The sequence below is a fragment of the Equus caballus genome, chromosome 21 (assembly GCF_041296265.1).
Source record: "Equus caballus isolate H_3958 breed thoroughbred chromosome 21, TB-T2T, whole genome shotgun sequence".
Classification (NCBI taxonomy): Eukaryota; Metazoa; Chordata; class Mammalia; order Perissodactyla; family Equidae; genus Equus; species Equus caballus.
The window spans coordinates 51,304,111-51,376,199 of record NC_091704.1 but is presented as its reverse complement, the minus strand read 5'-3'; the positions used below and the strand labels follow the sequence as shown (position 1 = coordinate 51,376,199).

The 72,089-nt window shown below is 34.5% G+C and overlaps 1 long non-coding RNA gene across 1 annotated transcript; it reads right to left on the bottom strand.

The window, feature by feature from the left end:
• Positions 1 to 31,291: 31,291 nt before the first annotated feature.
• On the bottom strand, positions 31,292 to 58,151 carry LOC138919882 (uncharacterized). Its single transcript, XR_011430430.1, has 2 exons — positions 58,084 to 58,151; positions 31,292 to 31,693 (listed from the first exon to the last, which is right to left on the bottom strand). It is a non-coding gene; the product is annotated as an uncharacterized lncRNA (long non-coding RNA).
• Between the last annotated feature and the right edge of the window lie 13,938 nt (positions 58,152 to 72,089).

Here is a 72,089-nt window from a genome sequence, read left to right as displayed (position 1 = left end):
AGTAAGTTCTTTAGAATACTCCTTTCAGTTGAGTTCAGCACCAGGTTTCAAGTACTTTGTGGAAGCCACAGCCAAGTCCTCCTAATGTGCTGGATTCATGTGGGAAGCATGAATCCAGCTGGGTATTCATTTCGTTTTAGCTTTCTCAATGATCACCAGCACTCAGAAGGGTCCTGCGCAGCGTGGGGAGAGCACACCTTTCCTCTGGAACACGTTTATTTAGATGAAATCTCCCAGTAGACAATGGTGACAGACTTCTCCAGTTGGGTCCTTCCAGGTCTTTATGACCTTATGTCTCTGGCTTCTAGGAAAGAGCAAAACTTTTTTTAAATATTGAGAATGAATGAGATGATTCATTTAAATCAGGCACAAGACAGGGCCTCAGACCCAAGTTCATAAACCTGTCAAACATACGTTCAAAGAGAGAAGTACCATTCTCTTTTTATTTTTATTCATCTTTTTTTTTTTTTTTTTTTTTTTTTTGCTGAGGAAGATTCACTCTGAGCTAGCATCTGTGCCAATCTTCCTCTGTTTTGTATGTGGGTTGCTGCTACAGCATGGCTGCTGATGAGTGATGTAGGTTTGCACCCAAGGAACCAAACCCAGGCCACCAAAGTGGAGCACTCTGAACTTAACCACTAGGCCACATGGCTGGCCCCAGAGAGGTACCATTCTTGCATGCAGGATTACTGTAATTTTTAACAAGGCTGATAGTGAAGCTCCAGGCCATTTTAACCTGGTAGTTTGTTAAATCTTAGCCAATGAATTGTTGAATTGTAGTTGTAGAGTTTTGCTTTTTGAGTTCGGTTCATCCATTCTAATTGTCCAAAGAACCGAGGATAAGGAAATATGATAGCTAATAGGAATTTGCGTAACTCCTTGAAGACAGTGGAAATGAAATTTCTCTGTCTGATTCAGTATGCTGTGGTATCCCAAAAAAGAGGAATTTTGTGTATTAAGAGAGCTATTAGTGCTTTCTGACAATCAGCTTTTGAAGAGCAAAATACTTCAGATCATATGGACATCATACACACCATAATTGGACCCAGTCTCTTACCTTCTACAGACATTAATTCTGTGAAACCCAGCTGCCACCAGGTTCCTTGTAAAGTTGGTGGGGAAACATCTACATGTACTCTGGGAGTAGCCTGTGAAGAATTCGGACAAATGGCATGTCTTTAATATGTTTTGAATAATTTCACCTTTTGGATAGATGTAATGAGAGTCTAGTTACTCAGACAGTTTTATTGGTGAGACCACAATTTTAACCAAGCAAATAAATACTGTGATATAGGAATTATTTCATCAGATAATTCCCATTATTCATTGAGTTCCTTTTATCTTTTTCCTAAACCCATTTGTTCATTTCCTTTGTGAATCATTTTTTTTTTTTTTTTTAATAAATGAAAACTCTTATTGTTTTAAAAGTAGGGCTTCTAAGTTGGGAGTCTGCCATATTTTAACATTGTTTTCTTTTCCAACTTTGTGAACAAAACCATTGCCTTCAGAAATTGCATCATTCTACCCTAGGTGAGCTCTACAATGGATTACTGATATCTAAGGAGGCAATTAGTTGTAAAGATCTCACAAATCAGCTATGAATTTTCCATGAGACATTTTAGTTCTGATCAAAAATCCCGTTTTTCCAAATATTTCCTGTTAAATGACAAGACACCCAATACACATACTCACACTCACACACACGCTATATATAATCTATATTTATACATATATTTATAACATTTATATATATTTATATATAATATATATTTATTTATATATAAATAACTTTAAATCCTAAACCAACTATTTTAGCCCATGTAACTGCCATAAGTTCAGCTGCTTGTGCCCACTTAATTCCAGACAAAACATAAGCTTCCAGAATTTCAGAAGTCTCCACAGCATTGGAAAATTAACTCGGCCATTTTTATCTCGAGGATAAGACCAATACATAAACACTATCCTAGTATTTCTCTCTCTGCATTTGGAACAGGAATATCAGATATGTCCAGTCAGGGACTAGTGCCTCCTATTATCACTGTGCAGTCATGATCATCTATTTGATCAGGATCTGATAAAAAAAAAATCCAGGAAGGTTTAGGGAACTGCATTTCCTAAGTAAATATCATGATTAGAAAATAATGCTCATTTAGAGCTAGTCTGACAATGCTCTGACAAATGCTGAGTCCTATGCTCTTATAAGGTAGCTGTCAAGTAACCCAAGGTAGGGCTTGAGCTTCTTCAGAAGAATGGCTTCTGGGGCTGGCCCCGTGCCGAGTGTTAAAGTACTGCACACTCTGCTTGGCAGCCTGGGTCCGCAAGTTCTGATCCCGGGTGCTGACCTACTCCACTCATCAGCCACGCTGTGGAGACAACATCACTTATACAAAAAATGGAGGAAGATTGGCACAGATCTCAGCTCAGGATGAATCTTCCTCCCCCCCAAAAAAAAACAAAAAGAAGAGCTTCTATTTGCCTGCTTTGAGGCACCCCGGCGTTCCCAGTGCCACCACTTGCAGAAGAACGGAGAAAGATGCTATTGATCTCTAGTCCACTACCGAGTTTTGAGTTAAAATTTCATTAGCAGTAGTTTTATTCTCATGACAAAACAAGTGGAAAGGCTTTACAAAATCTGGAATTCCCAAAGCTGAGAGGGAGATTATAGCCCATTTCACTTGTTCAAAATCTCTTCAGCTCCTAGGAACTCACTCAGTGGATCTGGAGAATTACCATTCAGTTGTTCCTTCGATGGTTTTGCCACTTCTGCAAAAGTGAGGGTCCACCGTCTACAATACCCTGCTAGTCCCCAAATTGTCTATTTGGGGATTTTTTTGTTTGTTTGCTTCTTTGTTTTTCAGTAGGCCATCTCGTTCACAGAATTAGCTGTCTCTTACATTGTAACACTTGCTGCCTTCAGCTGACAACAGATGCCCCAAATATTTTGTATCGCTTTGGCAATACTGCGATTTGTCTAGTGAGGCCTTATGCTCCTGTGAATCGAGGAACTGAAGCCAAGCTGACATATCAGTTTTGTATTGCTATTTGGTTTCCGAGGGCACCAGCAAATCGTCTACCTAGTAAATAATTCATAGAGCTCTCTGGTGGGACAAGTTTCTCCAAGATTTCCTGTAAATGACTAGAGAAAATAAGACTCTTGAAACCTTTCGAACTCCTTTGCCATAAATACTGGACTCCTTTATAAGCAAAAGGCAACAAAACTTTAATAGTCATCCACTAGATGAACGGGGGGGGGGGGTGGGGTGGGGGGGGGTGGGGTGGGCAGGGGGCGGGGAACGGTGAGCAGAACACAGATCAACTAGAGACAAAAACTTTGCAAATGACGGTACTAAAATCAGAATAGTTACAAGGTTAGGGACTACAGTAGTTATTGGAATCACATATTTGTTTGTTTCACTAAGATCTTACACAAGTCCATATAGTTGTTGAGTGGCGACCACCTTGACTGGGTTTACCTTGATTGGATTTACCTTCCTTCTTTACTAGCGGTATGGAAACATTACAGAGGGATTTCTCTTTTTATTTCTCCCTTGTTTTCTAATTCTTTTATAACCCTTTGACTCATTCTAATTGAGTGCTTGACAAAGGATATAATTTTATATATGGCCATGGCTTATTGTTAGCTATTTTTATTAGTTTTATATATTACATTAAACCAGTGTCACTATTCTCCAGGGCCCAAAGTGATACATTGATTTGTTTCCATTCAGGGTATTTTTCCAACACTGGGTGAGAGAGATACTCTCTGCCATATCCCTTTCCTTGCAGAAAGGACAAAATAACCAAAATCAGATGCCTTGTTTTCGCCCCCCAGGGAGCTCCATAAACATTCCATCTGGAGTACAGAACATGGAGGCCTTTAATTTGCATAGCAAATGTCTCCCCAATTGGTTTCCAAATGAATCAGGAGAAAGAAAACATGTTCATCAGTTACAGGAAACTCTGTATGAAAACCACAAAAGAAAAGGCAAAGAAAAAGAAAGAAAGAAAAAAATTAGAAGGCTGCCTCAAAATACTAACAACAACGACAATACCAACCAGCTATTGATTTATCATCAGATTGAAAGAAAGAAACTTCTATGGAACAAATATCACCAAATAGCATCTACGAGAAAAGGCAAACAGAGGGTAGCATAAAGGAAAATTATTGAAACATATTTCACTGGTTGCTACCTCTGAGATTCCCCCAACCCGTCAATTTTAAATCGTTTGCCAATTGTTCCCTAGCTGAAGGTTTTATCCTGGGATTTCCTGACTCCCTTTTTCCTGCCATTTCTACGTTTCCCAGAATTTCTTTCTACACTCCATCTTCCAGTCTCCTGGCCTTTTCCAATAATGATATACCGTTTTTCTTTCTTCCTTTGCTCCCTTCAAATGTCCAGGCTAAGGGTTATATTGGGTAAATAGTTGTAACTGAGCAGCTAACAGCTAAGCAGATGTTGTTGTTGTTTTAATTATTTCTGCTTTTCTTGCTCGTCTTGTCTCTAGCTTGTCCCTAAACTGACTAGCTGTTGCTAAGATTTGCCTAATAGTCTCTTTGCAGTCCTGCTACCTTTTTGCTAATGAATTTGAATAGTCAGCAAGACAGTAGGGGGAAAAATAAGCAAAAAACCTCTAATTTGGTAATATCGGCAGGTGAGGAAGGTAGGTGGATTACCCAAGAGCCCTGGGTAGCTTCTCAATGGCATCAGATCCACTGACAGTCTGAATAGGAAGGAAGGGCTGATTTCCCTCACATGGAGACAAGAAAAATGTAGAACTTATGGCATTTTGATTGTTTTCCCCTGTGTTGGTATTTTTCCAGCTAGCGTCATTTCTGTTTGCCTTGTCCAAGTGATTAACATGAGTACAGTCCAACCTGTTGCCTTCATGTAGGGACATGATCTTTTATCCATGTTCTCAATTATTCCCTCATCACATCTCTATCATTTCTGCTACATGACGCGTGTATGATAAAGGGTTCTTGGAAGTGAAATCTGGGCTAATATATGAAGTGGACTCAGAGCCAGGGCATGAAATTCATAAACTTGTGTCCTCAAAGAGAGCCAGTGACTCATTCCCAGCTAATAATATTGTGCACCTGTCCCTCTTTGTAGGGAAATCCACCTATGAAGAGAAACATTCATCTAAAAGATCATTGCCTCCCTCTTCCTAGGAGCTGATTTGAGGAATGGAGAAACTAAGAGATGCAAAGGGATGAAAGGGAATAGGGACAGTAAGAGATGGAGAAGAGAGATTCTATGAAAAAGAAGTGACTTTAATTCCACATTTTGTCTTCTATTTTTCTCTATTTTCTTCTGGTTATCTAACTTTTAACTTTCCTCTTAGAGTTATAGTCATCCCACAAATACCAGCATTCCATTTACTTGAGACAAATTCCTTCTAAGAACCCCCATAAACACTGTGTCTTCTTTCATGCAAATCAGAGGCACCATCCTCAGATTACTCTAAGACTGGCATCATATATTTACCTATTTCAGATGTGACAGAGAAAGACTTACAGGACACATTCCTGGCTTATCATATTTTTGCACCATCAAAACTAATGGTGATCTTGACAGGGTTTAAGAGCCTAGTTACTGATGCTTACTTGATCATAAAATCCTGATTTGGAGATTTTCATCTGCTTACTATTCCAAGAAAGCGAAGAGCCATAAGGGAGACTTTTCATAATTTGATCTCTTACCTGATTGTTGACTTGCCATAAGACCCTCAGCTGGTCTGCTCAATTTGAGAACTGCCAGACCAATCCCATCCTCATTGTCAAATTTTTGGAGAAATATAATTAAAAATAAAATCTCCTGGGGCTGGCCTGGTTGCATAATGGTTAGGTTCACGTACTCTGCTTCTGTGGCCCAGGGTTCGTAGGCTCAGATTCCAGGTGTGGAGCTACACATCACTAGTCAAGCCACACTATGGCAGCATCCCACATACAAAAAATAGAGGACAATTGGCACGGATATTAGCTCAGGGACAATCTTCCTCAAGTAAAAAGAAGATTGACAACAGATACTAGGTTAGGGCCAATCTTCCTCACATACACAAAAAATAATAACATAAAATAAAATCTCCTACCAATGCAGTAAACCTACTCACAAAATAAAAGAATAAAATGGTTTTATCATGGAATAAACAGTAAACCAGACTATAATGTGCATCACAAGTCATCTGCTGAAGAGAGAACAAGGACCAAAAGAAATCTCACCTTTTTTGGTGCCAGGCAGATACAATCTATTACATACATGCTGTCTTTATCCAAAGGTAGTTATGAAACTTGTATCTTTTCAACAAGCAGAAGTCGCAACTTGGAACAATGTGCCTAGGTTAAATGCCCACAGGCGTGCCACCCTCTTGATGTTCACATTTCAAATAGAAGTATCCAGGTTCTACAAGAAAGATACCCTTAGAATGCTAGACTGGCATGAGGCTCATTTAACCTTTAAAAATGCTTAACCGCATCTCAAAGAGACAGACAAACAGTTACAAATACAATTTTTCTAAGCAAATACTGAAAGAAAATTGTATAGAGGATATCTTTCCTCTCTCTATATATATCTCTATATCTTTTTTGACACCAGAAAAAAAACTAAACTAAAAAAATTTTTGGTTTGTGTTTAATGTTGTAATGCACATCTTTGAACATAGCCATGTAGGGGATGGAAATTGTCCACCACAAAAGGTGTCTCTTTGCCTTCATTGCTTTTAAGAACAAAAGACTGAAAGAAATTTTGACCTTCCCCCTAACTGCCTAAAAGAATTTAAGATAAAAGGCCTGTCCCTTAGGACAGGCCAGCACCATAGATAACTCTGGGTGTCAGTAGACTGTGAGGGTCCTTGGTAAGCCCACCCTTGTCAAAGTTCTGTCTATCAAACGTTTGCTTTTGCATCTCCATGTGAATTGCTTTCCTCCCCTTTGAGGCTCCAAACCATTACCTCCAACATTGTCCTTAATTAGCTGAAATTGGTATTTAAGGTTGCAGCCTCAGCCGTTCTGGTGAGTTACCCAGTTTTCGTGGGTTTCTCCCACGTATACATATTATTAAACTTTGTCTGATTTTCTCCTGTTATTCTGTCAATTTGATTCTTAGGCCAGCCAGAAGGACCTAGAGAGGGTAAAGGAATTATCTTCCTCCTCTGTTGCAACAAATACTGAAACGTTATTTTGCATACAAATGTGCAAACCGCAGTACTGTTTTTAGTTAAGGATGGGATATCAAAAAGAATTTTTTTTCCTCCTGGCATGAGGTAACAAAGTATTTCTGAGACATTTCAGATAAAACGAATGCACTGAGATTAGAAAATAACACTAAATGGTTTCCTTCAACTGTAGTTTTATTATTTTGAAAATGAAATATAATTTTCAAGCGAGCTAATAAAACATTTCATATAATTCAAAATATGCTCACTGTAGAAAAGCATGCCTTGATGATATCTTACTATTAACATTGCCATCTTGAAGGAAAAATAAACCAGAAAACACATAAATAATCACCTCACACATTGTAGGATAAAAGAAACTGTGTGCCTCCTTCAACTCTATTTCTTGTTCCTAATAATTCATCTAAGGTGGCTAGATCAACTTCCATTATAAACTGCAAAAGTGAAGGGTGGCACAAATAATGTAGACAATTATATGTGTCGTGGACTGGAATTGGCCACCTCAAGATATGTCTCTTTGGCATGAGGATTATTTGGAGCTGGTTACTTTTAATAAACTGCAGAAAGAAAAGCAACTCTGAAAAGTAGAATTTACTTAGCCTTTGTTAAGAGACATTTGCATTGTAAAGGAAAACTCTATCTGTAAAGGTGTCTCTCTCTCTGTACCAGGAAGAAGGGGGAATGACCTTATCTCTAGAAACTCTTAATCAATGCCAAAGGCAAGGACTTAAATTTGCATCTTGTTTACTGTACTTGTGTAGTAATCTCCCATGATTGACTCCCCCCCACCCCCAACATCCCCCTTTGCCTTTAGCTGAAGATGATATTTAAGGTGGTGGTTTCAGCCATTTTGGCAAGTTGCTCAGGTTACCTAAGCCTCTCCCATGTATACATGCTATAAAGCTTTGTTTATTTTTCTCCTGTTATTCTGTCTCATGTGAGTTTAATTTGTTCTCAGGCCAGAAAAACCCACAGTGGGTAGAGGAAATGTCTTCCTCTGCTACATATATATATAATTTAGCTGATTTCTTATGTAATAGGTTAGTATCAGTTCAAATTATTTAACGCTCAATTATAGTGCCTAAATTATTTATGCATTTGCCCATCTTCCGAATGGGATTTTTTTGAACAACAGTTAATGCTGGTATATATTCTCTCCTTGCATGATCTCCTCTTTTTCCATAACTGGATTAGGCTAAATTTCAGAAACCTTAAGGAATTTAGCCATTTTTAAAGAAATGCATCCATCTGTTCAGACCCTCTAAAATTATTTATGAAAATAAAATTATGTAACAAAATGAATCATAGGCTAAAAACCTAGCTCATACGTAATAGCAAATGAGCACACAAAAATTTAAGAGAAATATATGAGATATTTTAGATCACATTGTTAAAGTGTCCATGATATTGTAATATATAATGTCTTTTAGATATATACTTTTTGGTCTCAAACATATATATATAATATTTTATATACAGATATGTATTACATATTTATGTATTTAATTCATATATTTATATACACATAAATACATAACTATCTTAAATAGATCTTAAATATAATTATACATTTAAATATTTGTATAAATACATGTTTATATTTTAATATAAAATATAATTTTAGCATAAATATGTATATCATATAGAAAATAATATTTGATTGGCTTAGTGATTTTCAGTAATGGAAAAATGATTATTTCCGTATGATTTTTGATGATTTGGTGGTTATGCCCTTATAATTTGAGTTAACTAAGATTGCACATCATCTTCATTAAGTTTATTATTCATATAAAAAATTAAAACTAATGCTAAAATTTGTTTAATACCTACTAGTCACTATTTCATTTAATTTTGTAGTAATCCTATAATCTTCTAAATTTTATAGATGAGGAAATTTGGATCATTAACATCAAATGAGGAGTATATCTTGCACATTGGAACATTCTTTCAAGGGTAGATAATGGATATCACAGGTAACAGTGACAAAATATGTAATTTAACATAATTATTTAATATCCACGTATATTCTCCACCAACTTGTCTTCAGTATTATGATTTACTACTGAAAATAGTTGGATTGTTTAAAAAAAAGGAGTGGACTACTATCATTTTGTGGTTAATCTTGTACAGATAGCAGTGTATAATAAATCATATGAATCAGTTCCAATTACTTTTCTGAAACTCCTAATCTATTACCTTGGGAAATTTATTTAAATTGCCTTAGATACATTTGTTTTGGCTACAAACAGGTTAAACAATGCCAATGTCTCAGAATATGTTTCATATATAGTAAAATATATGAATGTTCTTGAGACATTTAAGTGACCAATAATTGTCAGTTTCCTCCCTCTTAATATTTTATCAATTCTACCTACCCCTACACCCAACGAGTTTTACTGCAAGGTAGTTATCAAATTACGGTTTGAAGTCAATTAACATTCTATCCGCAAGACTATGTCTCATCTATTCAAAGTATAGCAAGAATACCACCTATTTGGGGGCCCACAAGCATTCTTTGTTTTCATTTGGACGGCAAGTCCAATGACACATTGTCTGCGATTTTTCCAGAAGTGCAATGTCTTTGATAATTTTGCTAAGCATGACTAATACACTTTTAAAATTTTTTTTACTCTTCCCAATGCAAAGTTATTCAAGTTTTTCTTCTCTGTGTTATTATAGTTGGACAATCCTATACAAATGAATAAACTGGGAATTTACTTAGTTGTCCAGTGGAAAAGCTGAGTTAACCATAGACTCTCTCTTTACCTGTAACACCTTCTTGGTGACCAGTCCATTGCTGACATCGGTGCCCGTGTTTCATGAAATTCTCATGGTCCTCATGGTGAAGGAGTCAAGTTTTTTCTACTAAATGCTTCACCATGGTAGTTAGGATTTAATTTTAGCCATCTCCTCTTTCTTTTTGACAAAAAGATGTTGGAAGAGACACAGAGGTGACAAAGGGAAGGAGCTGGTTATCTATAAGGAGGGCTCCTGGTATCTATTACATGCCACTCTTGTTTGCACATACTTGGACCAAATTTAGACATGTGTGCATGCAAATCTTACTCACACAAGGAATATACCCTATACGGAGCTCTATGGAGAAAGGGCAGAACCAATATTTCATAACAACTTGGCCTATCTGTCACAAAATGTGATATTATCTATTTCCTCTTCTTGAAACACCGTTCTATCTGGTACTTTTCATGACTGCCTCTTTATTATTCATATCTTAGCATATGTATGACCTCGTCAGAGAACTCTCCCATATCAAACTAATCGACATTTGTCGTTCACCTCTGATTATATTACCCTGTTTTAATTGTCAAGTATGAATCATAGACTCATACTTTTCAATTGGGTATTTGATCATTAATTCTTTTCGTTTATTTATCCGTGCTCAGAAGAATGCAAACTTTCTGGTAAGAAAGAAGAGTCTGTCTTATTCAGAGATGAATTCCCCGATCTTCAAACTGTATTTTGTGTATAACAGGCACCAAGTAAACGTGAGTGGATTGGGTGTGTGCACGTAAAGTCAATTGTCTCTAAGTATTTTTAAACAACTTGAAAAGACTCCATCTAAACTAACACCTACCTATTTTCTCCCTCTAAGCACTTCAAGTATTTTGAGAATACATTACATTAGAAATTATAAATAAATATATTTCCATTATATGATATGATGAGAAATTCAGCGGTTTTGCACATTCCCACATTTGAGATGAGACTGTAAGTGCAAACACAATATAGACGAAAGAAACCATGAAAAATTAAGTAATTGCTATAAAGGGAAATTTATTGTCAGAATATTAATTCATACATATTAGAAAATGATACTTTGAGGATACTTAGAGCATTTTTCCATCAAGCTGAAAAATTGTTCCATTTCAGCAAAAGACAACATAGGCTTGAATATAGTTCTAACTAATAGATCATTTTGCACAACATTAAGCCTGCAAATGCTTTCAAGAATTTTTGATGCTGCAGTACTTTTAAACAACTGTGATGCAATTAATTTCTACTGTGCACATAGGCAGCTAATAACCATAGAGGTGCCATTCAGGCAGTTACACAGCAAATACAGAAATGGAGAACAAAGTGAATTAGAATTGAAAGAAACTTGGGGCAAAGAACAATCGTTATTCTGGTTTGCATGTAAGTATATGAATCCACAGCACAATTTCTGTTGATTTGCTTCCAAATTGATAAAATTAGAGATAAAGGCTTATATAACACGTGGATACCAGTCTGTTAATGGTTCCAATAGTTATGCAAACCCAGCATTGTATCTGTAGATAGACTTGCCTTGAAATTTGGTGATTTCATGATTCCTTGACCAACTTTGTAGATTATTGTGCTGTGTAAATTACCTCCTCGATGCAAAATGTGTCCTTTCTTTAAGCCTACATTTTTCTTGTTTTAGTTGCTGTGTATCATTTTTTTATATATGTTCTCAAGATGATTGGGAAAATGTTCCTCCCATCTCCTTCCACTTTGGTAATTCCCTTGTATATTGCCATAGCACCCACATCTCCATCAGTACAGCATTTGTCTTTTAGGGCAATGCCATCTTCTGGTCCATCTAGCCTACTTTCACTTTTGAATCTTTATCTGAAATACCTCTTGCCAAGCTATTTTCTTTTATTTTCTCTAATTAGGTTTGAATTTCTTTAAATGATCTAGGCTAGATTTTCAAATTTCTTAGAATAAGCTGGTACAGGTTTTAAAGGGTTCTGTTGTTAAGAAATGTGAATTCACTATTTCAGTGGTCAGTACCTTTTTTCATTACATAACTGAAAAAAAAGAAAAGTGATATATAATAGTAACTCAGGCCAAATTAGGAATTCTGCCTAATTATAAAGTGGGTGGTTTTTATAAATGACAAAACCTAACGGGAAACACTTCAAATTGTGGAGAGCTGCTTCCCTGGTATGTTTTGTTACTGGGCCCATCAGATCATTTGCCTGGTTCTACCTCTTTGGTCACTTCCTCTAAGCAAATTGGATTTCCTTAAGGAGCTTGGCCTGTGTGGAGCTGATAAGTAGTGTGGCAGGCTATGCTCATATTTGGTATTCCTCCTAGAACTTTGACTTCATTCTTTTCATGTAATTTTCTGCTTGCCATTGTTTGCATTGATGTTTTTTCCTTTTCTGCCTCTCCTTTCCCATTCACTCAAATACAATTTCTTGTCCCTTTCAGAGCCTGAATAATCAGTGGCTTTGTCAAGCAATACTAATATGCTGTCTCTAGTCAAGCTCCTTGGAGTGACTCATCCCGCACAAAGGCATTTTGCATTGCTCGCCTCCCAAAATATACATAAATAGCCTCAAAATCTTCAGGAATGTGGATTAGGACTTAGTGATAAAATGCAATGAAACAAAAAAAGTCAGATTAACTCCATAAGAGATTTTATTTCTGCATTTAGTAACCCAAACTTGTAATCTGGATCCACAGACTGGTGAATATTAATTAGGCTGGAAATACAGAAGGAATCACCAAAACAGACAAACTCAAAAACACTTCCAAATAAAAGTGTATAAAAATAAAAGTGACGGTAAATCTTGCTTGCTATATAGACTTACAAATTTTCTTCACGTTTATGCAATCACAGGGATGGAAAAGGTAGAATGTTTGGAATTGGCAATTTTGGTTATTATCAAACATGTTTATTTGAAATCATGAACATAGAAACATAATTTCCATCAAAGACTTTAAAATAGCAATTATAAGTACTGTATTATTCAGGATAATTCTGGGACTGATGAGAATAAATAAAGATGACATGTAAACTCTTCACAATTTTTAGAATAAACTCAAGAGGGTCAAATAAATTTGCATTAAAATGTTATAAATAATTTAATGCTAAAACGTAATCAAAAAAATAAGAAGGCCAAAGAAAGAGATTCTCCTTTTTATGCAAATCAATCTACGGCAACAGTTGGAAAGTGACAGAGTAACATCTATGTAAAATATTCATCTCCAGTCTAGAATAGACTAAGCTTAAAAACCACACTGATGTGCATTTAAAACAATAAGAATACACAGAGCAATGAATCAGGAGAAAAAATACATATATTCACCTTGAAATGTGAATATTTTCTATTTATGTATTTATTTTAATTATCTAAAGACAAGCAGCACATAACAGAGATTATTTAAATGCTTTAATCAACCATAACCAAAATATCTTATTTTTAAATTAAGTAATTTTCCAAAGACTGTAATACCTATGAAATATTGTTATGTCAACTCTGCTTTTTCCTACATTTTAGTAAGCCTGATAAATTGTATCATTAGAGAAATTGACCTAGAAAATTATTTTCTGGCTCTTTTGTATGCTACTTTCTCTGTCATAGAACATAGATGCCAAAATTAAAAATTTAGTTAACCTCAGATAATATTTAAAAAGCAAATACAAATTTAATTCAATTTGTTCTTTATTTATCCATGGGAGAAATCTTTAATTGGATTTTTGCTAGTTTTATTATGTACTCACTGTAATTTTTTGCACTAATATTGGAGAGAGAAATCTAGAATAAAATATACCGAGACTTGCCCAAATATTTTTCAGGCTTTGAGAATTGCATTTTATCATTTTGAGCGTTGAAATAGCCACTAGGAAATTCCAAAAAACAAAAATACAAGGAAAAGGACAAAACAAAGCTACAAAAATACCCACTGATTTTTAAAAATTGAGATATAATTGACACACAACATTTTGTAAATTTAAGGTGTACAACATGTTGATATGATACATTTGTCTATTACAGTACGACTACCACCATAGAGCCAGCTAACACCTCTATCATGTCACATAGTTTTCATTTCCTTTTTTGTGATGCAAAAAATTAAGATCTAGTCTCTTAACAACTTTGAAGTTTATAAGATTATTTTTGTCTATAACCACTATGCTGTGCGTTCGATCTCCAGGACTTCTTTATTGACTGGTGGCAAGTTTATACCCTTAAGCAACATCTCCCTAATTCCCCTGCCCCTCAGCCCCAAATAACCACCATTCTACTCTCTGTTTCTATGAGTTTAGCTTTTTTAGATTCCACATATAAGTGAGATCATATAGTATTTATCTTTCTCTGTGTGACTTATCTCACTTAGCATAATTCCCTCAAGGTCTATCCATATTGTCTCAAATGGCAGGATTTCCTTCTTTCTCATGACGGAATAATGTTCCACTGTGTGTGTGTGTGTGTGTGTGTGTGTATACACAATACAGATATTGACAGAGGCTTGAGATTGTTTCCATATCTTGACTGTTGTGAATAATGCAGTAAACATGAGAGAGCACATATCTCTTTAACGTGCTGAGAAAACTGTGACTTTTTTCTTTTAAATGCTTAGGTAGTTGGCAAATACTGTAACTATTCTTAGAGCAAATAAACTAAATATCTACTTAAACTGTATCAGAAATTAAAATGTTTCTGTACAACCTGCCTATAAAAATGTTGCATTAGGTTTTCCTTTTTGTGTCTACAAATTTAAATTTTCATCCCAAAGGTATGACACAGCTATCGATAACAAAGTACTGAGGCTATCTGAAATTTATTTTCAGTCACCAAAATGTATTAAATACCTACTTTATGTCACTCACTAGACCAGCCACCAGTGATAAGTAGTGTGTAAAGAGATAATTTCCCTAACTCATTTCGTTTTCTACCTAAGGTTGGGGCAAAACTTTTTTTTCCAAAAATTAACTTAAATTATAACAAGGAAAATAATAATCTATGAAAGGACCAAAAAGTGGAACATTAGGTTAGTCTGAAATAATAAGTAATGTTAAACCTGAGGTGAAGGAAAGGGGATGATGATTCAAAATATAAAGGATGTACAAAGACCCTGCAGCAATAAAGCCCCAGAGAGAAAGGAGACCGGAGCGTCTCGAGATTAATGAATGAGGCAGAGAATGCCGTGAAATTAAGACAAGATCAAGCAAGACGCTCTGTCTGCTAGGCATGTTGAAATTCATTCTCAATTTAATAGAGACAGAGCAAGCAGTATTAAGCAAGAGAGCAACAAGAATAAATTTGCTTTTTAAAAATACCACTCTGGCTGCCATTTGGAGAAGAGAGCAGAGGTGACAAGTTTAATGGCAATGGGCGGGGATCATTTAGGAATTTATTCAAGTGGTCCAAGTGAGAGATGATGGTGGTGTGTTGGAAAGCAGAAACTATCTGCCCAAGTGGGCGCTTAGATAAATATGCTTATGTAACATCACTTACGTAGTTCACATATGGCACATTAATCATATCACGTCTTTTTAAAGCACTATGTACTCCTGTTTTAACTTATATTTAATATAAAAATATATTTTGCACAAAAGATTATGACAAGCTTTAGCACAAACTTCTTTTGATAATTGATTTATATTTTAAGTAGACTAGCAGATCTGGTATTTGAAGGAAGAATATATATTTAAAAAAATATTTTACTTACCAAATTATTTTCTTTTAATGTATCCATTTAAGTCAATTTATACATCATATATGATATCATATTGTCTCATATATTATATAAATTTTATGTAATTTTATATTATATATATTAATAAGGTTTTTATAAGAAAGATATGTTGGAGAGTCAGATACAGGCCCAGCAAATATTTATTGACTTACTCAAGCATACAAAAGTGCTAGGAATTGATTTCTCTATTGATTTCCTAATGAAATCTTGCTTACTGTTATCAGAACTTTTAAAAAATAAGCATCAGGACTTGACCTGTCAAAATGCCAAGTATAACACACACAGAGAAACAAACTTGGGTGTGAAATTATCCTAATTCTCAAACCTAAGTAAGAGATCATTACACTTGCCACATCCAGAGGAGATTCTTGCCTTCAAAAATCGACTGTGGTGCATTAATCTATCTTGCAAAAATCAAAAACAAAAACAGAAATACTATACGCTTAAAACATATCACTTGCAGAGAACAGTGAATTAATTCTTAATTACTCAGGATATTCTGTGGAGTAAGAAAAGAGTATCTATTCTACAAAGTTAAATGATACACTATTGGATTTGAATATAAACTCCTCAACCAGTATTTGATTAAAAAACGAGAATTGTCAAGAATGCCCAGTAGAAGAGATAGGTTTTTGGTTGTGTGATGAGACAAATAGCATGCAATGAAATGGAAATGAGATTCCTTTGGCTGTTTGTCCTTAAAAACATTATCAAATGAAACTTTGAGTCTTTCCTTTTTTTAAAAATAAGAATAATACTTGCTTTGAAAAACTAGCAAAAGACTTTAAAATATTACATTTATAAAAATATAATGGATTATGTGAAGTTAAATAAATGATGGCTTTAATTAATACAGTGAAATTCAGATTTTCTGTTAGTTTGATTTATCCTATTCAGTACACTTTTACATACAAGTATTATGTATAAGGACTTTTAATATTATTTTGCGAAATGTCTTTAGTATTTAATTATTCATCTGTTCAATGTTTATACAATAAATTTGACCATTGGTTTTATTTATTTATTTATTTATTTTTTGGGTTGTTTTTTTTTTTTTTTGAGGAAGATTAGCCCTGAGCTAACTGCTGCCAATCCTTCTTTTTTTGCTGAGGAAGACTGGCCCTGAGCTAACATCCGTGCCCATCTTCCTCTACTTTATATGTGGGATGCCTACCACAGTATGGCGTGCCAAGCGCTGCCGTGTCCACACCCGGGATCTGAACCAGCAAACTCCGGGCCGCCAAAGCAGAACCAAAGTGTGAACTTAACAGCTGCACCACCGGGCCAGCCCCTTGACCATTGGTTTTATTATCCACCATCATTTTATTGTTCATTATAAAATGCTGATTGCTTATCTTATTTCTTACCCTAGAAATGGAATCTTTATTTTTCAATGAGGTAGCTCAACTTTTTAACCTCAAAAGATTTTGTTTTGATTCTCTGTTTTCTTCAACTGATTCTGTGTTAAGATATTTTTGTGATAGGAAATATTAAATTCTCCTTCCTTTCACAGAAAGTTTGAATTCTTGTTAGATGCTTAAGCTTAAAGAAACTTTTGAAGTAGCCTCAAACATGAACATAGTTCAGGTTTAACAATTTCACACGAACTCTCCTTCCTCCCTCTCCTCCGGCACTGGATCAGTATTAAAGGGCTCTAATTTAACCACGTCATCACAAAATCTAGGTGAGGGATAATGTGTGGTACAGGGTTTTCCTTTTTCTTCATTAATTTTTCCCAATCATTACTACCTGATGAGAAGGGAATCTTTCAATGTAATAATGCAAAATGTTATGCTAAGAGAATTGGTCAATAACACCAAGAAAGAATATTCTATTTTCCAAGTAGTCCACTGTCAAAAGTCTAAGACTCTACAGTGGACTTTCCAGTATTGGGCCCTGCCTTACTCTCATCTGGCTTCACATCCAATTAGCAGTAGGAAATTTCAAAAAGCAACCATTCTTTTTTAAGTATGCATTGGACCATTGGGAGTAATGCAAGCCAAATTTCATTATCTGTAAGACATCTCTCTAAATATTTGAAGAGGGGTGTCAATTTTTTTTTAACTTCCATGTGCCTTCATTGAGTCATTGAATGTGATTATTTTGGTGATTATTTTGTCTTTCTCTTACTATTCTGAGAAATCTTTCATACTCATTCATATTTAGTATTCATTTGTAATTTAAATTTATCCTTTTTAAAATATGGTATCTAAAATGATCTACAACACTCCAGAACTAATCAGCATATGACACGATACAGCATGTCCTTAAAATACATATCTTCTGGACTCAAATAAACACTCTCACAATTTGTTAATAATTGTATCACTTACATTTAAAAGTTGGTTTATATTTAGTAGAGAAAGCTAAGTAAAAATATATCTTCTTTAAACTGATTTAGATATTAATGTTTTACATAATTGATATGTATAATCATTAAAAGATTGGTCCCCAAAAGTCATCCTCTTTTCTCTCTGTCTCTCTCTTTCTCTGTCCTCATACATGCAGATACTTACATATGCGCATTTTTATTATAAAAAGGATTGTATTAAAATAATATAGCTGAATTTCTAAAACTGAGTCTTGGAAAACAACACATTGTCAATAAATATACCAAACAATTCTCGATAATGAATTAGAATCCTTTCTACTTTAAAAAAAAAGGTTTAAATTATATTTCTATTTTGTACTATTTAAATAACTCAAATATAACCTTGATGACAATTAATCCCCCTTGGGAAATTGTAAACTAGGGGATTTAAGTGAGTAGAAGTATAAAGAATTTGAACATTAATTAATTAACACTGGAAAAAGAAACAAAACTTTACCATTCTGTATTTCCACAAGCAGAATAAATATAATTGTTATATTAACCACTAAATTGTTACTTATAAAAATAAACTTGAAGTGCCACAACTTCATCTAAGTCCATTAATTTCCCTCAGACCATATGATCAATACAACAAGTATTTGTCTATACCTTCTGCTTCATGTTTTCATCTGTATTATTTCTTTCATTTACTCCAGTTTTCTTTCTTAACATGCCAATGAAAGAGTCCTTACTAAAGGCATCAGTATCTTAAAAAACATTATAAAATGTTAATCCTATGTTTCACCTTAATTTTCCTCTCAGCAGGATTAGACTAAAAATCACTCCAAATTTCTTGAAAAACCTCCATTCCGCAGCATCAGTGACAATGGAATATCCTGAATATTTTCTTCCCTCCCTAACCACTGCTGAGGTTTTCCTTCCAGGCTTCAAAATATTATAATGTTTTAGAGCTTCATCTTGGATGACATTATTGCATACTAATGTCATTCAGCCTCAAGGCTTTGAAATAATCTATATTCCAATGATGCCAGATTTATAGCTAGAATCTTGATATCTCCCATGAGCTCCAGACTTATATGTCCATATATCCAACAGACTACTCAGAATCTTCTTTTGGAAATGTAATAGGTATCCATAATTTACATGTTCAAAAGAGGACACTTGAATTGCCTCCTCTCACTTCCCTCCCATCAGTTCACGATGGATCCATTCTCACATTATGGCATCAGCATTCTGGTACACCATAAATTATCCTGGATTTATGTATTCAGGTATCACTCTCAGAAAATGCATTCTCTTGGTTCTATCTTCAAAACATTTCCCAAAGGAGTTTATTTCCCTCCATCTCCACTAATTCTATTTATTGTGCATTCATTATGTCCTACTTAGACTAAAACAAGAAGCCTAACAATTAGATTTGGATTGCTGTTTTAAATAGATTTAATCATGTCAATCACCTGGTGAAAATCACCCAAAGCCTTTTTACTGTAGAACAAATCCAACCTTCCTAGTCATGATTTAGAAATCGGATCCCTGCCTCCTCCTGCGAAGAGACCTCCGCAACCTTCCTCACTATGTTGTAGCTACACTAGCGTTCTTCTTACTCCTCAATTATGCCTGATTTATGCCCATCCCTTAGCCTTTGCTCCTGTTGTCTCCTCTGCATAGGAATCTATTTCCATAAGAGTCTATGTGACTGGTTCCTCTTCATCATTAAACACTTCATTCAAATGTTGCCTCATTACCCTGACCGTTCTATTTAAGATCACTTCCCAGTCACTACTTTTTTTATGCTCATTTATAGCCATTTTCATCACTCTCTGAAATATTAAATTTATTTGTTTTGTGTGTAATTAATTTTCTGTATCCCCCCCCCCCAGACACATACCGGGAACGGAAGCTATGTGGTGGTCAAAAACTTGTTTATCTTGCTCAATTATGATCTTGAGTGCTAACTACAATGATGGACACTTTATACAGAAATATTGGTAAATATTTTCCTGAGTAAACATTGGTGAAATGTCAACTCATTAAGAAAATAACATAGGAACAATTTAATTTCTCAGAAACAAGATTAAGTTGCAACTTTATAAAAGGTATTTCATTACTTATGCTTTTTAAAAATTCTGTACTTAATAGTTTAATGACTTCCCTGTGCCAGGTTTAGCTCAGTTGACCCTGGCATTGACCTGTGAGGAGGATGATATCATCTTTATTTTATATCTCAGGCAGTAGTTACAGAGAAGTTAATTCCCTTATAGATATACTACTATTAATTTATGGATCAGCTGATTTAGTATCTCTACTCCACTTGAATTGTCCTCCAATTTTGGCATGTTAAATAATCAAAAAACTCACAAATTTGCACATATCGTTTTCAAAAATGTTACTTTATGTCAATGTTGTCTCTAAATATATCCAGGATTTAGTTTCAAGGGAAGGCTTATGTGGTAGCAGGCTTATGGGTTTCTCACATCATAAAAATATGCCACATCTTAAGGAACACAAAATACATTTTTAAAATGATAAAATGTGAAATAAGTCTTCAGCATCTATGTCTTTACTTTTATAACAGTCACTATTCAAGCAGCTATTCTAGATATTCAAGCTCGTACTTCATTTTGACAGGTTAACGTTATTGATATAGAAATGAATAGGTCATGAAAATAATAAGTGACATTCCAAAGAACTTACTTTCCTAAAAACAGAAGAAACCCAACATAAAATAACCAATTACTATAGAGATCAGGAAGGGATCCTACACCTAAATCAAATCATTATCATTAAAACTTAAAAAATATGTTAGCCAAGGGCATAGGTATTAATATTACTAACAATAAAATTATTTCTATTATTTAATGCTGTTAATTATTTAATGAATTATAAGTTAAAACAATTGGCATTAGGAATTAAAACTTATACAATTTTAAATATTTTTTCCAACTAAGAAATTTAAATATGGTTGTAATATAATACTGTGGTTCCCAGTGGCACACTAAGGTGCCCCTGGGAGCTCAGTGAACTTACAAGGGTGCCCAGGGTATTTGAAATTTTCAAAGGAAATAGAGACATCTATCAAACATCATGTAAACTAACATATTAAGTAGTTTGAACTTAACTATTTTCTAAATTTAGTAAAGCACATACTTGATACAAAACCAAAGTTTTAAGTGTTATTTTTTGTACTGGGTTGTCTGAAAATCCTGACACAATGAGTTGGTATGAACTTAAAGGATTGAGGAAACTCTAACTTACCTATTTTTAGAGATAGTTTTCAAAACCTGTTATTACAGCATAAAATTATGAAAGTAATATATTAATATAGTCTCATTTTCAAGAATTCAAATAATATCAAAACATAAAAGAGGTGAAATATGCCACCACACTTCCCCAAAATGCATTCCTTTATGCGAAGGTAAGCACTGGATACAGTCAGCCAGCCCATCACTCAATAAGTCAGTAACAAATACGTATCAAATGCTTAACCTCAACAAGGTACTCTTGCTAGAGAGAACGCAATATACAAAACAGATACAACAGCAGCTTTTATGAAGCCCATAGTCTGGTTCCTATCACTTTTTTTTAAAGCATTTGTGTATGTATATAGCTACAGGAATCTTTTTTTTATTTTGAGGAAGACTAACCCTGAGCTAATATCTGCTGTCAGACCTCCTCTCTTTGCTGAGGAAGACTGGCCCTGAGCTAACATCCGTGCCCATGTTCCTCTACTTCACATGTAGGACACCTGTCACAGCATGGCTTGACAAGCAATGTGTAGGTCCACACCCAGGATCCAAACTGGTGAACTCAAGCCTTCAAAGGGGAACGTGGGAACTTTAACTGCTGCGCCAACAGGCTGGCCCCACAGGAATCTTTTTTTCATTTAAATAGGATCATTTTCTCTCTTTCTCTCTTTTTAAGAGACACACACACACTCTACTGGGACATAACCATATATCTCCCAGTGTGAATAACACGGGCTGGGGAATGGTCTGCCTTGATTTGTTTCCAGGTTTCACCATCACTAGTCCTGCAATCTTAAGCAACACCAAAAAACCTCTGAATGACTCTGTTTCCTCATCTGTGAAAAGAGGTTTATAATTGCACCTATGCTCCATAGTTACATAGAGAATGTAAGTGTAGCATCTTTGAGATGTTTATAACAATATTCAACATGGAGAAAGAACCCAATAAAGATTAGTTGTGATAGGAGTTTTACTGTGTGCTTCTACCACTTAACCCTATGCCTTAGAGACTCTTCCTTGCCAGGCGCGTGTCCACATTTAGTTACTTCATATACTCCTTTTTAACAGCTTTGTAGTATTTCATAGAATACATGTTCAATAAATTTTTTTATTCCTTTTTAAAGTTGATTATTTTAGTATAAAAAGCAATGCAGCAATGCGTATCTTTGTACATTTTTCTAAGAATATGCAAGAACTATTGGAAGCGGTGCAATGCATGGTTTAGGAGTTTTGACAGACAATGATGTAATTAATTCCAAAAAAGGACTTTAACAATTTATACTCCTAGTGGCAAAATGTGATAGCTTTTTTTCCCTGAAGCATATCTTTTTCTTTACATTTTATTATTAAGTTCAGAACATGTAGTATTTTTGTAGCTTTTGCGTTTCTTTTTGAGTGAGGGAATATCAACAACAATTTTAGTTTCAAAATCTGTTTTAGAGGCTTGCCAATGGACATAGTTCTCTACCCTTTTAACCTCTCTTCATTCTGCCACTTGCCTAACCCAATGCCTTTCTGTAAGGATATAGCTGATTAATTTAACACAAACATGCATTTTACAATTTCAAGAGCTCATACTGGTTTCATTTCTTATCTTTACCAGTGGCGGTTATAATTTAGTATTGGAGAAAAATTGTAAATTTATTAGTAAATATGTAAAATAAAATTTTAAATTTGCAAATTGAGTGGGAAACGATTTATAATCCTAGAATTCTATTTATGAGTACAGAAAGTTTAGTTGTGGGAGTTAAGAAAGAGAATTTTGGAGAAAACTGCTTTCAGTAGAGCTTCTTAAATCATGGAACACAAAGAAATTCTCAGTTAAACTTCTGCCACAGGGATCTTGAGAAAAGTATCTAGAACAGCATGTGAAAGGGCTCGTACATTATGAAGTCCAGTTTAGTTTTGCACTTACTATTCGCCAGATGGGAATATAGACATGTAAATGTGAAGTATAATAATGCACATTTGAAGCAGTTCATTATATTCCAAATCATTTTGCCTTCCAGCATAGAAACATCTATACTCAAGTGTGATTTCTGTTTTAATTCTTTTTTCCCCTCGTTCTATACAAATTGTTACAATGACAACGTTCACCAAAATATTCTATTTGTTCACCATATTTTTTTGTCCTCCCTGTAGGTAGGTAAAGTCATGTTTCTTATTCTGGCCTGTGAGCTCTGAATGATAATGATGGACGTCACTTGAAGAGGGACACAAAGAACACAAAACCAATTCTCTTTTCTTTTCGTTGCAGCCACTGAGGTAGCCCACATGGTCCGGGTGTTGCCGTGAGAACGTGGTAGAATTGCTGTCAGCCTATATGACCAGGTGTCTTAAGAACAGAGCCCTTTGCCACAGAGAATTTTAGATTGCTTGTCACTGTGGCATGTTCTATTCCACCCTATCTAATACACAGTCCACACTTCTGAAACAGAAAGTCTTAACTTTTTAGAGGCAGGCTAAATTGCAAAGGTTCTCCTTCCTTGGAAAAGAGGGCAATCCCATTGTTAAATTATTAAGCACCGTATGATGAGAGAACCTCAGTTATATTGAGTGCTATGCAAGCAATTGCAAGTAATTTAATACAATAGAGCTTTCCTACTAGAGTTTCTTCTTAAGATAATAACATTTTATATTTATTTAATTGTATTATGAAACTCAAAAGTACCAAATTTGGCTATAATCAGCAAAATTTATGGCTTTAAATTCTAAGTACTAAGGTCTGCTGATTAGTGTATGCAGAATTTTTTGCTTGCCAACTCTGTAAATTGATGTTTTATGCAATAAATAAAATGCAAGCAAATAAAAGCTTGGGAGATCTGTAGAGTAATAGAAATTTACTTAAAAGCTGACTATTTATCATCCTGTTAAAGGATATAGTGAAATCTTAATCAGAATCTCTGGATATAGTATTCTAGTTGAATTAAATGTACATTAGTTACATTCTTTCCTCAGAAAGCATCGTGTATACAATGATATTTGATCTCTCTTTGTGGTTTCTTAGCCATGGGAAAAGAAAAATTAGTTGAATACGGTTCTTCACTTTATAAGGTCCATTTTGTGTTTTCAAACAAATCACAATTATTCAGTCCAGGTATAAGGATAGTGTCAAGGGAAAGATTGGTAAAACAATCGCGATAAAATTGAGGTTGTGATCTTCGTGAACATGGGGTGATGAGATTTAGTTGTATCCTATTTATGTTTGAACACAAATATAATCTGTACTACTGTAACAAATTAAAGAATGCTAAAGTTGTATGTTGGGGCTCAACAGAGAGATGATTCTATGAAATATCATAGTGTCAAAGCTAAGATGTGAACCTAAAACACAGGATTTGCAGGAATATGTTGAAAAATCTTTCACGGAATGCAGGTTTATTATGAAACTATTTTTGTTTTTAATAAATCCAAAAGGACAGGCTTTGTAAGTAATGCTCCTTTGCATTAAGTAATCTGAGATTAAGCATAGGAAATACACCTGTAATGGTAATTCATCTATTTTGACACGTATATTTTATCATGACTTTTTACTCTGTTATCATATAAACTTGTATCCAAAGACATACCATCTATTAGAACAATTCCATGTCTATTATATTTGCTTAAATTATTTTGTTGGCTACCTAGGTGATTTACACACATATATAAATGTTATTAGCAGTAATAGCTTTTTAATCAGGCTCATTGAAAAGTTTGGTGAGTTGAGTAAATATTTACAAGGTTTGTAAAATAAAATAAAGTAAAATAAAATAAAATAACTTAAATTGACCCTGGATTCAATCACGGTAACATTGTAGAAGAGCATCTTCTCATAATCAAAATCAAAATGAAGAGGATACACAATTTTTTGTATTTGCAAAACTAGACAATTTTATGTTTCATTATACATCACATAGGATTTCTAGAAATGTTTCCAATAACTATAAATTTTGTTTATTTTTTGGTGGAAAGAGGAGCAAAAACAAGATCTTTGACTTGTTGCCTGGAACAAATTGAAGTTTTCTTTTCTTATGTACTAACTTACTCTTCAATTTGCATACATCTTTAAGGAATATTAACTAGGCTTTTGGCAAAATATAGAGAGAAGCAAAAGAAAATAATCTGCACTGTTGTTTATTCTTTTCTGTAGAAAACATTTCTAAAGTATTACTGTTGATCAACTTTCTAATTTGGATTGTGTTAATCATAATTCCAGATCATAAAACAGATATAAAAGTCACCTCCCAGCTGGGTTTGTTATAGAATTGATGGAAAATGGCATCAATTACAGTTAAAATATAGTAGATTTTCCTTATGAAAGACGATATGGAAACATATTTGTATATTGAGCTACATAAAGAAGAAGACAGGATAAAATACTTCCAGATGGAGATACGACTTTCTCAGCCACCCCACATTTCCAATGAATGCACAACCTCTGTTGACACCATATACACAGAGTGGGCGTTATAGTGGGGGTGATGAGAAGTTCACATCTTCCCTTTATCAGGTGTCTTTATATCCTCCTAATTCCTCCTGGTTGTTGAGAATATTCTGGCTTTGGGTCCACTTGCTCACTAGGCATAAGTAACTTGAACAAAACAATTCAGGACTCTTCCTGTGAGAGTGAGTGACTCACAGGTCAATTTCCCTCTATATTATTCCCTCAGAGAATGAAACCTCGGTCTTCTTTGAAAGAACTTACAAGTTCAAAATAAAATAACCAAATATATAATTTTTGCTAAAGTATGATTACAAGTAAAAGGTATTAATTGTGAGATTTGACATATTTCTGCCTTTTTCATCTGTGTGTGTACACACAAAAGCATGAATTCTATCGATGAATTCTCAACATATATGCATGCTAATTACATGTAAACATTTGTGTTTCATTTAAAATATTGTCTGCACATATAATCATACATTTTTTCACTATTAAAGAATGAAACAGCCTTCAAAATATTAAATTACTAAACTTTGATTTAATTTTAGAATATTATATGCATAATTCAAGTACTGTGCATAATATATTTTACAATCATAATACTGAGAAACGAAAGCAAATTTGTTTCATTTGAAATTGAAGAAGAATAATCATTCGCCTTCCTTTTCTTTATATAGTTATTTTAACAATATCAATTCCAAAATGACAAAAGAACATGCAAATCATAAAATGACATAGAATTCAAAAGGAGTAAGACCATAAAAATCTGGAATTTTCTTCCTATTCTTATCATAGAAATTTTCCATTTTCTTCCATCACATCATACATTCTGACTGGACTTGTATTACAGAGCATTTACATTTTTATACTAAAAATTTAACCATGAAGATAATTTTTTGTTAAATATTTAAAATGACATATAAATAGAGCACCTGTCCAAAGCTTTTTTTGCATGTCATCTTGTTTTATACTTATCAGTAGATTATCATAAAGAAAATTATTAACCATGTAGAAATGGAATGTCATGTACACTTGACTAAAATTAGGTTGTTTATTAATGCTTTGTTTTCTGAAGAATAAATCACTACCAGGTAAATGTTGTAGGACACACAAAGGCTTCATTTTCTTTGTTTTATTTTTATGTAGGTGTTATCTTATAGTTTTTCACTGATAATGGAATATGATAGGTTTTGGATACAGCACTTGAAGTGACAACACACGTCTAAAGAAATAAGGATAAAAGCATCATTATTATAGTCTTTCAAAAATAACAAAATTCACTGAGCATTATAAAACTTCCTTAAACAAAAATACGACATAACTGTGACTACCTCTCCATCAGTGGGAACCATGTCCTGCTGCCATTTATCCAATTAGACACATTCCAGAGGTAATGGTATTCTTGAATCATTTTACTAGCTTTCAAGCTATACTCATGAGAAGAACAATATGGAATCAAGAAGAGCTGAAAAATGTCTCTGTTCTTCTTCAACCATTCATCTCTGTGGGCAAGCATCAATATCTATTACATTATCAGTATGAGTGCTTGCTGCAGATACTGTAGGATGCCTGATTTCCATTTTTTCCTCAACTTACCTCAGTTCCATAGTTCATCAGCTCCAGGGAAGTACAGTTACTTCCCACTGAGTACTTGTTCTGTCCCTCATCTGACTTGAATTCTGCCATAAAAGCATAGTCATTATTCAGTAAATTAAGGCATGCCTGTCAGCATCCCATTCTCATTCCAGCTAGTAGATTTTCATTTTAAGAGGAAGACAAGCAAAGTCTTTTAGATTGTCGCTCCATGAAATTTCTTCTCACCATGGGTGATTATGATTGAGCTGCCACTATACGTCTCTGATCACATCTGTATTCCTCTTGTTATTTTTGTCTTCTATACAGAATAATTCGAAAAGAAGAGTTTCTTTAAAACTCTTACAACTCAATTTGAATTATGTTCATTAAAGAGCTATAGTGTTAACTGAAGCAAACCAAATGTGGTACTGTAGCAATTGACTATGTTGTTTTCAATAAACTGCAAACCTCTTAATAGAAAATAATTTGGGGGCCGGTCCGGTGGCACAGTGGTTAAGTGGGCATGTTCCGCTTCTCAGCGGCCTGGGGTTCGCCAGTTCGGATCCCGGGTGCAGACATGGCACCGCTTGGCATGCCATGCTGTGGTAGGTGTCCCACATATAAAGTAGAGGAAGATGGGCACGGATGTTAGCTCAGGGTCAGGCTTCCTCAGCAAAAAGAGGAGGACTGGCAGCAGTTAACTCAGGGCTAATCTTCCTCAAAAAAAAAAATAGAATTTGGGAGGTAAAGATTACTTTCCTTGATATTGAATCATAATCATAGCATATTACAGTTTCTAGTGAAAATAGCAATAAATGAACAATTTTCTAATATTTATATTTTTATTTCTAAATAATTACTTAGGGACAATAAAATATAGTTAAAATTAAATTTAAAATCATAATCATAATTAACTATTTATAAATTACAAAAATTTAAGATAAGACTATTGACCTAGATTATTTTATTCTTTTTCCTTTTCCTCGCTTGGTTCACAATCGAAAGTGATTATGCTTTCAAAGAATTGTAATCCATCATCTATTGCTCAACTGAAAATTTAAAATAGCTCTAAAACTGACTAAACGTATCTATTTCATGATTTCCCAAGTACATACAAAGCAACTTATATTAGATTCATTCTTTCTATTTTTTAAAATTTATATTCATTCTGTAAATGTTTTATTTATCTTTTAGGTAAACAAAAGAACAATTTAAATACACATAAGTAAAACTAATTATATAAATTAATTGGCACTTGATAAATGAAATTCTATCTATATTGAAAGCAGAGAAGTGGCCCAGGCACACAGTGGTACTTACTATATATTTGGTATATGTATATTATATCAAACATCTTACACTTATTTCACATGAATGATAACCATTAGATATGCAACAATATTGTAAAGCCATGGCTGAATGTTTTTTACACAGAAAGAGACATAGCATCCACATTTTTACTCAATAAGTTTATATATTTCCAACTTGGATCCTTTCTTTACTTAGTGTCCCTATCTTTACTGAAAGGCTGACTTCTTGGAGTTCTTTCTCTAGAGCAACACTGGCATTATGCCAGAGAATAAGATTAGAGAACTTGTTAGAGACTGCATACTGGGCTTTGAGATAAAGAAAGGGGTAAGAGATGGAGAAAAAGAAATCTACTTTCTATTTATAAGTAACTTGTGGGGCAGGTGCATATTGTAATATTAGAAACTATAGACAACATTGCATGTGCAAAAGATGTTAGAGGTTGCAAACATAAGTCAAGATGCTATAGAATTGCATCTCATGCTCTGTACATCAGAGGGCTCTTTTCCCAAGTCTTTTATCCCAATGGTTTGGACTCTCGTATTAGCTGCATTCAATTCCATTTTCTAGTTTTCCACTCATAGCTTATTTGAATCTGCCGTGTCTGGATGAATCCCTACTGAATTCTAACTCTATCGTGATGACTTAACCCCTGGATCATTTGATGCCATTTACTAGTCTACCTCTGAGATCTGACTACACACTCTATTCATGAATTCAGGTGTTCTTGCCTGCAAAACTCGAGTTGAGTCTCTCACCAGGAGACTGGAGTGCTTCCTATTATATCATAATAGAAAATGTCATATACAAGGTATTCCTCTGAATATAGAATAATTCTCAGAGTATAATTTCTGAGGCCTGAACATCTATTTCTGCAAGCTTTCAGTAAAAATTCCAGTTCTTTTAGCTTTTCTTATGGATTTCATCCACTCAGGCTTTCCTTTATTTACTCCTTAATCACCTATTTATTAAAAATAGTTACTAAATCCTCCATCATATCATGGAAATAGTGTCTATAACCTTACGCATACATTAATGAATAATATAGTTAGGATTTCAATCTCTGTGGTTTTTATAATGTAGAGTGGCACACAGATAAATGCTAAGCAAGAGTACAGTATACTGGCTTTTAGAAATTGTGTGCTCTCATTTTCAAGTTTCCTTTACTATTTGGGTCATAAACAAAATGATTTTAACATTTACAGGAGAAGTAAACCCAGGCTCACAGTGCAGCTTTCTGACAACTGGAATGTCCTAGCTGGTGTAATGAGATTATTCCTCCTCCTATTTTGCATCACTAACTAAGGCAAAATACTAGTGTTCATTCTTTATTAATACACTTAATTCAATAAATATTTATCTCATTTTTACAAGCCAGGCACTATTTTAAGAGCTGATGGTAAAATGTGAATACAAAAGGTCTCATAACTTGTGTCTTCATGGAGTTCAAAATCCTTAAAAAAATAAGTGAAACTGGTGATTTTAAACCACATTTTATTAAGTAGACTATATTAATTAGGTAAGTTTCTCTGCAAATTTGAATGATTGTTAGGGTTTCTGGGACTCTGTTAGAAGCCAGCATGAAAGTGAACATTTGTCATCCCAATGAAACATTTTTCTAGATACAGATTCTTTTTCTATGTAAAATGGTAATTTTCTCAGTAAACGTATTCCTAAACAGACTTGCTGAATGTTAGATACCTGAGTTGATGGTTCCAAAATATTTATTTATGGTAATCTTTCTGTGAAAATCACAACACAAAGGAGACCAAAAATTCTGCCTCTTTGAGTAGTTTAAACAGTTCTTTAGAGTCACATAGCAGGAATGAATCCTTGCTGGAGAGCAAGTCTTCCATTCAGACACACTTTTGGGATAATGACTTAGATGCCAGAACACACTGAGCGGCTTTAAAATACATCTGCAGGCATTTACAGACTTTCATGCTTTTTAGACTTGCCTCAAATTTATTTTTTATATATTTTAGACTTATTACTTCAATTAAAATAACAACAAAAGTGCAGTTAACTGTTTCGAGAGAAGGCTTTGAGATATTTTTAATTGACATTTGTGGAATACCTAAAACACTCTTACATGGTAAATTTGATGCTTAAGAGAAAAGATGAAGCCCATTTTTTTTCTTGCTGTGACAGAGATTGCTCTTTCTTCCCCAATATTCATGTTCCCATTATTCTCTATTTAAAAGATTCCCGTCAATATTTACCAGGCGTATGACTATTCAAAATAAAAACTAGATTTCCCATCCTCCTTTGCCACAAAGCTTGTCGCTGTGGTAATCTTAGGCCAAAGGTGAGCTTTGAAACTTTTGAAAATCGTCTTTAAACTGAGAGTAATCCTCTCCCCTTACTCTTGCATCTTCTGGAGGTTTGTAAAGCAGATCAACCATATTTGATTAGAATGTCTAAGTTTTCTTATTGAACAAGATAGAAAATAGATGGAGCATTTGTCACTGATGGTCAAAAAGATTCCATGCTAACCCTGAACTGCCCTTATGTATATGTGAGAAAGAGAGAAAATTTGATATTTTTGAGTCCGCTGTTATTTTGGGTTTGCTGTTACCCTCAGCCTGACCTAATTACCACTAACATATTCTCCATACTAGGAATTAAGCACATATTTATCACTCAATCCCTGTTGAATTAAGTAATGTTCTCGAGCTTAGGAGAAATAAAGTAAAAGTATAGTATAATTGTTGTAAGTGGGGTTCCCCAAAATCAAACCTTAGATGAAGATTCTTGTGCAAGTGATTTATTAAGAATTTGCTACCAGAAAAAAAATTCATAAGGGAGCGGGAGAAGCAGGTCAAGACAGGAAGAAACCCAGAATGTACGCGATTTTAGGCGAAGTTCCAGCTCCAGCATGATCATGCAGCAGAGCACTGCCGTATAAATTATGGTTCAGAATTTGGTCAAAGTCCGGGCAAGAAAGCTGGGCTTTCCTACCCCGGCAGCAGTCAGTCATTGGGGAAAGGGTATGTGGACTAAACTCCCAGGTACTCCTGGACCTCTGTTCTTGTTGGCAAATGACTGCAGTAGTCCAAGCGTCAGTTGTGGAAAAAGAGTCCAGGCGCCAGACTTTATAAGTAGGTACAGGAAAGCTTGAAAGATGGTTGCTCAGAAGTACTGGAGAGATCTGTGCTACAGATAACATAGAGAAACATAGTCCACAAATCATCTCATTAAATGAAATTGTCATTTTTTTGGTTTGACTATTATCTAATTAATAAAATAAAATAAATCCATTCACAGAGAACAATACAAGTGCAAAAGCAGCACTTAAGTAAAATTAAAATATATATATATCAATTTCTCCTATTTTGAAGAGTTACATTTGGCATTATACCTCAATAAAATAGGCAAATGCTCTCGTGGATTGGTTTTAAGAATGACAAGATAAACATTTAAGTTGTAAGCCATTATTAGTTCCGCCACTTTGACTTAGTTTTGCCATTCGCCATTCCAACATCAAGCATTTCTTTCAGAAAAGTTGAAAGCAGCTATACAAATGGAAATATTTTTTGGAAAAATGTAAGCTATTAATTGAATTTATTGGCTTAGCAACATAAATATATCCCTTTAACTAATGAATTTCCCAAAACGTACCAAGAAAATGGGCAAATACGTTAAGAGTGGCGAGCGATCTTAAAATTGTAGAATGCAGGCAGTTACTTCTAAGTCCTGAAATAAGAGTCCTGGTACATCCAGGCATAAGCATGCATCACTCAGGAAAGTTACAAAAAGAAAAATTAGTCTATAGTGGTAACATGGAGAGAAGAGAAATATATGCAAATTCAAAAGGTTCTATTGTGCCTGAATCCTATACAAATAAATGTATAAAATAAATTTATCTCGGAAGCAATGAAAACACTTTCAGTTCCACTCTGTATTTTGTCTTTCAAGAAGGAAAAATTCTAAAACAAGAACTCTAAGAGCCTATAGTACAAAAATCATCTTTCTAGCATCACAAATTCAATATTTATGAATCCATGTCAAAATTACCTACAAATGCATTGTTTTATTTGAATTTATTGACATTAAAGTTCTAGAAAATACTAGAATATCATACATGTATCAAAAGTATAACAGAGCATAGGATTCAAAATTATTTTCCACTTTTTCTAGAACTACTCCTATAATAGGAAATGCAATATTAGAACAAAAAATTTTCTTCTGAGTTTTGTTTCCACAGGTATTTGGACTCAGATTCTTGAAGAAGTTAACAATTAATAGATCTCCTGGAATGATTCAGCTATTTGTCATCATTTTTAATGATCTTCCTTAAATCAGATGGATGACTATTGATTCAAATCATATTTCTCCATCAAAATCATAAATTCGAATAATTATGTTCACTTTGCTTCAGAGGAACAGCCCCAAAACAGAAGGAATCCACTTAATGCTTTACAAGATATACAAAGAAAACTGAGATAGTTTTAATCTTTATTAACTTTTTAATATTCCAAGTTATCCTTCACTTAGAAGTACCAAAGGAAGTCAATGTAAATGACAAAGGATGGAATTTTGGTGGAAACAGATTTGACTCAAAATACAGCACTATCCACCTGGGGAAAGAGCTTTAGTTCTCTGAGCATCAGTTATCCTGTTTGTAAAAAAGGCAATAACATCTACATCAACTGTTTTTGAAGGTTATATGAGATAATGAATATAATGACCTGTAATAAATGTAGAGTAAGTGGTAGAAGCCTTTAAAAAGTGCATAATAGATTATAATATTTGGACATTTGCCTGCTCTTGCTATTAATTGCTGGCATAGGATTTAAATGTTTTATTCAAACAAGGCAAAAAGCCAACAGTTCTCAAACAAATGGCTTTTTATTTTTTGGGTCTTACATTTGGAGCATTGCCAAATCTTAAAGCTTTGAAACTTTTACTTCTTGATAATTGAGATTTAAAATTTTACAGTAAGGAATGAATTAGTTAGTTGTTGGCAAAAGTAGGTCACCAAGATCACAGAATTATCTTATCTCCCACCACCTTTCCTTACTTCATATCCCGGATGAGATTTCTTTTTTTTGATTGAGGTAACATTGGTTTATAACATTACGTAAATTTCAGATGTACATCATTATATTTTGATTTCTGGGTAGATTCATCGTGTTCACCACCCAAAGACAAAGTACAATCATCACCATACACATGTGCCCTTTTACTCCTTTTGTCCTCCCCCTCCCCCCTTCCCCTGTGGAAACCACCAATGTATTCTCTGTGTCTGTATGTTGTTGTTGTTTTGTCTTCCAAGTGTGAGTGAAATCACACAGTATTTGGCTTTCTTTGTCTGACATATTTTGCTTAGTATAATGCCCTCAAGGTCCATCCATGTTGTTGCAAATGGCAAGATTTCAACTTTTTTATGACTGAGTAGTATTCCAGTGTGTGTGTGTGTGTGTGTATGTGTGTGTGTGTGTGTGTGTGTACCACATCTTCATCATCCATTCATCCGTTTGTGGACACTTAGGTTGGTTCCAAGTCTTGGCTATTGTGAATAATGCTGCAATGTACATAAGGGTGCATATATCTTTTCAAATTATTGTTTTCATGTTTTTGGATAAACACCCAGAAGTGGAATAGCTGGATCATATGATAGTTCTGTTCTTAATTTTTTGAGGAATCACCATACCGTTTTCCATTGTGACTGCAGCAATTTGCATTCCCGCCAGCAGTATATGAGGGTTCCCTTTTCTCCACATACTCTCTAACACTTCTTATTTTTTGTCTTTTTAATAATAGCCATTGTGATGACCATGACCGGTGATATCTCATTGAAGTTTTGATTTTCATCTCCCTAGTAATTAGTGATGTTGAACATATGTGCATGTCCCTTTGGCCATCTGTATACCTTCTTCAGAAAATTGTTCAGATCCTCTTCCCGTTTTTTAGTTGGATTGTTTGATTTTGTTGTTGTTGTTGAGTCGTATGCATTCTTTGTATATTTTGGAAATTAACCCCTTTTCGGATATGTGATTTGCAAATATTTTCTCCCATTTGGTGGGTTTTCTTTTCATTTTGTTGATGGTTTCCTTTGCCGTGCAGAAACTTTTTAGTCTGAAGTAGTCCCATTTGTTTATTTTTTTCCTTTTGTTTGCTTTGCCCGTGTAGACATGGTATTCAAAAAGATCTTACTAAGACTGATGTCAAAGAATGTACTGCCTATATTTTCTTCTAGGCGTTTTATTGTTTCAGGTCTTACATTCAAATCTTTAATCCATTTTGAGTTCATTTTTATGTATGGTGTAAGATAATGGTCTACTTTCATTCTTTGGCATGTGGCTGTCCAGTTTTCCCAACACCGTGTATTGAAGAGGCTTTACTTTCTCCGTTGTATGTTCTTGGCTCCTTTGTCGAAAATTAGCTGTCCATAGATGTATGGGTTTATTTCTGGGCTATCAATTCTGTTCCATTGATCTGTGTGTCTGTTTTCTGCTAGTACTATGCTGTTTTGATTACTCTCCCTTTGTAGTATGTTTTGAAACCACGGAGTATGATACTTCCAGCTTTGTTTTTTTTCTCAGGAGTGCTTTGACTGTTTGGAGTCTTCTGTTGTTCCATACAAGTTTTAGGATTCTTTGTTCTGTTTCTGTGAAAAATGTCATTGGGACTTTGATAGGGATTGCATTGAATCTGTAGATTGCTTTAGGAAGTATGGACACTTTAGCTATGTTAAATTTTGATTCAATTTAAGGTTAAAATACAAAATATCAACATTTGAAATAAACACATCTTTAATTTATTTTGTATTCTATTAACTTCTGTTCTTTTATTAAAAAGTTTATGGTTGAATTCTCAAATGAAAAGTAAAATTATTAAAACTGGGAACAAAGTAGTTTTGGGATAGTTGCTCCACATTTTCATAGAGCTTATTTGTCATTCCTATTAAACCATATTCTAGGAGAGAAAAATTAGGAGGGGAAGAAAAGGAAAGTATCCATTAGAAATTCAAAGTGTCTATACTGTCTTTTTGTTGAAAAAGGCACATGTTTAACACCCACTTTACAAGAGGACTCACGTTTATGAAAGTGGTTTATAACAAGCATTCTGATTTAGGAATATGCGTTTCTAAGTGGCACAAATTCAGTTTTCTGTTACAAGTTCTTTTTCTTATTTTTTATTTAGTGGTGTTTCATTTATTCTAAGAACATTGCAGAAACTACACATTTTTGTTCATTCAGTAAAGTCTTCTTTGAAGTTACATTTTCTTGAATAAAACTCTACAGTTATATCTCATGAGGTATATTTGAAGGAAGATTGTCATTACCAGATGGGATGTTTGTGCCCTATGAAATGCAGAATAAATATGCATCATCCAAATATGGGTGCATGATTTATCTGTTCACTATGTGATTATTCGTTATTTCAAATGCCTTCAACCCTGCACCCAGTGGAGAGCTTTATATCACGTAATATATGTAACATCAGGAGATAGGCTATATAGAGAGAATGAAATTTTTTTGTTTTTTTAATCAATATTATTTGTCACTCATTTTATCAAGGTACAATTTAATTCCTCTTGTATTTACATACGCCCAAAGATGAATTCATCGAACTACATGCAAATATTTTCAAATTATCTTATTTAAAATTTATTTAATAATTTACATCTCTAGCTGCTGTTTCATGGTATGCTTTTCCAATTCATAACACCTTTTTTTTTGCTCAGTCATTCTCTGTAAACAGACCTTATTTCTCCTGCTAAACATCATGATTTGCCATATTTGACCTGCCACATTACCTCAGGAAGTTATTTCTGTTTCAAATATATTCTTTCTTTTCCACAAATGCACTATTTTTCACTTGAGTGAGAATATTCTGAGTTAACACAAGTGACTTGCTGATTCTAACTTTTCTATAAAGCTAAGTAAATCTTTTGTTGTAAGTGTACTTGGGGCTTCTCTTATCTGATGACTTGGTCGTTGTAGCTCTGTGAGCCTATAGATGGTTCTGAATGGGATGTCACAGAAATGTGGTTTATTACCATGAAAACAGTGACTTTTCTTTGAGGACACTGGGGACTGGTTTAATGATATCACAGTCCTCACAAACCCATTCATGTGTGTCACATATCGCTGATACAATAGCATTAGTTCAGGGACATTTACCTCTAGTTAACTGTGATTTTGACAAGTTCTAGATTTTCAAGTAAAACAAAGGGCAAACAATGTGCCTGTTTCCAGAGGCCTGAAACCAAACAGTGGATAATTTTTTAAACACTCTAGACTTCTCCAACCTGTAGTGAATGTGGGATTTATGAGAGCAGGCTGACTATACAGAGAGATTTTAAAGCAGTCCCTCTCCATTTCTGTTGACTAACATCTCCTGCACTTCAAATTTGTGCCTAGTGCCACAGCAAAGTGAAGAATCAGCCTTCCTTCGCAGAATTTGTAACATAGACAAAATAAGCAATAGGGGGGGAATAGGAATAGCAATAGGGAAATAGACAAAAAGAGCAATTACAATACAATGAAAATAAAGGACTTTGAATGGAGAAGGACAGTGTAATAAGCCCAGTAAATGTTAGGATTCCTAATCCAGATTTAGCAGAGTAGGGTATTTAAAAAAAAATTCACCCTGATATCTGGGATATATACATAGACGATACACATCTATTTCCACTGCATCACATGGGGCTGTTCTAGCCATCGCCTTTGAATGGGCCATGGGGAAAGCTGAACGCTATTTCTCTCATTAATTTTTCTCTAATGGAGGAGTGAGTTACCACTTAACTATAAAAAATAAATAAGCTGACTTCAGTATATGTTTGCTGGTTGCCCCAAGACTTAGTTATCCCAAAATAGCAAGCCTCTGGCTAGCCACAGCACTTGAACATCCTCTCTGTCATGTTTCTTTGGGTCAAATACAACCTGCCTCAGACTAAGAGGGTTGTCATGACTAAGATGTGCAGTTGAAAAAGATAGCTTGGAAATCGGGAAATCCTGTTGGAGTCACCCGTTAACTGGAAAAGAGAGTGACCAGCTGTCCATAGCCATTATGATGTGACCATGAATCTGTTTACATATTAATATGAATAAACAGGCCAGTAAAAGGAAAGTGTATGGACATTGAATACATTGTCAGACAGCCAAAACAATATTCTGTGGGAAGATAAGGGGGCAGGGGAAGTGGAGAAAAATCTTGAGAGACAACGGAGTGAAAAGAGGGCACTCAACCCCTAAAATGGAATGTCAAAAAGGGGGAAATAAAGAATCAACATTTGGGGAAGTGGGAAACTGCTGAAAACGAGCTTGATCTAGTCCTTTTCGAAACCATCACATGCTTTGCTTTTGAGGTAAAATGCAGGAGAGGTGAAGCGAAAAGAATAAATCAGAAATTATAGTTTTATATTTATCTAAACTCACATTCATCATTTGATTTGAAGAATGACAAAAATGGCTTTAATATATTATTTGCAGTAAATGAAAAAGAATGTCTCCCAGTAAGAATCTTCAGGTGTATTGCAACATTCCAGAGTAGCCCAAATGATAAGATTACTTAAGGTCTCCTGTGAGGCATTAGTCTGAATCATGAATGGCAAAAGCTATCACCTTACCTCAAAATAGAAAAGCCCCAAAAGACAAATAAATACATTCGTTTAAAATCCAGATGCTTCTTTGTCATTGAAATGTTTGTACTCAGATTTACAATGTGAATTATTCTGCATATATTTCTAGAAGTCTTAAATTAATAAAACAAAACAACAAATATATATATATATTTGACACAGAATATTCTACCACAGCTTATGAATTTTCTCTAAAGAATTGATCTGAAAATAGCTGCCTATATTGTTTCCACTTAGCACATTTTTGCCAATTGCTTTTTTCCCCCCCACAACAAAGAGAGATCATCGCAATTCGTGGCAGATGCTCAGCTGAAATATGGATGCTTGGGAACGATAAGGGGCATGCTGACCCTTCTCTTTGCGTTACTCCAGGATTAAGATGGGTCACTTGAATTTTGTCAGGTTGGCTGACTGACTATGAAGCAGCTTCACAGAGTACAATGTGTCTTGGTTTTAGCTGTTGTAGATGACGGATGTAAAATGGATATTAAAAATTCTACATTTAAACACGTTCTCAAAGACACTTCCAGTTATAGTTGCCATATATAACCTTTTGTATAACCTTTTGACTCAGTTTCATCATATGTAAAAACGAGGCTAGTGATAATGGTTTTGTAGTGATTAAATGAGATATAGCATATAAAGGCCTTAGAAAAAGAATATGTTAAGCAGTCAATATACTTTAGCTGCTATTTGTATCATTATGATATATTTCTCCTTGATTACTTTAAACATGTGGCTTTTGTTTATAGTAATTCCTTATTTGTACTCAGTGGGTAATGTGAATAGATTTTATTTCTTCAAAATTTTAAATACATTTAAATTAAGATCTTTTGGGATTGCTCTGTACTCTCTCATATATTGTGTTTGAATTCACGCCTTCTTGGGAGTGACTACAATGTTTTTTTACGATTTTCAACTTTCTCACTTTGTGTTTGTGTATGTGTTCCTTTGCTGTGAATTTATCTTTCCTCGATAACATCTTTCCCAGGAATCACTCCAGCACATCCCATGGTAGTGGAGGTTTATATTTAGTCTGCATATGTATGTATGGGTGTTAATTTGTCCTGACCTTAAAGTATTCTCCTGCCTTCTATCAATTTTTCCATTGTATCAGCATGGTGAGGAATGGCCGATTTATTTTTTGCTGCAAATATGGCTAAGGATGAAAGAGTTACCTTGGTTCGCATTTATGCATAATTCTTCTTTGTTTTGCAACAGGAAGCCCAGAGTGGGCTCTCTGTGGTACTCTGGGGCAGTGGCCCCAGCTCCTGTCTAAAAATGGCTTTCAAACCACACTCCCTTATGTCTGCCTTTGAGGTCCACACAGCATCCATTTTGCAACTTTTATTTCTCTGACATTCAGTGTTACAGATTCCTCTCCCTTCTCATTCTGAGATTTCTCTTTGTTGCCTTTGCATTTGGGGATGTATTATTTTAAAATATATTCCAACTACATTCATAGGTTTTGAGCAGTAAGAAGTGGGTATATGGTAATATGTGCTCAATCTCCTAACTCGACCTTGAAGTTGATAGCTACAATGTTATCATTTTTTAAGAACCAAGCATATCAGGGATTGACGTGGGCTATGAATAGCCAATTAGAAGCAATATTAGGATAATAATTTAAGGGATTATATGATCTATCTCAAATGTATTGACTGTTGTGAGTGAAGTGTTAGTTTAATGTCAAGAAATGGGCCAAACAGAATATAAAAGAACCAGGCAATGTAATTGGTTTCTAATGTTCTATGGCTAATCAATTTATTATGTGCTGCATCTTGGTAAGAGGGATAATAATAATAATCTTGATAATAAAAACACCTAACACTTACAGAATTCTGATTAAGTGATAAATACCCTTCTGATTGCTTCAGATTTATCTCCTCTAATTCTCACAGTCATCATTTGAAGAATTACTTTTATTACCTCATTCCACTTATGAAGAAACTGAGTATAGAAAACTAAGTAATTTGCCTGATCACACAGTCATATGTTGAGTATCCAGGATTCAAACCAAGGCAACTTGGCTTCAAAATTTATGATTTTATCCTCTATGCTATAATTTATTTTAACATTGAATCATATTGATAATAATTCTGATTTATTGCATATATTGACAGAAGTAAACCAGACTCCTGATTCGGAGATTCAGATGCTATAGCCTCATTTCTCATAGCGTCATTTCATTATCATATGCTTTGTTGAAAACTGAGAATGAAATTCATACTACCTTTAAATTAAGATGATTTTTAAGCTGTATGGATTATTTTCTATATAATCACTATATGAATATTTTAATTTTTATAGGCATTTACGAATACAAATAACATTGCTGTCTTGGAAAAAAACCATTTTCATTGAACAATAAACCAGATAATAGAAATATTAGCAGGAAGAGGTACTGTTTATCAGAGGCTGTTTGGGGCAATTTTAGCCTTTTCTATAGAGAAATGACATTAAACACACCCAGTTGCCAGATTGCCATTCCGTGGTGAATATTCTGACTGTGAGAGTTTTCAAAGCGTGAGACAAACCAGAGCATCATTTAGAAGGAGGCGGTACTGTCCACCAGAGGAGGTTAGCATCCTTTTTGTCTGCTTGACATAAATCTTTGTGCAACAACACATGAGCCTCTATTCCTGCTGTTTTTTGAAAGCAAGCTTTGTTCCTTTTTTGCTATTTCTAAGACAGATGTGTCACATGAGGTGGTGGGAAGAGAGGGTGAGAACTCAGAAAACGTTCTTGGAGTGAATATTGCTCACCCAGAGACCAACACCACAACTATATTGCATCAGTAACTCAAATATTTTTTACTTTTTAATTAGATTCATAAGTCAAGAAAACGGAGAAAATTACTAAAATCTAGTTTAAAACACCACTCTAATCAATTGTCATTTTAATGAAATTGATTCTTTTTGTATAATTTCAGTAGGGTTTTATATTTTGTCTTAGAAAGCAGTGTATAGTTTTTATTAATTTCCCTAAGTATGTTATCTCTTGATTTTTTAAAAATTGTAAAATGGATCTTTTATCATATATTTCCCCTGAGATACATACATGTGTATACATATATGTTTATAAATTAAATAAAATGAATCTTTCACCTAATACACACACAGAAAAGGAACAGTGTTCTATACATTAACTTTATACACTACTGCTTGACTGTATTCTCTTCTTGTTGATAATAATTTTCATTTGACTCTGAAGATCATTCCATTCTACAGTAATATCAGTGGTGAATAGTTTTATCTGTTCCTTCCCAATTGTTACATTTCCAATTTCTTCCTTTGTCTAACATAAGCTAATATTGCTAATAGGATAATAAATAACAGGCACAAAAATCAGCTCCTATTGTTGTTTTGGTCCTGGCTTTAGTGGATGTGTCGCAGGTGTTTCATTGTTTCGCTACTGTCGGGGTGATGATGGCTTTTGCACTGAAATGTGTGTCACCTCATTAAGACAGTTCCTGTCTATTTCTGAATGTCTTTATCTAGCATATGTGTTGAAGTTTGTCAAACACCTTTCACTGTGAAGAGGATAAATTTTCTCATTAGGCTTATTAAGATGATGACTAATTGTTATGTACTTTCCATCATTGAACTATGTTTGCATTTCTGGGACAAACTGACTTGGTCAGTTTTTAACAGTCTGCTAAATTCTGTTTTCTAATGGTTTTAAGAATTTTGCATTAATATTAATAATCGAGATTGGTATGCAATTACTTTAGGTTTTAGTTAAAATGTTATATACGATTAAAAATAACTTTAAAGTTTTCCTTCTTTTTCTGTTTTGGAAGTATTAATACAGTAGAAAATTATCAGATCTTTAAATTCTTAGTTGAATTTAATAGTGGAAGTATCTAAAGAAATTTTTCTGGCATTATTAAGGAAGTTAAACCACTCGAAATCTATGCTATCAATGTTACATTTCATGGAAACAGAAAGCTATATCCCGGAAACTTGGTATTTTCTGTTAGTTTTACTTTTTCTTTTAAAATTTCTTCTTTTGCTTCCCCTTGCCTTCGACTGCCTCCTCTTCTTCCTCAACCACCATATCTTCTTTTCCCTCTTTATACTTTTACATAATTTTTACACAATTTTCGTAGACAATATTTGGCTATATTGTGTTAAAGAAAAGCAACGAAGCATTTATTACTGTTTGTATTGAGACAGAGTTATTTTGTTTTGATTCAAAGTTCAAACAGAGGTATACTTGTTTCCTGGGGTAGCATGCACTTTCAACACTTGAAATGAAAACTACAGACTCCTTAATGGATGTTGATCCTGAGTTGGAGGCCATTTATTTAGAGATCATGTTTTAATAGATGAAATATAAGCCTCTTTAGAACAGTTGCCAATCTCAATTAATGACGTTGATCAATGAAACAAATTTCCCTGAGATTTGTTAGGAAGTTGAAACTATGGCAATTTGAAAACCAGATTGTCATTTATTTATCAATAGACAAAATATTCCATGTATATTTGTATTTAAAAATAGGTCACATAAAGGGGGCCAGCCCCATGGCACAGTGGTTAAGTTTGGCACACTCCACTTAAGCGGCCTGGGTTCTCAGGTTCAGATCCTAGGCATAGACCTACACCACTTGTCAGCCATCCTGTGGCAGTGACCCACATACAAAATAGAGGAAGACTGGAACAGATGTTAGCTCAGAGCTAATCTTCCTCAAGCAAAGAAAGAGGAGGATTGGCAAAGGATGTTAGCTCAGGACCCATCTTCCTCAGCAAAAAAAAAGTCACTTAAATTGAGTTTCTCAAATCATTTTTGAGAAATGGTTAAATGAAACTATTTAAATAAAAATGATTAAGTGAAAAATGTTTAGTTATCTAAAATTTATCACAAAGCTCATAACTGTTTTCTGCTTCACACTTTGATGGATTTGCAAGCATGCCTACCTGCTCATATACACATGTCTTGATACTAATGTTAATTGAAATCATCCTGTGCTAATATTGAGTTCTGCTATATCTCTGCCCTAAAAAACTCGACTGAAAAGTATTTGCACTTTAGTACTATAAAGTGTATTACTGAAATTGTGTTTTGACACAATGAAAATGAGAAGTAATATGCTTTAATTGAAATAAATAAAATTATTCAATTTAATATGCCAATTATTCATCCATGCCAAGTAAAGGGTAAATGGCCTCATACCATGTTCTAGGAACAGAAGTTTTATGATATTCCAAATAGCAAAAGACAGTAATAGAATATGCTCCATACACAGAATAGACATTGAAATAAAAATGAACTGAAAGTACCATCTCCACAAAGTCAACAGATTTACTGCACTGATTCTCTATTTGCTCATACCCACTTGTGATATTATATTGACGTAAGAGTCTTGAGGAAGATTTCATTTGTTGGCACTACTTATATGACTTGTGAAAGAAAACCAATTCTAAGTGACTTAAGCAAAACTGGAAGCTTAGAGGTCATGAATCTAAACGTTCCAGAGATGACTTTGATGGGAAGCATTCTGGATTCTGAGCATTGTCAATGTCATCAAGACATTGTATGTTATATCCTTTAGTTCTGTTTTCAGTACTGGAGTAAGCTAAGTCCGTATTGTAGAAAAGATTGCCACCAGCAGCTCCAGATAAAGACAAATACCAAGATGTCAATATTTCTTTTCAAAGTCTCCAGTCTCACTCTAAATTGGCCATGTTGATTTACCAGGCAATGCCCAAACTAAGATCTGTTCCCAGAGAAAAAGTATACATTTAATGGGCTGACCTAGATATAAGTTAATTGCTGAAATAAAGTGACAGAATCAGACCAACTTGAATCAACTGAATTAGGATTGGAAAAGTTTCACCAAAATAAAGACGTTGCAGAAAGAATGGATGGCAGGAACAGCCAAAATAATATGCTCTTTACAATATTCAATGAGGAAACGTTCATAGAATAATATTTTTTCTTTGGTACAACATTCTAGATCTTAAATACATTGCCTCTTCAAAGCATAGCTAATAATTGGTTATATTAACTGATTGTTAAATGGAAATATTTATTATTCCACAGTGGTAATGTTGATTAATGGGATAGTTCCTCATCCTCAAAATCGAAAAGAAGCAAGTCAACAGCAAGCAAATATAGAAAATACAAATGCATATGTTTTCTATTAAACTGAGATTGGAGAACTGAACCACGCAGAAAACACGATTCATCATATTAAAATAATATATTTAAATCAATTTTATAGGATTTCAATTTTGTTTTATGTAATTTATAAATTTGTTTGAATGAAAATCATATGAGTTAGAATTTTAAGAGCAAGTTATGTTAGTGGATATGTAATTTAAGTTCTTTAAAAAATTCATGCCAACATTGGTGCATAAGAATTTCATTTTCTATTTAAAGAGTATCCTAATATTGTTAAAGTTTGAGATATATTATGGGGTGCATTTCACAAATGTGCATAAATTCATCCTACCCTTCTATGTACACCCTTTGAAACATGACTTATTTTCTTACTTTCAAGAAATAAGATCTCCTTCTACACAACCTAGAAGCTTAGCTGACCTTATGACTTGCTTTAAACAAAGAATGCCACAGGATTGATGTTGTAGGATATCTGAGAATAGTCCCTAAGAGATCTTGCCTCTTTGGCTCTCACGCTCTTGTTCCATAACTCCTGAGAGGGCTATGAAGAGAAACTCTGTGCAGTCTCTGTGAGGATGAGAGACCACATGCAGAGAGAGGCTTGGTAAAAAGTGTGTATATGTGTATGTATTTGTGTGTGTGTGTATATATATACATATATATACGACACATATAACTAGTACACACATATACAGTACACACATATATACACACACACACAACTATTATTCAATCATGAGAAAGAAGGAAATCCTGCCATTTCCCACAACATGGATGGATCCTGAGGGCATTATGCTAAGTGAAACGTTAGATAGAGACAGAGAAATATTGTATGATCTCACTTATATGCGGGATCTCAAAAAGCCAAACTCACAGAAGCAGAGAGTAGAATGGTTGTTACCAGGGGCTAGGGTATGGGGGATATGGGGAGATGTTGGTCAAAGAGTACAAACTTCCAGTTAGAAGATGAATAAGTTCTGGAGATACAAAGCATAGCCTCGTGATTATAGTTAACAAGAATATATTCTACACTATGTTCATTGCGGCATTATACACAATAGCCAAGACATGGAAGCAACCTAGGTGCCCATCAAGGGAAGAGTGGACAAAGAAGATGTGGTATTTATACACGATGGAATACTACTCAGCCATAAGAAATAATGAAATCCAGCCATTTGTGACAACAGGGATGGACCTTGAAGGTATTATGCTAAGTGAAATAAGTCAGAGGGAGAAAGTCAAATACCATATGATCTCACTCATAAGTAGAAGATAAAAACGACAAAAAAAACCCCACATAGTATTGGAGATTGCACTGATGGTTACCATTGGGGAAGGGGGTAGGGGGAGGGCAAAAGGAGTGATTAGGCTCACATGTGAGGGGATGCACTATAATTAATGTTCGGGTGGTGAACATGATGTAATGTACACAGAATTCGAAATATGTTCATCTGAAAAAAATAAAAATTAAAAAAAAAGAATATATTATATACTTGAAAGTTAAGAAAGGAAATCTTAAATGTTCTTACTGCAAAAAAGGAAAGGTAATTATATGATGTGATAGAAGTGTTAACTAACTCAATGTGCTAACCATTTCACAATGTATAATTGTACCAGTTCAACATGCTGTACACCTTAAAAGTGCATAGTGTTATGTGTCAATTATATGTGAATAAAGCTGGAAAAAAAGAATCACCCCCAAACACTAGACACATGAATGAGACAATCTTACATGACACACCACAGGATGAAGGCAACTTCATGAATATATCAGGACAACAAGCAGAAGAACCTCTGAGTTAAGCACATAGCAGCCAAAATATCTGACCCATAGGATTGTGAGTAAATTAAATACCTGTTTTCAATTTTGGGGTGGTGAAATACACAGTAATAGATAATTCACGTACTCTGTTTTAGAAGTGAGATTTTTGTCAAAATTACTCTTTTTAAATACTTATTTTGCAATTAACATATAAACAAATAATGAAAGGTGTAAAGAATTTTAGATACAAAGTTTCCTAAAGTGTAGAGTTAAACATGAAGTTTTATAAAGCTATTTGTCAATTGTTATGATTCGCAAACAACTACATATTTATTTGGTATATTAGTTTAAATCGATACTCTATTTTTGTACCTTATCTTTACTAGTTTAATATACTGTAATAAAGTATGTAAATAAAGAACTTTTGCTTTCATCCCTCATTCTTTCATTCATACATAATTATCAGTGTATTTTCAAGGATAAAGTGGAGTACAGATTTATTGAGTAATGACTTACAGAGCCCAAAATAAAACACTGGAGAAAAAAGAATGACAGTTTTGAATAGTAGGAAATAAGTGCACACATTAATTCTCCAGCCTGATGAACTTGATTAGCACGTAGTTCCCTTTCAGCAGGTTTGAAAGGAGAGATTATTGATGCAGTGGAGAAGCTAGAAGCAAATATCTAACATCCATTTGGCTTTAAAAACGAATTTGTGATTAAAAACTATTATCTAACTAATGAAAGTGATGGTTTCTAAGTTCTCACTAAATGAAACTATTTTTAAAAAGTGTGGCCAGCGCCAAGAATGTCGGAATGGAGTAGAAAAACTGGCTGATAATGCAGGGAGTATTCGGTATATTGGGAATCAATATATTTTTGTAATGTTCCCATGAACATATTAAAAAACTCATATTTTTTCCATAATATAATCAAATACTTGTATATTTCAAACAATATTTCTCAAACCATGGGTCAGGGAAATCATTAAGATGTCACACCCAGATGTTATAAAATAGGTAAAATGGAATGGAACAGAATAGAGTGTACTGTATCTTATAAGCCATGCATATTCTAATCAAATTCTTGCTCCACATTTACTGTATATGCCTACGATTTTGTGTGTGTACATATGCTTATATATTGAATTTTAATATAAAATGTCTTTCTTATTGTGGATTACAATCAAAAGTTGAAAATACACTGATTTAGGCACGTTTTCTCATGCTCTTGAAACCAGCACAAAAATAATTTTTATATTTTTGTACCTAGAAAGTCATAATGGACTCCACATACAAATGCTTTTACAATATAATCCAATCATTGTTAAATTTGAAAAATCTCCTAAAAGTGATTGAACCAGAGAAAAGTAAATAGCCATAAGTTTACAACATTGAAATTTCAACCTATTAAAATATCTAGGATATTGCTAAAGCCTATATCAGAAAAAATAAATAGCATAAACTATTTCACTGTCATAAAACAAACAAAAATCAATAAATGAGGTATTTAACTCAGGTTTTTAAAAAAATCAAAAATGGCAACTCAAGGAAAATGTATAAAGTTTGTTAATAAAGCTAAAAATAGATCTTTTAAGTGCAAAAAAATGGAAGAATTGATACATCTGTATCCCCCATGTAATTCATAGTCCATCCCTTTTATTTGTAGGAAAAGTGTTAATTATTTGGAAGAGATTCAAAATGTTATGTTTATAAAACAAATAGTCAAGCCAGATATGACAGTCTTTTGGCTGTTATCTTAGTGCATCATTTTCTATTGTACTTTAAGAGCTTCCGTGATGAAACATTTCAATTAAAACATCTTTGAAAGCACTTCGTTTTCAGATGAGGAATAAAACCTTTTAGTACATATAAATAACTTGTACATAGAGCCTTACAGGTTACACAAAGCACTTACCCATATTATCATTTTTATTCCTCAATATAAATTCTGGCAGATTGGTAATATATTCATTTTAAAATAAGATAAATACTCAGAGAGATTAACTTTTCATAAGATCATAGAGCTATGAAACTTCAAGGCTCAGAACTCAAGTACCAGGCTTCTAAATCTTACCTGAAAATACGGCAACAACAGGACATAAACTCGTTACTGCATTAACAAAAATAGGAATCTTGGTTTTTTTATATACTTAATATCTTTGAAAGCATTTGAAAATAGATGGAAAGCAAATGAATTTGAGCTAAGGGGAAAAAGAATTAAAATTAAGATTGCATTCTGACCAGATAGCCAACTAAAAAAAAGAATGTGTGTAATATTTAAATAACAAGATTAGCTTTAGTTTTCACTTAAGTAATGAGTTATTAGTATCATTAAAAGAACTTCTAAATCTCTTTAAAAATTTAATTCAGACAACAAAAATTCAAAAATCCAATTGCTATCATAGTTGAAATTGTAATAGTGTTACAGGCTCTTAACATCAGCCCCGATATCAGTTCCCCCACATTGAACCCAGCGTATATGAGGTTAAAACTAAAACCCACCACCTCCTTTCCTGCTTCTCTAGCTCCACTCACATGCAAACACCTGTTTCTTTAAACTTGGACTCTTTGAGCTTTACAACTAAATGGGAGTTACAAATTGTGAAAAGCCCAGGTGGCCTGGAGTTGGAGGCACACTAAAGTTTAGCTAATCACGTGTCCTTGAAGTTTGCCAGAAAAGCCGCTGTCTCAAGGATATCAAGGAGCGGAGGCTTCCCAGACCTCAACTCCTCGACTCCTGGTGCTTGAACCCGCCTCAAGCAGGAAGACGAGACAAGAGACAAAGGCAAAGGACGCCCACCTGCCATCCTCCTATCTCACCCTCCCCCCGCCCCCCCACCGCCTTGCTGCAAGCAGCCTCTCAAGGCCAAACGCAGGCTGGTGGAAAACCACCGACCTGCACAAGCTACTTGCACCCCCTCCCCTACCCAAAACCCCAAATAAAAATCCCCACCATTCCTCATCGGGGAGCTAGCAATTTTTGAGGCATGAGCCCTTGCTTTGCCCCCTGTGCCTGGCATAGTAAAAACCCTTCCTCTTCCACTCAAGACTCTGTTCTTGTTATTTGGATTGGCATCGGGTTCAGAGACCGAACTTTCGGTTACAATAGGAGAAATAATTGATTAACTTACTGGTGATCCATTTTTAAAATTGACGATATGAAAAATATTGTATCCACATACTGAGTAAAATAAACTCAATGTGACATGATAACATTTAAGTAACCAAACCTGGAATTATTTAGAAGTCAAGTGTCAAATTTTTCTGAACATCTTGGGATGTTTTCACTTACTCGTATTTGAAGAGGAATTGATGAGAATAGTATTTTACCTGTATACAGATATGTTGCTAACTCTAGAAAATACTTTAGTTTAAGTCTATTTTAGGGTTAGCCCGTAAATGAAATGGTGGATAAATGTCTTATTTAAATTCATTTTTACTAGCTTAAAGACACAAAGCCCAATTTTCTATCTTACTTGAAGGTTAATTTCTTATAATTATCAGAAAAGTAAAAGAATTTTATTACTGGTATTTTCATTGTTAATTACCAAATAGTTTTATTTTATCTTTTATTATTTTACAATGATGTTATGCAATTTTAATTGTATTCTTGATGTCTTGATAAAATATAAATAATTGTCTGTTGAGAAAATTAACAAAAATATTAAACATTTTCTCATGTAAATGAATATGCTTTAATTTTTTCCTTTACAAAAGGAAATTTCCTTTTGTAAATTAGTTTGTTTTTACCTAAAATAGATCAGTAGTTTCCTGCCTTTCTAAAATGTAGAAGTCATGTTATTAGTTCTTACCAGGAAACTCAGAATTGAATATTGGTATGGATTGTGAGAGATTTAATTTTCTATGTTTGATTCATTAAATATATATATTTTCCAATTTAGATCAGATTAATATTTGCCATATGATGGTAATATAAATTTGGTCAAAATTAAATTTATTTAACATCCTGTTTAACTTTTGGATGTTATCTTAAGAGAAAGTATAATTTCTATAAAGTAATACCTCCCCCCCATTATAACCTTAAAAGACAGAAAATCTAAACTTTCAAACTGAAAGGATATGATGGGACTGCTATGGATTTATAACCAGCTCCCAGATCCAAGGAGCACTTTGAGTAAGTAGGTCTAGGTTTCCACTGTTGAACAATAAAACAACCCTATTGTTTAAGTTTCCTCTCTAAGTTAGTTTCTTAAAAGCTGGAAAACACTGAAAAAAGCTTTAAGCATTTGAAATGTATATACTAACAGAGGTAATTCCGTGATCATCTCAAATAACAACCTATGACAATATGGCAGAGACATTCTCCCACCACAGATCAGGTTCTCAGTTGTCAGTTAGAATCCACTCTCTTGTATAAGAAGACAAGTAAGTATAAAATATTCACCCAAGAAATATCAAAACTCAAAATATTTTAAGAAAAAGAAACAAATTCGAATGTAACAAGAAATCTAAATCTTGTGTCTCCCAATGTTTTCTTTCAGATAAAGATTTATTCCATATTGAAAAGTAATATTGTAAACCTTGTGAAATCTATTCCATTTTATAAAAAAATCACATAAAATGTATTACTTTTCCTTGAATAAGTATTGTTTAGAACACACATGCATAATCAATGTTGCTTGCCTCAGTCTTTTCAAGAATCGGTTATATTCTATATTCTACAGCTCTTATTTTCAGAGAAACAACACATATACATATATATAATAATTACAGTCATATATTTCTAATTTACTTTTCTTAAAGATTTTATTTTTTTTTTCCTTTTTCTCCCCAAAGCCCCCCCCCGGTACATAGTTGTATATTCTTCGTTGTGGGTCCTTCTAGTTGTGGTATGTGGGACGCCACCTCAGCGTGGTTTGATGAGCAGTGTCATGTCCGCGCCCAGGATTCGAACCAACGAAACACTGGGCCGCCTGCAGCGGAGCGCGCGAACTTAACCACTCGGCCACGGGGCCAGCCCCTCTAATTTACTTTTCTTAATTAACCAAAAAGCTTCATTGTTCACCAAACGTCTTGAAGAGTCTCAATAATCTAGGAATAGCTATGCAATCACGCTGTATACAGATTGTTCTATAGCAAGTCTGGATTAATTTAATACTGAATTTTAAATTACTGTGAAATATATGCTTGATAGGAATAAATAAAATTTTGCTTGAGTTAATAGAATTGCATAGTAGTGGAAATTATTGCTTCTTGTGATTAGAATATTTCTTAGGTTTTAGTATTTGAATAAAATTTGCAGCTAATTTACTTTATTTATTGAAAGAATCCTTTTATCCTCCCTGAACAATGTACAGTAGTAATAGTGTTCATATGTCAACTACACTATAGAACTTCAAAAGCTGTAGTGACAATCAAGTTGTTATGAAAACCCAAATAATCAAATATTAAGCAACTAAACTACTCACTGACTTCTTTTGCATAAAATAATCTTCAAATAGCAAACTCAAATAGGTTTAATACCTTACAGTTCAATTATTAAACAACAAAAAATTAATCAAATGTGTTTGTTCAAGCTGCTGATTTAATCATAAATTTTTCTTAATACTTGATCAACTGGATAGCTTGACAGAGCAGAAGCAATCGTCTCTGACGACTCTTTGTTCTTTTTTTTTAATTTCACTAATCATGTTTATTATTATAAATGGATATTCTGAGTTTCTTGTTGCTGAGCTCTTACAAAAGTTAGCAGGTGAGATGTGCCAGGGCAGGAAAGTCCTGTAAACAAACAAATAATGCTCTTGAACCCAGCATCTAAAGGAGAAAGAAATCAGCATCCTACATCTCTCTTGTGTGTGTACTAAACCTAATAGAGGGCGAAATCTGTTTCTTTAGATAATTTTTAGTGAACTGATTACCATTATCAAGTTTATCTTCGTGAATCTTTTATTCCTGTTCTCTTTATACCTTCCATTTGTCAGCACAGTGTCTCAGTCACATAGTACTCCACAGCAAAGGGAATTGGAAAATGGAATTGAAATTATGAGTACCTTAAAGTGATGCAAAGCTACTCATTTTATCCATTCCTTAAGTGATTCAAAGATAAGTAAGCTACATTTTAAAAGCCACAATTACTTACAGTTTACTCTTACAAATGTAATATAGAGAAAAAAGTGAACATTAACTAAAACATAAATCGTATTTTATTTATACTGATTCTTGAAAAACCTTGAAGCAAATTTGTAGCAAGTTCCCTGAAGCTATCTTTCTTACAGGACATTTTGTCATTACTAATTTTAATAGTAAGAGTATCTCTTTTGGAGCATTGACTCATAAACCTATTGACAGGAGACAGAGAGGAGCCAATGCCAACAGAGATTGTGGCTGGGTGAGTACTTTAGAATGGAAAGACGTGGGTTAGCAGCTACAAGGTATAAAGAACAGAACAGCAAAGTGCTAACAATTAGCAACATGTATGAAAGCAATTTTGCTGCTTAATAATACTAAGTTGGATTTCTCTCTTTTTTCTAACAATGAAAATACTTGTAAGTCTTTATTAAATTTCTCCTCATCAATACCAGTTTCCATGACGTGGCTCATCCCATAGCAGTCATTTCAGAACATGTGTCGAAAGTAAATGAGGAATGGGAAGGGAAAAGAAAAAAGCTTTTAAAAACTTGTGTTTATTTTGTGCCTACTAATTAGTGTGCCAGATATTATTCTAAATATCTTTCAGATATTTTTTCATTTAATTTTCAGGAAAACCTTATAAGTTTCGTATTAGGATTATTCTTACATAAGCTGTTGAGGTAAATGTGGATAGAGAGGTTAAACACCTCTCTCCCTCCGGATTACAGAGATTGGGAGGAGGAGAGCCAAAGTTCACATGTAACAGGTATTCAATGATGCAGTACTAACACTTAAAGGACATTAGAAATTCAGGTGGGAATTGGAAATATGTCAATTGTTGGGGCCCAGGGCAGGCCAACCCGAAATATCCCACAATAGCCTAGTGATTATTTTGAGTTAAAGTTACTTGAGAAGCAAAAGGGGCTTTCTGACCCATCTTTCTCTGTTCCCCCTGAAGGCAGGAAATAAATCTTCCACGTGAATGATGTTCTCCCCTCTTCCTTATCACCAGAGCTAAGGGATTCAGGACTGAGAAACCTGCATAAACCTTGCTCATTTACTACCTTAAGCCCAAATTCTGCTTAAATTCCTAACTACGTCCCTCAAATCTAAGTTTCTTTTTCCTAGCATTCCTCATAATTTTTTTTTTTTATTTCTTCGTGTAAAAGATGGTTACACTGCCTGCTTTTTTCACTCTCTGAGCATTATTTCTCTATGATCTCCAATACTGGATCCATTAAATTGGGTTTCTCTCCTGTGAATCTAGTCTTCTCTCAATTTTATTACTAGTCCAGCCGTAAGAACACAGGAAGGATAAAAAAGGGATTTTCCTCCGCCTCGACACAATCTTTTCTCTATCCTTGATAGACAAATCTAAAAAGACATTTTGTCAAAACATTTAAGAATTCTATTACACATACTCACACAACTGAAAACACAAACCTTTTCTTCTTCATACTAGACTAGGATGTCGTAATTTATAATTTGCTTTCATATTCCACAAACAAGTTATCAAATCACAGCTACTAGATGCTAGAGAATATTTACCGCCCTAAAAGAAGATTAATTACTTTGATTCTAACTATAGTATAAAATAATGTAATTGAGACCCTTTAGTAATATTTGCCTACAGAAGGATTTCAAAAATGCTCTAATACATTAATATTAAAAGTATTAAAATGTAGGGAGGCATGTCTGTTTTCTCAGGAGAAAAGACCCTCTCTATTTCAAGAAAAAGTCATAAAATAATAAAATATAGTACATGAGGTTCATAGCACATTTTAAAACACACTAGTAAATAATAAAAATTGCACTTGAGATATTTTGTTTTAACCTAGACTTGCACTTCATGTGAAGTACATTGCTGAGCTGAAAAATGAGCATTCCACACACTAGGAATGGATTTCCAAACATCGAAAATTCATTTGAGTTTTAATAAAGCTAAAAATAAATGACACATATTTTATTTATTCATGAAGCTTGTGAAATTGTGATACACTAAGTTGTTACATATACAGAAATATGAAGTTTAGATTGTTTTTCATCATCACAACAAATACCATTTATAATTCATGAAATGTATGGTCATATCAAATTATTTCCAAAACTATCTGTCCTTTATGGACTCTATATTAAAGCCCAAAGGGCTTTGAAAATAAACTATTTTAATAATAGAGGTTTTGTAATAAATTAAATCCATTCAAATGTTTATTCAACATAAATTATTTTGTTGATTTACCACTGTTATCGGTGTGCTGGTAAACTGCACACTACCGCACAAAAAAATAAACAAAATGTTCTGATTTGTAATGTTTGACAGTTTACATGGTTTAAATAATCCCGTCAAGGTGGATTTCAAGTATTACCATGACATGACTGAAAGAGGACTTGTGAAACAATGCACAGAGTCACCTGGCTCTTACCCCTATTTGGGTCATCTCAAGCATGCCACTGATGATGGGCATGCATTTATATGAGACACAGAAGGGGAAATGAAAAGCATCATGGCCTCTACCTTCACAGAGACTTGAAGTTTCCATTCTTCTGAACAAGGCATTTTCGGTACTGCCTAAAATTTATATTGATCAATAATGCTTACATAAATTATCATGATGATTTAATTGGAGATTATTCCCATCTAATTGTTTGCACACATACAAATCTTCTCTATGTAGTCCTTATTTCAAGACATGAATACCTTCACATCATCTATTTAATTATCTTTTGTTAATTGAAATATATTTGACATATAACATTGCATAAATTTAAGCTATAGAACATTAATGTGTTACATTTATACATTGTAATATAATTGCTAGGTATTGATAATTAACACCTCCATCACATTACAAAAATATTGTTTTTTTAGTGGTTTGAGTAATTAAGTTATAGTCTCTTAGAAAGTTTGTTGATTATAATATACTGTCTATTTTCACTGTACTGTGTATTAGATCTTTAGGGATTATTTACTACTTGATCTTTTTACCCTTAAATGACATCTATCCTATCCTCCCACCTCCCATCTCCTGGTAACCACTATTTCAGTCGGTTTTTTGAGTTTGGCTTCTTTAGATTCCGCATATAAGTAATATCATACAGTACATGTCTTTCTCTGTCTGACTTCTGACTTATCTCACTTAGCATAATGTGCTCACGGTCCATTCATATTTTCCCAAATGGCAGGACGTTCACCTTCCTTGCGGCTAAATAATGTTCCATTGTATATATGTACCACATCTTCTTCATCCCTTTATCTGTTGATGGGCACTTAGGTTGTTTCCATATCTTGACTGTTTTGGATAATGATGCAGTAAACAACGGCAGTACATATATTTCTTCAAAATCCTGTTTTCCTTTGGGTATATACCCAGCAGTGGAATTGTTGGATTATAGATCTATTTGTGATTTTTTGAGAGTCTCCATATTGTTTTCCATAGCAGTTGAACCAATTTGCATTAACGATATTGGGGAAACTGAATAAACATGCAGAACAATGTAATTGGAGCTCTATCTTACAACACTTAAAAGTTAACTCTAAATGGATCAAAGACTTAAACATAAAACCTGATAGTATAAAACTCCTAGGAGAAAACATAGGGGAAAATCTCCTCAACACTGGTCTTGGCAATGATCTTTTGAATATGACACCAAAAACACAAACAACAAAAGCAAAAATCAACAAATGAGACTAGATGATCAAACTTAAGATTCTGCGCAGAAAAAGAAACGACAAAATGAAAAGGTAACCAACAGAATGGGAGAAAACCTTTGCAAGCCATATATTGGACAAGGTGTTAATATCCAAAATACTTAATTAATTATCTTTGAAATGGGAGATTGTCTAGGCATCCTAGGCATTTACAAAAGGGAGAAATGACCAGATACAATTGGAACGATACTATTGGGCAGAGAGAAAATAATTATATTGTCATCCTGTTTACTGAAGTCAACTGAGTTTTTATTCACTTCCTTATATTGATTTTTGAAGTAATTTGGTTGTGAGGCTAGTCTGAATAATTTTCAGGCTTGTAGATATTTATATTGATAATAGTATCAACAGAAATAACAATGATCTAGCAGTGAGTGAACAGCATTAACAAATTCAGGAGTACATAATGAAATTTTGGCATTCAAAAAGTCATTTTCTTTTATTATTGATCTTTGAAAATGGTAGCCATAAAAGACACATTTTGAATCCAAAAAGGATTCTTGTTATTTTTTCGTTAACAAAACAGTCTAAGCATTTGATAAGTTTTCCTATGAATAATTGAACAGTAAAGATAGTGGATTAACTAAAAACTAAGCAAAAATGCCAACTTTTTATATTTTTATCTCTGTTCCTCATTTTCATGTGCAGAATAATAAGTTAAGTGGTTACTGGGGGACTAACCGTACACGGTTGAAGGAGCAGCTTACCATGATCCGTCACCAGTGGTTAGCATTACACCTGAGTTTGGAAAATTCTTCATAAAGAGAATATTTTTAGGAATTTCAAGCTCTATTTTGTTTGTTTGATTCTTTGTTTACAAGAAAAGAAAGCTACATGACTCAGGTGGCTGGATAGAAAAATCTGTTAGAAGACTGTTGTTTCAGAATGAATTTTACATCGGTTCATTAAGGCCCATCTTGGCTCATTTCCATAATTCAGCTTGATTTGTGTGCTCAACACCAGCCACTTGAAACAGAGAGCCAGAGTTCTATTTAGTGGATGTTGTGGCAGAAAGAAGAGACAACACATATCTAACCTCAATCTCCAGCCCTTCTACTAGAAGTCCTAGGATAAGCTATTCAATGAGCAGTGCTTATTTTAGCTCACCTGATGCATTATTAAAGAGTTACTACATGTCAAATTTTTTGCTCGTGCTGGGGATCCAGCAATGAAAAAGGAGAAAAGAAAACTTCCTTCAATGAGACACAGAAGTAATAAACAAATAAATATAAAATAGATCAGGTAGTAACATGTTAAAAAAGAAAGCAAGATGCGTGAACAGAGTATATAAGAATGGCTCTTTTATGTTGGAAGGTCTAAAAAAAAGACATGGATAAAACAAAGGAGTCAGCTCCATAGATATGTTGAGATGGATGTTCCAGAGAAAACAGCAAGTGTAATGGCTTTGTGTGGTTAGTTTACATGGTGTGTACAAGAAGTAGAACGAATCTGAGTGTGAAAAAGTAGCCGAAGGTGAGGATGGAGAAGTTACCAGTAGCCAGATTGGTTTCAGTCGTATTCAAAGTGGGACAGCTAAAGAATTATTGGAGGTTTGGCTAGGAGAATGTCAAAGTAAGATTTATGTTGAAAAGAAATAAGTCTACATGCTGAATAAGAACAGAATGGGGGAGGAGAAGAAAGTGGATAGTGAGAAACAAGAAACTATTCAACTGGTCAGGTCAAGGGAGGGTGGTAGTGATACAAGTTATGAATATAATTTGAAAGCAGAGCCATCATGACTTGCATATGTTTTGGAATATGAGAAAATAGAGGGCCATGGTTTTGCCAAGTTTTTCTGGCCTGGGTATCCATGTGAGTAATGGTGCATTTTACTGAACTGGAGAGCCCAGAGTGAGGTGTGTTTCACTGGTAGGGTGAATTACCAGCTGAGGTTTCTTAGGTAGGGATGGACTGAACAAGAATAGGGTTTTAATGGCCTTTTAGTTGTAATATGACTGAGCAAGATGTTCTGAAAATGCCTGGGCAAAGATAATCAAGGCAGCCTCTGGCTAGGCACTACGTAGTATAAATCACAGTAGCTTTATACAATATTCAGAACATGAATATGCATGGCACACCCCCCAACCACGCCCCCACACAGATATTAAATCGTCCTCTGGACCTGCTGTGAAGGGTCTTTGGTTACTTACCCCTAACATTCATGTGAAGGAATGGAGGACTTAACCACTATAGCTATTTGTGATTTAACTCTTTTAAAGAGACAAATCACAATAAATGCCAATAATCAAAATAATTTATGGTTACCTGTAATTGACCAGTGTAGTGCTCTCTCTGATTCTCTCCGTAGTCTTTTAGAATCCATAGATGTTCTTAAGAGGAAAGAACAGATTGTTCTTTAACCATAGCAACCTGTAACCACTGAGACTAGTTTTAAACCTGTCATAATCAATAACAACTTTCCATGAGTATTTGTAATTCAGAATATTAATCAGTGGCAACCCCACTCTTCTGAAAGGCTGCCTGTATTTGACCTCTACACTTCCTATAACCCTATATAGGATAAACAGTGTGCATTGCTCAAATAGACAGTGTTCTACAACACAGATCTTTCTTCTTTGGCAAATAATTAACTCAGGTTTTTGTTTGTGATACTGAAAGGTAGACTCTTTTTTGATAATTGAAGCTTCCAGCAAGATTATTTTGAAGACTATCACTTGGAAGCATTCTATTGGAATTTTGGACATGCAGGCATGATTACTAGGCACCTTGGACCAAATTCAATTTTTTTTTCAAGCCAGATAATTGTTTCAATAGCAATCTCAGCTCTGAATTACTTAATTGAGCTGTCTTTATTGAATTTCTTTTTTTACTTGTGGTTTTTAAACAAATAGTTGTTGTCCTTAAGAGAGGGCAAAAACCCCAAAAAACAAAAACCAAAACCAAACAGTAAATGACCCACATAGTTTCAGGAGTCTTTTCCTTGAAGATAAATTGGAAAAGATTCAAAATTGTTGGGGAAAAAGATTAATTGAAAGGAGACTTCAAAAAAAGAGAATCCAGAAATATTTCAAATTATGATCTAGGATAGATCCAATATCCAAAGCAAGGGGACATGTTCTCTTTTTTGTAAATGGGCTCAGATCTGAAAAGGACACTTATTTGAAAAATTAAATTAGAATGGGCAATTGCTAAGTGAGAAGATCTTCACCAAGTGGCTAAACATTTCAATAAGCTGTAAAAGATAAAAAAAAAAAACCTATAAAAATCTAAACAAACAAGACACTTCAAAGAAAACTACTGTTTCCTGACAGAAAACTAGAGTGATTTATCTGCTGTCCTCCAAGAACTGGAAATCTTTGCATATGGACACCTACAGAGATTACAAGCAGACGCCCATAGAGATTACAAGAAGAAAGGTCATTGAAAAAGCTAATGTTCAGTATTGATTAAGAAACAGGAGGACAGATGCTAAAAACTCATAAAACGATGCCACTCTGTGGGAGAGCTTAGCCTCCCTAACAATTTTGTATCTTCCTCTAAATTCCCGAAAGAAATTCTTATAAATATAGATGCACAAAATACAGCTTTATTTTGACATGCGTGCTATTGTCTCTAACCAACACTGTATCAATATCAGATCCTCTGAAGCAGTAACACGACTTGTGAAGTGGGAATGTTTTCCAATACTAACCTCCTGCATGTGTCCCTAACTGTACTCAATTGAGACCATTATCAGAAAAATACTCCTGTATTCTCTTTGACACTACCTCTGTAAGTTTAATAATGAATTAATTTACAAACAGAATTGCCAGATAAAATGTCCTGTGGGAAGGCTGTTAATAGAAATTCAGAATTCTTTCAACTCCACAATCAAATTCAAATTGACCTTCACATTAGTATACATACATTGTGAATGTTTCAAGTAATAAACCAATAATTATACGTGATTGCAGAACCCCTATTGACAAAAGGTTCTATGATCATGAGTAGTATAACATTTGAAGCAGAGCCTATATATCTGATTAGGTCTTACCAAATTATCATATAACTGTGTTTTATGTATATGAACATTTAGATCATGCTTTATGGGCATTAACTCAACAACATGGCATACCTCAAGGACCCATTGCTTATCATAGCCTATCTCTTTATCCAAGAGCCATAGTATGTTCTCCTTGCCTCAGCACAATTGCTTGTTGGGATAAACTAAGCAAATCATCTTCATATCTTATAAAATCATTTGTATATGAAATAGTAGCACATCAGTTCTTATTAAATGAAAACATCTGACATTTTTCACCTTGAGCAGATCGTCATGCTGAAGAGGTGGCTGTGACAAAACTCCTTATGAAAGGGCATCTTATAAAACTCTAGAACAAATCCATAGAGATATTCAAATATCTCAACACAGATGCATGGAATCTGACCCCAGTTTTAAATAAAACACGGGAATGATCAGATTGTAAAACCCATGCAGATAACTCCTGGAAAATCCTAGTAGCATCAGATAATTTCATGGATATTTTCTATAATTCTCATGAGACAACCTTTACCAACAGGAATAGATTTGATATGATATTAAAGAAACATCACTAGGGAAATTTCTTCCAGGTTAATAGATCATATGGCCAGTTCATGCATCAATTATATCCAACATAATTCTGAAAATAATGATAAAGGTGGGACATGGAAATTGCCCAGGAGGACACTTTCCATATGTTCAAATGGATTTCATACAACTGCTTACTCTGTGTGTTGTGAATATGAATATGCAATGTTGACAATGTTTTTCTTTTATTCATATGTTTGAAACAATTTCACCTGCAGAACTCAAAATATAGTTCTTATGCTTTTTATTTTTCTTTATCTTAAGGGTGTCTAAGAGTTAGTCATCATTAAAAACTTGGGATGGGCTTTTGGTAAATATTTTTCTCCATCAATATTCATGAACATGAATTTGTATACAAAGAATTATTGCCAAGTTAGCAACTTCTGCTTTTTATATTAGTAAATGAGTGGATAAATAATTGTGCATCAACCTGGTAAAAGATAATTTGAAGATCCTGGATTAGGCTGGTAGGAATATTTGTGTGTCCTTCAACCTCCTCTCCTCTGAATTTGAATTTCCCAGGTGCAAAGAGCAGTTCTACCCTGAATTACCCACCTAATTACAGGAAGAGGAAAATAGGACAGATGAAGGAGAGGGTGACTAGGCTTGAATTAAGAGAAAAAGTATATTCTTAAGAATATTTTGGTGTTTATCAGATAAACTACTTTTTGAGAAAAGCTAAAATGGGTAAAAAAAACCCAAAACAGTGGAGTGTCCTCCCCTATAATCCTTAGTGTTCTTCCTTTCCACACATTCTCAAGCTATTCATTCTATCTTCATATTTGGACTTAGCCAACCCTTTGTTCTGCATACCAGCATATGCTGGGATGAACCAAACTTGTCTATAACTTGTCTACAAGTTTGGTAGAACCAAACTTTATCCACTGAATCTATGCTGTTCCACGAAGAGCGGAAGTCTTGGCTAGTCCGTTATTGCTCACAGATCATTGTAATGGCCAGAACAAATTCTATAGAATCTGTACTTTACATAAATACCTAAAAGCCTGAAGAAATGTTCACCGTATACATTATTTGACACATGATATTACATAAAATGTAAGTATAGTAACTATTGAATGTTTAAAAGTATGCATATGTCTGTGGATGTGAATGTAGGCCTAGGAAAATAGCTAGTAATTAATATCAAAATTTCAATAGTCAATATCCCTGGAAGATAGTAGTATAGTTGACTTTTATCATATTATATATTTTTGTGGCTTACAGTTCATATACTGTTTTTATAAGTAGAAAATGTAAATAAATGTTATTTAAATTTAAGTATAAAATTTGTCATAATGATTCTGAAGTATTTGAGGTTTATAAATTAATATATTTCTTATTGTTAACATTAATGAACTTACTCATGCAATGTTTAATATTTTGCTATATTCTACAGCACAAGCAATTCTCAGTTACAGCAAGTGGTTGTTTTATAGTGGAAAATAAAACAGGAAGATTTATGCAATTTTGTAGCCACTTAAATACTAAAAGAGCAAGATGGAATATATTATCAGTTCCTAGTCAGTCAAAATTTAATCATACTGTTAAAATTTTCATTTTACCTATTTTTTTGTGGTTGAGCAGGAATATGTATATATATATATATTTTTAGGAAGTGGTGTTTAATCTTCACAAACAATAAATTGAAGAAATCTCACCAGAGTAAACATTCTCTTGTTAGGAAAAACTTAAGGTTAAAGTCCAGTTAATATTCTCTAATAATAATGATTTTTACCTTTTCACCAAAAATGATCATGCATGGACATTTTAATACTATTAGAGTCTACAATTAAGTATAGAAATCAAACTTTAAAAATTGATCTGTTTCTGTATGGCATGCGTGCAATTTACTAATTTCAAGAGTTATCAACTTCACGTAAGTTTATAGAATACATAATTTGAAAAAGTTTATTCCAAACATTTTTCTAAAATACAAATTATTTGTTAGTTTTGTAAAAGGAGTTCAAAAGTGGTGTGAGTTTTGGATGTTTATGTAAGTTGTGTGACTGTAACAGTGAGAAGGAGACAGAGAGAGAGATGGCAGGAGAGGGAGAGAGAGAGGGAAATACTCTGTGTGTACAGGGTGGGGGTAGTGATTCATTTCCAATGAGTGTAAATATGTTTGAGCATGAGTGATCATGAGAGTGTGTGGGTGCAAGTGTGAGTGAAAAGGTGGCTGTGGATATGCATGTGTTATTCACTCCAGTGTTCTGTAAAAATGAAATCTGAAGCTAAGTATGGAAAACACTTCCTCTTAGAGATCCACAATACATGTTAATATGCGAGGGTCTTATTAAAAGGTGTTTAAAGTTTTAATCCAAACTGACTTGAACAAGGGAAATTTGTATTCATGCAATAACTATCATCATCCTGCTGAACTGGAGAGGAACACACATTGGTAAACATGTGTGTATGGGTAGGACATTATATCCATTAGCTGCAAAATATTATCTTTGAACACTCTGTTCTGAACAATTTTGTTTAATCAAGATGAAGGACTGTGTGTAGTTCTCAGAATATATGATTCCCTTTCAGAGTGTAGTATATATATATATATATATATATATATATATATATATATATATATATATATTGCTTGTATCAACTGGAATTCCTATATTTCTCTGCAAGACAGAGAAGGTATATATTTTTCTTGCAAGTTTCACTTCAATTCAATAGGATATCTGATATCTCTGATATCTGTAGGCATTCTTGCATATCAACTCTCCTGTGACCCCACAGTGCCCTGTATATTTTTCTACCATCATCTTTATCATGTTTACTGGCATTATTTAGTTAGATAACTCCATACATATTTGTGTAATTATATAGACCATACAAATTACTTTCCTTAAAGCAAGAACTCTCTCTCGTCATCTTTGTATTCCCAGCCATTGAGCATACTACCTAGCAAACATGAGGTATTCAAAAATGTTTTTTGAGTGAATGATGAACGACTGAACACCCTTCCACAAAACTGCCTCCATGGACAGAAATATTAGTAGGCATTTCATTTTTCACTAAGATTTCCAAAAAATGAAACTCTCTGAGTGTTGGTAATTTCAAAATCAAATAGCCACTCCTTATCACCATCTATGACCCATATCATAAATCAGAAAAGTCAACATTCAATCATAAACTTTGGGATAGTAGATATAATCTTGGATAGAGTCAAACAAGTAAGACAAATAATGATTTTTAAGGTATCTGGTGAGCTTGCACTCATTTTAAGCAGAGACCATGCAATCACAGAAAGGACAGTTAATTGAATTTTTGCCAAAAGATTTGAGTTCCATTAATGACTTAATAAATTATTTGGTCTAAATTTTGGACAAAACCCTTTTTATCTCCCACACTTTCATTTGTCTCATCTGTTAAAAAAAGGCAAATATTAATGCCTGCTACCTCAGTTCAGTCTGTGTTAAATAAATTAAGAAATGTCCACAGATGTCATGTTTTATAGTTGTGTTGCATATAAACCTCATTTCTCATATGATTTCAATTGTTTTTTATGCTTATTACATACACCAAACTGTGTGGGTCAATCTGAAAATTACAGAAATATTCACCATATACCCTGTGTTCTCAAGATATTTAAAATCTAGGATGGATAAAAAGATTTTCAGAAATGGCCATAAAATTTAGATTATTTTAAATTAATTTAAAACATTAATGTTAACGATGTGTCTTCTAAAAAGGATATTAGGTTTTTAAAAGCGTATTTTTTTGTGCCAAAGTTTTCCTAGCAGGAAGATTTTAAAGGAAATAAATTTACTTGGTCCTAATTATTATAAAGGAGAAATTATACCACTTGAAACTGTGCATCCTTTTTCAACAGAAATTCTAAGAGAAGACAAAGATATTGGGATGTTTATATAAAGGACTGAATGAATGATATTTAGATAATGTTCCTAGTAGTTTGGTTTTGAATATAAAGGCAGATGTAAATCTTATATTTGTTAGATTTGGGATGATTTAGTAGCAACTTTCTAGAATATCTATAAACAGAACATAGAAATTCCACTCAATGCACATCAGTGCCACACATGGATAAAGAAATACTGTGCAATTGTGTAGCCTGATAGTGAACCAACCTGATCCAAAAAACGGAAGATAAAGTACCACAGGTGTGAAGTCAACTTAAGCCTCACTTATTGTGTTTGGTATTTCTTAAGATATTAACTGTACGTAATAAGAGAGTGCTAAATGATTCAGTGGAGGCTGTGCAGCATTGGTAGGCTGTATGACATACACAATAAAGTTATATAAAATTATATTATTTTTGAATGCTTAAAATGATAATGCCTTTTAATGGAAAGTGTGGAAAATATAGGAATATATCTTGAATATAATGTGACAAACTTGGCACATGTTAATGAAATTTAGAAACTGCTTTAAAATGTCAGGAAAAAATACATATGGGAGTCTTTCCATTTATCCATCTAAGTACATGATATAAGGGGCAATTTTTAAATGCAGAAGGGAATGTAAATAATATTAAAATTTTTTATCAGCTAAAGCAAGAACAGAAAACTGTTTTGCACTAGAAACCAAGCAAAAAATTTAAATTACCAGGCAAACTATGAAAGAAAACCAAAGATATATTTCTTGAGTGAGGTCAGACAACTTGGTTTGACTTTAGGCTCTTGAAAAGGCTAATAAATATTCATCATACTAGATGGGCAATTGGGAGGAATCTGGTCCTCCACTTAACCAGGAAAAAGATTGTAATATTTTGACCCAGACATGAGAACTGTAAAATATTCATAGGCCAAATTCTTGGAACCACTACTATAAGTTTCAGTTGTAATCTCTGAGCCAACTGGTGGGTTGAGTCATTGCAAAGCTATATAATAAATATATTATTATATTTATTATATATTATATATTACTGAAGCTATGCTTCAGCAAGTATTTAGCCTATTAAGAGGAACAGGAAAATAATAAATTTGCTTATTCATGATGAGCACTCAAAAAAGAATTTGCAGCAGATGCAGAGAACCAGGCAACACTAACAAAAATGGACAATTTACACCAAGAGCTCTATAATATAACTGCATGAACACTTCTTTAACAAATAAAGACAAGTCTAGTGCTCAAAAATAAAAAATTAATGAAACAACCACAAGTGATTATAAAGCTACAGTCATCTGGGCATAACAACATTTCATCAACATTTGTATTTCACGGAAAATACAGTGGTGGTTCCATGGGATTAGTACCATATAGCCTAGGTGTGTAGTAGGCTATACCATCTAGGTTTGTGTAAGTTCAGTCCATCATCGCATAATGGCAAAATTGCCTAAAGACACAATTCTCAGAACATATCTCCATCATTAAGCAACACATGACTGCATAAATGATTGACATAAAAAATATACTAAGCAGAAATCTTGACCATATAAAATGTAAGTATTAATAAAAACTAAAACCAATAAAATGTAGATTAGACACATTTGATGAAAGAATTACTGAATTCAAAAACTGAAAGGAAGAAATCAATCATAATATAACATAGGGAGAAAAGGAGATTTAAAGTAGAAAAGAGCAGTTAAGAGGTATGGAGGATACAAGCTTACATAAGCATCTAAAAGGAATCCAGAAGACAATGGAAAAGATGAGGAAGAGAAGATATTTAAAAAGCTAATGGCTGCTGAAGGAGGATCCAAGATGGCGCTGTGAGTAGTCCTCTTTGTCTCTCCCCCTTCGAGTCTACAATTATTTGGACACTCATCGCTTAACAAAGGATATCCAGACAGCATCTCAGGACGTCTGAGAGACCCACGTGACTATACATCGGAAGGTGGACGGACTTCCCTCCAGGAGGATGTGGAGATAGGTGAAAACTCTCCGACCCTGACCAAACAGCCTAGTACCTTCAAGCGGCTTTCTTCCAACGGATGCCCCCAGAAGATCAACACACACCTAGGGCAGGAGCGAGCACACAACAGAGGAATGACGGTGGAAACAGGTGACCAGAACCCTACCTAAACCCCCCGCAATTACTCCTAAACGCAGAGGGAAACTCTAGAGTTACACACCTGAGCCGGCAGGGGAGAGTCTCTCCCCGCCATTGGTGGGGAGATCCCGCCTAGTGTTCACGGCGCCCGGAGGGTCCCAGAGAGAATCACTGAGGGTACTGAGGCCCCCCGGCTGCCACTGCCTGCACGGCGGGGAAAGGGATTGCCGGAGATCTCAGAGAGGACTGGGGCTGGGTGAAGCTGCAGAGGCCGGCTCCGCACCCCAGAGGGGAAGCTCCAGAGTTCCGCCCGGGCAGCAGACAAAACTCTTGTCTGCCATTAGCGGAGGGGCTACGCCCAGCATCCACAACAGCGGGAGAGTCCCGGAGAGGAGAATATCAGGCAGGGCAGCAGCTGACCAGCTACCACTGAAATCAGGATCTCCGGCTAGCCCCCAGACAGGGCAAAGGGCTCCCCAAGTTCCTGGGGAACAGGACTGGGGCTGGGTGGAGTTCCAGTGACCCAGCTCCATAGCCTAGGGGGAAACCCCACAGGTTCACAGCAGCCTCAGGGAAAGCCTCTGCACAGCACTAGTAGAGAGCACCCATCCGGCAGCCACAAGGCTGGAAGACCACGGGACAAAAGTAGCATAGCTAGGTGACCTAACCACAGACTGTAGAAGATGCCAATAGCTCTGCTACGACCCATAGTGGACAAGTGAGATTTTGTAGGTGCTGACAGTGACGGAGTGGCAAATATAAGTGATCCTACCCCTGGCCACTGGAAAAGCCCATAACACAGTTGCAGACCCCAAAGAGGGAGCACGTCTAGGTGGGCTGCAACAGTAGGCACCAGCAGCCTGAAGCCCCCCCATGACGGGCCCCACGGCAGAAGAGGGAATCCAAAGGACCACTGTGACTACGAGGAGGGGCCCAGGTCCAGTTAGCAACTGTGGATACGGTTCCTGGTTGGTGCAATATAAACAGCTGCTCCCCCACCACAGCAGCAGAAACAAGTGGAAGGAACAACTAAATTCTATCTTTATGCGGAGGCACAAATCAACAACATCAAGCAATATGAAAAAATACATTAAATCTCCAGAACAGAAGGAAAATAACAAATACACAGAAAACAATCCCAAAGAAAATGAGATATATAAGCTAAATGATGATGACTTCAAAACAGCCATCATTAAAATATTTAATGAGTTAAGAGAGAATTCAGATAGAAAACTCAACGAGTTCAGGAGCTATGTCACAAAAGAGTTTGATACGATAAAGAAGAACCAAACAGAAATACTGGAAATGAAGAACACAATAGAGGAGATTAAGAAAAATCTAGATGCACTGAACAGTAGGGCCGATAATATGGAGGAAAGAATTAGCAATTTGGAAGATGGCAATATAGAAATGCTGCAGACAGAGGAGGAGAGAGAAGTAAGACTAAAAAGAAATGAAGAAACTCTCTGAGAATTATCAGACACAATTAGGAGATGCAACGTAAGGATTATAGGTATACCAGGGGGAGAAGAGAAGGAGAAAGGGGCAGAAAGCCTATTCAAAGAAATAATGGCTGAGAACTTCGCAAATCTGGTGAAGGAGATGGATCTTCAGGTGACAGAAGCCAATAGATCTCCAAACTTTATCAATGCAAGAAGACCAACCCCACGGCATTAGTAGTGAAGCTAGCAAAAGTCAACGACAAGGAGAAAATACTAAGGACAGCCAGGCAAAAGAAACTAACCTACAAAGGAACCCCCATCAGGCTATCAGCAGATTTCTCAGCAGAAACTTTACAGGCTAGAAGAGAGTGGAATGATATATTCAAAAATCTGAAGGACAAAAATCTACAGCCGAGAATTCTCTACCCAGCGAAAATATCCTTCAAATACAATGGAGAAAAAAAGACTTTCCCAGATAAACAAAAATTAAGGGAGTTCATTGCCACAAAACCTCCTCTTCAGGAAATCCTCAGGAAAACCCTCATTCCTGAAAAATCAAAAAAAGGAAAGGGGCTACAAAACCAAGAGCAGAGGAGATAAGTAGAAGGACAACAACAGAGAGTAGCAGCTCTTCAGCAGAACAGATTAAACCATGGGACGAGAAACAAAGGAAACTGAAGAAAACCGGAAAACAAGACACAAAATGGTAGTGGTAGGCCCCCACATCTCAATAATCACTCTAAATGTAAATGGATTGAACTCCCCAATCAAAAGACACACAGTGGCAGGATGGATCAAAGAACAAGACCCAACAATATGCTGCCTCCAGGAAACACACCTCAGCCCCAAAGACAAACACAGACTCAGAGTGAAGGGATGGAGAACAATACTCCAAGCTAATAATGAACAGAAGAAAGCAAGTGTCACTATACTAATATCAGACAAGGTAGACTTCAAAGCGAAACAGATAAAGAAAGACAAAGAGGGACAATACATAATGATAAAAGGGACTCTCCACCTGGAAGACATAACACTTATAAATATGTACGCACCCAACACAGGAGCACCAAAATTTGTAAAGCAACTCTTAACAGAACTAAAAGAAGACATCAACAACAATACAATAATAGTAGGGGACCTCAACACACCATTAACACCAATGGACAGAACATCCAGACAGAAAATCAAAAAGGAAATAATAGAATTAAATGAAAAATTAGACCAGATGGACTTAATAGATATATATAGAACACTTCATCCAAAAACAGCAGGTTACACATTCTTCTCAAGTGCACATGGAACATTCTCAAGGATTGACCATATTTTGGGAAACAAAGCAAACATCAATAAATACAAGAGAGTTGAAATAAGATCAAGCATCTTTTCTGATCATAATGCTATGAAACTAGAAATCAACTACAAGAAAAAAGCAGAGAAAGGTGCAAAAATGTGGAGACTAAACAACACGCTTCTGAACAAACAATGGATCATTGAAGAAATTAAAGAAGAAATCGAATATTATCTGGAGACAAATGAAAATGAGAACACGACATACCAAATAATTTGGGATGCAGCAAAAGCAGTCCTAAGAGGGAAATTCATCGCAATACAGTCTCACCTCACTAAACAAGAAAAAGCTCACATGAGCAACCTCAAACGACACCTAACAGAACTAGAAAAAGAAGAACAAACAAAGCCCAGAGTCAGTAGAAGGAGGGAAATAATAGAAATAAGAGCAGAAATAAACGATATTGAAACAAAAAAGACAATAAAAAGGATCAACGAAACAAAGAGTTGGTTCTTCGAAAAAATTAACAAAATCGACAAACCTTTAGCCAGACTCACCAAGAAAAGAAGAGAGAAATCACAAATAAATAAAATTAGGAATGAGAGAGGAGAAATCACAACAGATACCAATGAAATACAAGGGATCATAAGAGAATACTATGAAAAACTATATGCCAACAAATTGAACAACCTGGAAGAAATGGACAACTTCCTAGACTCCTACAACCTCCCCAAACTGAATCAGGAAGAAATGGAGAATCTGAATAGGCCAATCACAAGTAAGGAAATAGAAACAGTAATCAAAAACCTCCCCAAAAATAAGAGCCCAGGACCAGACAGCTTCTCTGGAGAATTCTACCAAACATTCAAAGAAGACTCAATACCTATTCTTCTCAAACTATTCCAGAAATTTGAGGAAGATGGAGTACTCCCTAACACATTCTATGAAGCCAACATCACTCTGATTCCCAAACCTGACAAGGACAACACAAAGAAGGAGAACTACAGGCCGATATCACTGATGAACATAGATGCAAAAATCCTCAACAAAATTCTGGCAAACCAAATACAGCAATACATCAAAAAGATTATGCACCATGATCAAGTGGGATTTATACCAGGGACACAGGGATGGTTCAACATCTGCAAGTCAATCAACGTGGTACACTACATCAACAAAATGAAAAACAAAAACCACATGATCATCTCAATAGATGCAGAGAAAGCATTCGACAAGATCCAACACCCATTTATGATAAAAACACTCAATAAAATGGGTATAGAAGAAAAGTACCTCTTGATCTTATATATAGAAAACGCCAAAGAATCCATAGAAAAACTATTAGAAATAATCAACAACTACAGCAAAGTAGCAGGGTATAAAATCAACATACATAAATCAGTAGCATTTCTATACACTAACAATGAACTAACAGAAAAAGAACTCAAGAACTCAATCCCATTCACAATCGCAACGAAAAGAATAAAACACCTTGGGATAAACTTAACCAAGGAAGTGAAGGATCTATACAATGAAAACTACAAGACTTTCTTGAAAGAAATTGACGATGACATAAAGAGATGGAAAGACATTCCTTGCACATGGATTGGAAGAATAAACATAGTTAAAATGTCCATACTACCTAAAGCAATATACAGATTCAATGCTATCCCAATCAGAATCCCAAGAACATTCTTCACAGAAATTGAACAAACAATCCTAAAATTCATATGGGGCAACAAAAGACCGCGAATTGCTAAAGCAATCCTGAGCAAGAAAAACAAAGCCAGCGGAATCACAATCCCCGATTTCAAAACATACTACAAAGCTACAGTGATCAAAACAGCATGGTACTGGTACAAAAACAGGTCCACAGATCAATGGAACAGAATTGAAAGCCCAGAGATAAAACCACACATCTATGGACAGTTAATCTTTGACAAAGCAGCAGAGGGCCTACGATGGAGAAAAGAAAGTCTCTTCAACAAATGGTGCTGGGAAAACTGGACAGCCACATGCAAAAGATTGAAAATTGACCATTCTTTTTCACCACACACCAAAATAAACTCAAAATGGATCAAAGACCTAAAGATTAGGCCGGAAACAATAAGTCTTCTAGAAGAGAATATAGGCAGTACACTCTTTGACATCAGTTTCAAAAGAATCTTTTCGGACACTATAACTCCTCAGTTGAGGGAAACAATAGAAAGAATAAACAAATGGGACTTCATCAGACTAAAGAGCTTCTTTAAGGCAGGGAAAACAGGATTGAAACAAAAAAACAGCTCACTAATTGGGAAAAAATATTGACAAGCCACTTATCCGACAAAGGGTTAATCTCCATAACATACAGAGAACTCACACGGCTTAACAACAAAAAAACAAACAACCCGATCAAAAAATGGGCAGAGGATATGAACAAACATTTCTCAAAAGAAGATATAAATATGGCCAATAGACACATGAAAAGATGTTCATCATCGCTAATCATCAGGGAAATGCAAATCAAAACTACACTAAGATATCACCTTACACCTGTTAGATTGGCAAAAACATCCAAAACCAAGAGCGACGGTTGTGGAGAAAAAGGAACCCTCATACACTGTTGGTTGGAATGCAAACTGGTACAGCCACTATGGAAAACAGTATGGAGATTTCTCAAAAAGTTAAAAATAGAAATACCCCATGACCCAGCCATCCCATTACTGGGTATCTATCCTAAGAACCTGAAATCAGAAATCCCAAGAGTCCCTTGCACCCCCATGTTCATTGCAGCATTATTTACAATAGCCAAGACGTGGAACCAACCTACATGCCCAGAAACTGATGATTGGATAAAGAAGATATGGTATATATACACAATGGAATACTACTCAGCCATAAAAAAAGACAAAATTGGCCCATTTGCAGCAACATGGATGGACCTCGAGGGTATTATGTTAAGCGAAATAAGCCAGTCACAGAAAGACGAACTCTATATGACTCCACTCATAGATGGAAGTTAACATATTG